This window comes from Gopherus evgoodei, chromosome 9, assembly GCF_007399415.2.
Source record: "Gopherus evgoodei ecotype Sinaloan lineage chromosome 9, rGopEvg1_v1.p, whole genome shotgun sequence".
NCBI classification, from domain to species: Eukaryota; Metazoa; Chordata; order Testudines; family Testudinidae; genus Gopherus; species Gopherus evgoodei.
The window spans coordinates 66,284,347-66,356,435 of NC_044330.1; the positions used below are offsets into that span (position 1 = coordinate 66,284,347).

At 45.3% G+C, this 72,089-nt stretch overlaps 1 protein-coding gene across 2 annotated transcripts; it reads left to right on the forward strand.

Annotated features, from left to right (window-relative positions):
* The first annotated feature begins 23,832 nt into the window (after window positions 1-23,832).
* Window positions 23,833-52,964, forward strand: LOC115657676 (cis-aconitate decarboxylase-like). Of its 2 annotated transcripts, none has more exons than XM_030575759.1 (8): window positions 23,833-23,843; window positions 24,792-24,796; window positions 45,159-45,388; window positions 46,425-46,479; window positions 49,125-49,312; window positions 49,948-50,040; window positions 50,434-50,639; window positions 51,901-52,964. In XM_030575759.1, exons 3-8 carry the CDS (start codon window positions 45,299-45,301, stop codon window positions 52,817-52,819), a joined length of 1,551 nt encoding a protein of 516 aa, XP_030431619.1. In that variant the 5' UTR covers window positions 23,833-23,843; window positions 24,792-24,796; window positions 45,159-45,298; the 3' UTR covers window positions 52,820-52,964. The 2 variants fall into 2 exon arrangements, with proteins under 2 accessions (XP_030431619.1, XP_030431620.1); XM_030575760.1 differs by having other exon boundaries at window positions 49,951-50,040.
* The last annotated feature ends 19,125 nt before the right edge of the window (window positions 52,965-72,089 follow it).

Here is a 72,089-nt window from a genome sequence, read left to right on the forward strand (position 1 = left end):
AGCGGGTCCTTCATTCCCTCTATTCCTCTTTGAGCTGCCGCCAAACTGCCGCCAAAGAGGAAGAGAGGGAGGGCCTGCCGCTGAACTGCTGCCGAAGAGAAAGAGAGGGAAGGCCTGCCGCTGAACTGCTGCCAAAAAGGAAGAGAGGGAGGGCCCGCAGCCGAACTGCTGCCGAAGAAGTAGCGCGATTGTGCTGTCGCCAAAGTGCTGCCGCTCGTCTTTTTTTTTTTCCCGCTCCGAGCGACAGAAAAGCTGGAGCCTGCCCTGTATGCTGGAAGTCAGACTAGATCAGGGGTTCTCAAACTACGGGTCGGGACCCCTCAGAAGGTCATGAGGTTATTACATGGGGGGTCATGGACTGTCAGTCTCCACCCCAAACCCCACTTTGCCTCCAGCATTTATAATGATGTTAAATATATTAAAAAGTGTTCAACTGATAATGGGAGCAAGGCGGGTGGGGGGCGTCATACTCAGAGGCTTGCTATGGGAAAGGGGTCACCAGTACAAAAGTTTGAGAACCACTGGACTAGATGTTCCCTTCTGGCCTTAAAATCTATATATCTCTGAAATGATGCCACACAGCTGCAAATGGATGCAGTGGGTCCAGTTGTCAATTTCCTTGCAACTTGTGCAGCTATTTACATGAGTGCAAAGTGCTGTCAGATTGACAACATTTTACAGACACTTTGCACTGGTGCAAGTGGCCACACAAGGTGCAAGGTAAGCATCTCGCACAGTCTAAACTGTCCGGAGACAATATTTTCTAATGGACATTTTATTCAAAGCCACATTAAATCAGGTGGCCAAAAGTGGATCATGTTGATTATTTACTTTGATAATGAAATTGTGCAATTCTATGAGCCCTACTAGTCTGTGGTCATCTGCAGGGCAGTCACAAGGACATTCCCATAATTACTCTGGGCCATTAACCACTCCTTGTCCTGATTTACTTTCAGTGATGAGCTGTATAATTATGGAAATTCAGTAGCTGTCTTTAGGAAATCTTATATAAATGATCCAAGTCACTGAGGTGTATTGTTCCTCCTCTTGCTTTAGCAGCTTGAATTGCATATGTGCTTTTCCGGGGAAAAATATCCCCTTGATAACCCTATATTTAGCAGGCAAAAGCAGAATTACAAGGGTAATGGGGTGGCTATGGCCAGTTATGGTGCGGTTCTATGGATCACACAAGTATAGAAGAGTTTAAACAGAGAAGCAGAGACTCACAGGGTGGTTTAGCAATGGCAGGAATACCAAGAAGCACTGGAGGTGGCCAAGCTGGCATCATGCACAGGGCCTGCTCCAGGGGTTTTGCCACCCCAAGCAGCCAAAAAAAAAAAGCCGCGATCGCAATCTGCGGCAATTCAGCAGGAGGTCCTTCGCTCCGAGCTGGAGCGAGGAACCCTCTGCCAAATTGCCACCGAATACTTGAATGTGCCGCCCCTCTCTGGAGTGGCCGCCCCAAGCACCTGCTTGCTAAGCTGGTGCCTGGAGCCGGCCCTGATCGTGCATGTAATCAACTGAATGATCCGTTGTTTAGAGTCCTTCAGATTTATAAGGAAATCAGAAAACATTGGTTCAGATCCTTCATTGGTGAAAATCAGCACAGCTCCATTGAAACCCACTGAGGATTTGGCCCAATTGTGTATATGTCATATAGATGATACATCAAGTAATATTAGATGATCTTTTTTTGAACTGGACAATGCTCCATGGTGTTGCAGAATTCGACAGGAAACAATCTCAGGTTCCATGCTGGCAGTTTGAAGGGCAGTAAGAGCCTTCAGACTGATTCTGGATGTTGAGAAGGAATAGAGGTCACAGTGTGGTGCGGTGATATTGCACCAGTAGGAGGTGAAGCGGAGTCAATATGTGGCATGGAGTGTTGATGCAAATGTAATGAAATTGAAATGTGGCATCTTGGTTGCTTTATTTTTGTTCCAGATGTCTCAGTGGCTACTCAAGAAACATCAACAGCTTAAGTATGCAGGATCAAGGTCCTCAAGCCTCTGATCAGACCATGCTGCTGTCTTGTTAACAAACACTCCCCATGTATGAGAAATACAGGTAAACCCCAAACCACAGCTGAGGCATCTCTGCACAGAGGTGATTTAGCACCAGTAGTAAAAAGGGAGAGGGGTCTTTTCAGTACAGAGTTAAAGTATGCCAGCCCCTCCCCAGATTAAATACTGATTCAAAGCAACATTTCTATGGGCACCATTACCAGAGCTGGAAGTTTAGATAACAAAATGAAAAGGATGGTTTCAGTTGGCACCAATGTCAGTGCAGTCATTTGCATGGAGTTACACCAGTGATGAATATAGCCTATCATATGTTTGACTGGAATTCAGGTTTTACTGGAAAAGGTAAATCATCTGATGGGATGTTGCTATGCAGCTAGTTTCACAGTAATTACAGCTTAGATCTTGAAAATGCATGGATGGCATTCTACTTTATGTTTAGTTTTGCCACGCACTTCACTCATAGTTACTGTTAAACACTTCTTTCTATAATCCTCACAGGTCCTAGCCCTCCTTTCCTCACGCCCTATTGTGCCTGGACACAATAGCTCTGCTAATTTATGGACAGGGGAAGGAAATATTGCACTATTGAAAGAACATATCCCTAGCCCAGTATGCAGCATGAGAAATGACCAAAGGATGGTAATGTAGAAGGCACGTTCCAGAGGGTCGGGGCGTGATGTGCCAGAACATCTGACTTTTCCATCATTAGCTCACCTTTATTTACCCCTTTGGCCCCAGGGAGGAAGTTTACTGTTGGTAACACCCTCAGTAAGTGGGATGTCTCCAAGAAATAGAACCCAGCTCTTTACGGGTCACTTGTAGAGATGTAAAGTAAAGAAAGGCTCGGAGATAAGAGCTAGGTGGAAAAAGGTAATCTCGTTTTGTGGAGGATTTGGCTATTTCAAAATCTGGTTTCCTTCTGATTAGGACTGAAAACCAACTTTTACAAATTCTCCACAAAAGATGAATGCATCCTGCTCTGGACAGTCTGCATGTGGGTGCCCTGGAGCTGTGGACCCTTGAAGCCTGGGGTTCCTGGCTCTGAGGCTGTCTATCTGGTAGGTTGCCCAAGACAGAGCCACAGAGCCTGGAAACCTAAGCTCCTCAGGTGAGGAGCCGGGTGGGTGAGCTGGAAGGAAATGAGCAAGTTTTGAAACCTGCCAGATAGTCAGGGGTCCATAGGTACTTTGGCCAAATTTAAGTGTCTCTGCAAAATTTATTGATATGCCCCATTGGCAACAAAACAATGTTTTGTCTGAATTTTTCTGACCAGCTCTGTCAAGGTACTCAGTGGAGACGCAGGACATCCAGGGTCTGAATTTCTGTTGCCCTACACGTTACGTGGTTATTTATATCAGTCCAAAGTGGTTGTAAAATCCTACCACATCTGAATGGTCGTGATTTGCACTACTTTGCACTGGTGTAAATCATGCCAGAGAACGGAGAAGCAGATATCTGAGTTCTATTCCTGGTCCTGCCACAGAGATCTTGTGTGACCTTGGGCAAATCACCATCTACCTCTGGGTTTCAATTCCCCTCCTATGAAGTACAGATAATAGTACTTCTGTACCACACAAGAAAGTTGTGAGGTTAAATTCATTAAGGCTTGTAAGTCCAATAGAATAGCCTATGACTAATGGGAAGAAGAAACCTGAATGCAATGCTGCTGCTTTCATAAAGGAGGTTTTGCTGTTAAAGCACAGCATTGTGAGTCAGGAGATCTTGCTTTCTTTCCATGACAGTTGCAACCTGAGCATGTCACTCCCTTTTCTGTGCCTCAGTTTCCCCCTCTTTGTAATGGGGATAATTCTTACATAGCAGGGGGGAAGGCTAGCTCAGTGGTTTGAGCATTGGCCTGCTAAACCCACTGTTGTGAGCTCAGTCCTCGAGGGTGCACATTTAGGAAGCTGGGGTAAAAATCTGTCTAGGGATTGGTCCTGCTTTGAGCAGGGGGTTGGACTAGATGACCTCCTGAGGTCCCTTCCAACCATGATATTCTATGTTAAGAGAAATAAATGAATGGTTGTAAAACTTGTTGAGATATCTGAATAAAAGGGGCTATAGAAGTGCAAAGGATTATGGTTAGAGCTGCCAACTTTCTAATCACACAAAACCCTAGCCCCTTCCCTTCAGCCATGCCCTGGCTCACTACATTCTCCCTTTCTCAGTGGCTCGCTCTCACTCACTTTCACTGGGCTGGGGCAGGGAGCTGGGGTGTGGGAGGAGTGAGGAAACTGGCTGGGGGTGCAGGCTCCAGGGTGGGGCCAGGGATGAGTGGTTTCGGTTTAGGAGGGGGCTCCAGGCTGGGGGGTGGGGTTGACAGACATGGAGTGGGAGGGGCCTGCAAGTTGAGACAGGAGGTTGGGGTGCAGGAAGGGGTGAGGGCTTCAGCTGGGGGTGCGGGTTCTTGAGTGGGGCTGGGGATGAGGGGCTTGAAGTGCAAGAGGGGGCTCAGGGCTGAGACAGGGGGTTGGGGCACAGGCTTACCTCATGTCGCTCCCAGTCAGCAGTGCAGCAGGGTAAGGCAGGCTCCCTGCCTGTCCTGGCTCCATGCTGTGCCCCTGAAGCAGCCAGCAGGTCCAGCTCCTAGATGTGGGTGGGGCAGGAGGCTCCATGCGCTGCTCTCACCCACAGGCACCGCCCCCACAGCTCCCATTGGCTGCAGTTCCCAGATTGCATCAATTAAACAAAAATGGATTTTGTAAAACAGATGAAACCTTTCTCATGTAGACAAGTCCTCAGGTTTTTCTACCTATTGATCTATACCTTGTAAATTGTTTTAATTTAGCTACTCTTTGTCTAACTGATTCCCTCCTTTATTGTTTAATTATCTGGTTAATTGCCCAATTAATTCACTGCCTAATGACTCGTTAGTTAGCTCTCCTTCCCCCACACCCCTTCCTTGGCATTGGCCCTATGGTCCTGCAAAGACCAATTCCAGTCCCTCTGCCTTTCCAGCCCATTGCTTCCCAGGGCCGCCTCCGTGGGGTGAGGGAGGAAGTGGAGCAATTTGCCCCATGCTCCAGGCCCCACAGGGACCCCCACGAGAATACAGTATTCTATAGTATTGCAACTTTTTTTTTATGGAAGGGCCCCCGAAATCGCTTTACCCCAGGACCACTGAATCCTCTGAGCGTCCCTGATGCTTCCCTCCCTGGTTGCTCTCCGGTCACTTTGGAGGGGTTCTAAACCCTCCAACTTCAGGGCACAAGCCAGTGTCTAACTAATGGAGAGTCAGGAAGAAAGCGTCACAATGGAAGGGGTTCCTGCACCCTCCGTTGAAGCAGCTGGTACTGGTCACTGTCAGAGACAGGCTAGTGGACTACATGTACTGCTGTGCAAATAACTGATTTTTCAATTCGTCAGCATGTCCAGATAATCAGGGGTGAAGGGGGAGATTGTTTGGGATCTATCCAAAACAAGATATTTTCAAAAATTTTGGCCACCTAAAAGTTGAAAAAATATTCATTTTGGATCTAACAAAAAGCTTCAATTAGTTTTTGAACTTTAAAAAATCTTTTACATTTGATATCAAAATAAAATAATTTGATTTTTTTTCAGATTCTTTTAGGGTTTTTTGGACCAAAACAATTTGGTCAAATGAACACCTGTAGTGGGGTAGTTCCCCCACTCCTGTCCTGAACAGGGTAAAACAGCCCTGGGAGAGGGCTGTGGCAGGGGAAAGGCTGGGCTGATTGGAAAGCAGCTACAGTGGTGGCTGGCTTAATGAGGGCTCAGCTGGCCCTTATAAGAAGATTGTGAGCCAGAGGCCCAGGAGGAGCCTCCCCCAGGTTGGGAGAGAGCAGGGCCTGGCTGCCTTCAGAAAGGGTACCGGGAGTGAAGCAGGGCTTGGGAGAGCCAGGGGAGCTCCAGGCTGGCAACTCCCCAGGCTGCAGGGCCTGGTCCAAGGCCCACAGAGATACTGGGAGGCAGAGGAAGGCAGCAGATCCAAACCCCCTTGCCTACGATGAGAGGCTTTTACACTGCAGTCTGCCCCAGGGAGCAGGGGCTAGATGGTGACTAGCAGTAGCCCATGACTGAGGCAAGGTGGGGATAGAGGATTGGGGGTTCCCCTGGGTGGGGAGACGAAGAGACCATGGGAGTATTGCCAGGTGGCAGCACCCCAAAGACATGGGGCACTGAGACCTGGGAGGGGCATGGGGCCAGAGGCAGCAGGACACTGGCCAGCAGAGGGCGCTCTGGAGGCTGGAAAAGAGCTAATTCCCTGAGATGACCAGCAGGAGGTGCTGCAGGGGTGAGTCCTGCACCGTCACAATTTGCTAAATGTTCCAATCTACCCGTTTCCCTTTTTTCTTTTGTGAAAAACATTTGCCCAAAAAATTTCCCTCCACTCTAACCAGACAATTGTGCAGGTCTGATCCAATCTGGCAATTCCTGTGTTTCTATGTTCTACTGTGATGGGGTGGGTGACTTTGGGCAAATCACTTCATGCCTTTGTGCATCCGTTGCTTCATTTGTAAAACAGGGTGAAGGACGCCTCCCTCACTTCAAAGCACTTTTATATCCATAGGTGAAAAAGTGCTGCAGTCTACAAGCAACATGTATCATTGTGATGGTGCTGTTGAAAAATGGCATTATTGTGACAGCCGTGGGGGTGCCAACTTAGTGATGGGCTACACTCCCCTCCCACTGGAATGCAATCACAAATAGAACTACTCTGCAGACCTATGTTGTTGTTCTGTCACTGTGCTTGCTTTTCCTTCCTGGTGCAAACTCTGATAAGAAAGGCATCCTCTGAACTACCTCCCATCATGTCCTCACGTGGGCTGTGCAACAACCCCTACTCCCATCCACACACCCTGCAGTCTACACATATGAATGTTTCAACACAACAGGAGGCAGCCTGCCCAAAATGGGTCCCATCTCTAGTTGGGATCAGCATTTTCTAAGGTTCCCCCAGAGTCGTTCTGGAGACCTGGCTGAATTGTTCCCTAATAACACCAGCCTGTAGGACTACTCTCTGGGTGCAGACCAACTGCCCTTGGGTTGTAAATATAGTTCAGCAACTCCTGAGAATATCTTCAAGTGGAGGAGTTACTATTCAGGTGCTGATGTTGACTATACAAGGTGAATTCCTGGTAACTTGTTTTGCCGTTCCCTTTAAACGCACTAAGATTTCTTTTGTATACTCACCCAGTTATATTACAGATCCATCTATAATCCACTTGTTCTATTCACAGTGGGGGAAATCGTGTCCCTACTGAAATCAGTAGGAGTTTTACCATTGACTTCAACAGAACCATCATCTCATCCAATGAGCCTCATTTGATAAAAATATTCATAGCAATCTCTTAGGGCTGGAACATTGTCCTATTGAAATCAATGAGAGTTTGGCCATTGATTTAAATGGAACTGAGATTTGTAGGTTTTGTGACACTCTACATACACTTTGGGAGCTATTATTTTTCTTGTTTTTAGGAAGAGTGTAGTGAGGTAGTCACCCTGCTCCTGCCTGGAGCAGTTAAAACAGCCCAGGGAGAGGGCTGCTCTGGGAAGAGAAAAACCTAGGTGGATTGGGGAAGCGGCCTCAGCTGGGGCCACACCCCAATCAGGTGGCCCTTATAAGAGGGCTGAGGCCAGAAGCCAGGGCAGGACTCCAGTGCTGCCCAGAGGATTCAGGGGGCCTGGGGTAAAGCAATTTCAAGGGCCCCTTCCATAAAAAAAATTGCAATACTATAAAATACTATATTCTCATGGGGGCCTCTGCGAGGCCCAGCGCAAATTGCCCCACTTTCTCCCCCACCCCCTCACAGGCGGCCCTGGGAAAAATAAACCTTCTGCATCTCAGCACAAACCCAGTTTTGAGAAAACTTCTTTACAAGGTATCACTGGTTCTCAGCATCAGCTAGTGCTAAAAGGCACTAAAGCTCATTAAAAGGGTTGGACAAATATTTTCTGTCAAAACTTTTTCTGGATCGAAAACTAGGGGTTTCTAAAAAGCAGAAAAAAATCACAGACAATGTCTGCTTTCCTTCAAAATTTGTTGTGGTTTTTTTTAATTGAAAAGCTGAAATTAGTCTGCCAAAACCTGAATATGGTTTGGGGTTTCAGAAGTGTGGCCAAATATTTGCTGCTTGCTGTGTTTGATTGTTTAAAGAAACAATAAAAAAATTCTGCTTCAAAAAAATCCAAAACTTTTGAACCACCTCAGCTTGTGACCAAATTCCTGAGCCCATCCAGTCAGAGATTTTTTCCAATCTGGCTTCCTTGACTCATATCTATCTCCATAACTTTGGGTTCATTTAGGAGAGAACATAAGAATGGCCATACTGGGTCAGACCAAAGGTCCATCCAGCCCAGCATCCTGTCTACTGACAATGGCCAATGTGCCTCAGAGGGAGTAAACCTAACAAGTAATGATCAAGTGATCTCTCTCCTGCCATCCATCTCCACCCTCTGACAAAAAGAGGCTAGGGACACCATTCCTTACCCATCCTGGGTAATAGCCATTAATGGACTTAACCTCCATGCATTTATCTGTTTCCTAGAGACTGGCTCCATAGGGTCCCTCACAAACTGGAGACGGTTACTGTGGGTTTGTCTTTAGCATAGCTCAGGGGTCCCCAATGCGATGCCTGTGGGCGCCATAGCGCCTGCAGGGGCATCTAAATGCACCCGTGTCCTGGCCGGCAGTGGAGCATCCACCGAAATGCTGCCAAATTTCGGTGGCATTTCGGCAGCAATGCCTCTTGATGACGCCTCTTGCTGCTGACAAGTGGCGTCATCAAAAGGCGTCACCACCAAAATGTTGCAGAAATTCGGTGGCATTTTGGCAGATGCTCCACCACTGCCACGGTCCTTCGCCTGGTGCCTGCCAGACAAAAAGGTTGGGGACCACTGGTATAGCTTATGTACATACTCCACGAACTGAGCATTTGAGCTTGTTCCAGAATCTGGGATGAGCCTATGTTGTGAAAACTGAAATGCTCAAAATAGCACATGCATGTGAATGGACACAGAGTGCTAAAATTAAATTAACTCAGGGGTTCTCAAACTGGGGGTTGAGACCCCTCCAGGGGTCATGAGGTTATTACTGGGGGTTGTGAGCTGTCGGCCTCTACTTCAAACCCTGCTTTGCCTCCAGCATTTATAATAGTGTTAAATATATAAAAAAGTGTTTTTAATTTATAAGGGGAGGGGGTTGCACTCAAAGGTTTGCTATGTGAAAGAGATCACCAGTACAAAAGTTTGAGAACCACTGAATTAACCCCTCTGAAGCCTCTGGGAATGCAGGGGAGGGGGGGTCTCCCTTGGTAGGGTTGGGAAGGATAGTGCTCTTCTCATGTGATCCCTACCCCAGTGGCTAATTTTAAATGAAGCTACCCTCCCCTGACATGAATCTCCCTGTGGCACTGAAATTAAATATAGATTATAATTTGGCATTTGAGAAGTGAAAGGGATGGTAGCCCTAATGGAAAAGCTAACAGCTTGGCTCTTCTGCAAGCCTCAAACTGCTGAATGAGCTGGGGAGGGAGCCTCAGGCATTCTCATGGGGGCCCCTGCGGAGCCTGGGGCCTGGGGCAAATTGCCCCACTTGCCACCCCCTCCGGGCGGCCCTGCAGGACTCTCCCTCTAGCTCTTGAGGGACAAGGGCCTGTGAGCTGAGCAGGGTACCTAGACTGGAGCAAAGCTGGGGGAAGGCCAGAGGAGCTGGGGAGCTCCAGCCTGGAAACCTCCCAGGCTGCTGGCCAAGAACAGGTACTGGGGATACAGAGGGGTAGCCTGGGGTGGGCAGAGGCAGCAGGTTCGAACCCCTCTTGCCAGTAATGAGTGGCATTTACACTGTAGTCTTGCCCAGTGAACGGGAGCTAGATTGAGACTGGCAATAGCCATAGTCTGAGGCGAGGTGGGGCTAGAGGGTGGGGGTTCCCCAGAGAGGGGAGACCCAGATCTGTGGGGATACTGCCAGGGGGCAGCACCCCAGCCTGAAAGGGGCAGCGGGGTCCAGGAGGGACTCAGGCCCAGCTGCAAGTGGGACATGGGCCTGCAGAGGGTGCTCTGGAAGCTGGAAGAGCTAAATCCCTGCACGACCAGCAGGAGGCACCGCAGGGGTGAGTCCTGCCCCATGACATTGTGGTGGAGAATGCAAGCACATGCGGTCTGCCCCCGATACAAGGGGCAGGGCAAGGACTGTGGGATTGTTGCCCAGATTCAAGCGTTAAGAAATGGAAGGTGGAGATGGAGATGGACTATTACTGGAGAGCCTGTGTAGCCTGGCTCGCTGAGCAGCAAGTGGAGCTGCTTCAGTTGCTGTGGGGGAGGGCACATGGACCTCAATGGGGGCTAGATACCACGGGCTGGAGGCCGGGGCCAGGACACAAAAGCAGTTTCACCTATGGGTGACTGGGACACTATAAAAGGGGGTGTCCCTAACAGGATGGAGCACAGAGGCTCTACCTGGAAAAAGCAGGAACTGGGAGAGTGCCACCTGTGAAGTTAACAGCAGGGCACCAAACATGTTGAGCCTGTGGGGAACCAGGGCACATTCAGAGGGATAAGCTTGGTTGGAGCAATCATGAGCTAATTCAGTTTAAACTAAATTGAAGGATAAACAAAAATAGATCTATGACTAGGGTTTTTTATTTCAAAAAGGCTAACTTTAAAGAATTAAGGAAATTAGGGAAGTGGATTGGACTAAAGAACTAGTGGATCTAAAGGAGGAGGAGGACTGGAATTACTTCAAGTCAAAGTTGCAGAAACTATCAGAAGCCTGCATCCCAAGAAAGGGGAGAAAATTCATAGGCAGGAATTGCAGACCAACCTGGATGAGCAAGCATCGCAGAGAGATGATTAAGAAAAAGTAGAAAGCCTACAAGGAGTGGAAGATGGGAGTGATCAGCAAGGAAAGCTACCTTATTGAGGTCAGAACATGTAGGGATAAAGTTAGAAAGGCCAAAAGCCATGTAGAGTTGGAGTTTGCAAAGGGAATTAAAACCAATAGTAAAAGGTTCTATAGCCATATAAATAAGAAAACAAAGAAAGAAGAAGTGGGACCGCTAAACACTGAGGAGGGAGTGGAGGTTAAGGGTAATCTAGGCATGGCCCAATATCAGAACAAATACTTTGCCTCAGTCTTTAAGGAGGCTAATGAGGAGCTTAAGGGTAAGGGTGGGATGACAAATAGGAATGAGGATATGGAGGTAGATCTTACCTTATCCGAGGTAGAAGCCAAACTGGAACAGCTTAAAGGGGCGAAATCAGGGGGCCCAGATAATCTTCATCCAAGAATATTAAAGGAACTGGCACATGAAATTGCAAGCCCATTAACAAGAATTTTTAGTGAATCTGTAAACTCAGGGGTTGTACCATACAACTGGAGAATTGCTAACATAGTTCCTATCTTTAAGAAAGGAAAAAAGGTGATCCGGGCAACTACAGGCCTGTTAGTTTGACATCTGTAGTATGCAAGGTCTTGGAAAAAAATTTTGAAGGAAAAAGTAGTCAAGGACATTGAAGTCAATGGTAACTAAGACAAAATACAACATGGTTTTACAAAAGGTAGATCGTGCCAAACCACCTAATCTCCTCCTTTGAGAAGGTAACAGATTTTTTTAGACAAAGGAAATGCAGTGGATCTAATTTACCTCGATTTCAGTAAGGCATTTGATATGGTTCCACATGGGGAATTATTAGCTACATTGGAAAAGATGGGGATCAATATGAAAATCGAAAGGTGGATAAGGAACTAGTTAAAGGGGAAACCACAACGGCTCATATTAAAAGGTGAATTGTCAGGCTGGAAGGAGGTTACTAGTGGAGTTCCTCAGGGACTGGTTTTGGGACCAGTCTTCTTGTTTAATCTTTTTATTACTGACCTTGGCACAAAAAGTAGGAATGTGCTAATAAAGTTTGCAGATGACACAAAGCTGGGAGGTATTGCGAATACAGAGAAGGACCGGGATATCATACAGGAAGATCTGGATGACCTTGTAAACTGGAGTAATAATCATAGGATGAAATTTAATAATGAAAAGTGCAAAGTCACGCATTTAGAGATTAATAACAAGAGCTATTGTTATAAGCTGGGGAGGCATCAGTTTTTGGAAGTAACAGAGGAGGAGAAGGACCTCGGAGTATTGGTTGATCACAGGATGACTATGAGCCGCCAATGTGATATGGCCATAAAAAAGCTAATGTGGTGTTGGGATGCCTCAGGCAAGGTATTTCCAGTAGAGATAAGGAGGTGTTAGTACCGTTATACAAGGCACTGGTGAGACCCCACCTGGAATACTGTGTGCAGTTCTGGTCTACCACGTTTAAGAAGGATGAATTCAAACTGGAACAGGTTCAGAGAAGGGCTGCTAGGATGATCCAAGGAACGGAAAACCTGTCTTATGAAAGGAGGCTCAAAGAGCTTCGCTTGTTTAGCCTAACAAAAAGAAGGCTGAGGGGGGATGTGATTGCTCTCTATAAATATATCAGAGGAATAAATACAAGGGAGGGAGAGGAATTATTTAAGCTCCGTATCAATGTGGACACAAGAACAAATGGATATAAACTGGCTATCAGGAAGTTTAGACTTGAAACAAGACGAAGGTTTCTAGCCATCAGAGGAGTGAAGTTCTGGAACAGCCTTCCAAGGGGAGTAGTGGGGGCAAAAGACATATCTGGCTTTAAGACAAAGCTTGATAAGTTTATGGAGGGGGGATGGTATGATGGGATAGCCTAATTTTGGCAATTAATTTGTCTTTGACTATTAGCAGTAAATATGCCCAATGGCTTGTGATGGGATGTTAGATGAGGCGGGATATGAGTTACTACAGAGACTTCTTTCCTGGGTTTCTGGCTGATAAGTCTTGCCCACATGCTCAGGGTTAACTGATTGCCATATTTGGGTTTGGGAAGGAATTTTTCTTCAGGGCAGATTGGCAGTGGCCCTGGGTTTTTCACCTTCCTCTGCAGCGTGGGGCATAGGTCACTTGCTAAAAGGTTCTCTGCACCTTGAAGTCTTTAAACCATGATTTGAGGAATTCAATGGCTCAGACACAGGTCTGATACAGGAGGGGGTGGGTGAGATTCTGTGGCCTGCATTGTGCAGGGGGTCAGACTAAATGATCATAATAGTCCCTTCGGACCTTAAAGTCTATGATTCTGTGATTTACAGGGCCCAGACTAGGCCCTACCCCAGAGAAGGGGGACCTGGGTGAGTGCCCCCTGTGGAGGCAACAGGGGGCCTCCAAACTGGTTGGGCCTTGGGGGAGCCGGAAGACAGTGGGAAGGCCATAGCAAGGGGAAAGCACAGTGGAGCAGGGAGGGGAAGTTCCCCTGAAACTGTGACAATAAGCAATTACTAACAGCTCAATAGAAACCACTTGGTGGTATCTGACATAGCCCAGTGTTTGCTTGTACATCAGAAGGAAAGAACTATAAGCCAGCTCTGATTAATCTCTTAGCAAAAGCTACTAAGTGTAGCTGTGTCTGGTCAAGCTCCCATCCAAGTATTAATCAGGCGCGGCCCTGCATAGTTCATGAACTAGCCCAGCAGAGGTGCTGTCACTGACGTCTTGGGTGAGACTGAGCATGTCTGCTACTGTTAAAAGGAAATACTTTTCTCAGAATGCACAGTTGGCCTGTGGAACTCACTGCCACAAGAGACCATTGAGGCCAAGGACTACCAGGACTTAAATAAAGATTGGTCATTTATATGGCTAACAAGAAAACCCAGAATTATTATAATAAGCATTTAAATACCTAAAGGTTTGGAAGGAATATAAGCTTTTCTCATCTAGATCCTGAAAATCTTCCTGGCTATTGAGTAAATGCTTGCTGACTTCTTGTCAGTGGAGTAGAGTTGGGTTGTGGGGAACAAGGGGTTGGAATGTCAGAATCACCAGCACCAGCTACTTCAAGAGAAGGGTCAAGAAACACCTGTGGCAGGCAGGTATGGAATAATCTGCTCATAGGAGAAACTTCTTCTTAACCCCACAATGGGGTGCCTTCTGCCCGGCCATAAGGGGGTGCCTAGCGGTGAGCAACCTCATTTATAGTCTCCCACCTCTTTCTCCTCCTCTTTGCCCCATTTGATCCCAAGATCAGTGACAGGTAAAATTGACTGAGCAGGCAGGGAGAGGCTTCCAGTGCAGGATCTGTCCTTGCCAAGGTTTTTCTGTTTCTTACTTTTTCTCTTTCTAACTAAGAGCTGCTGGTGTTGTTGCTTTGAATTCCCTGCCCTGTTCATGGGAATGGTGAGATGCAGTGATTTACCTACACCCCCCATGAGGGGGGTGTACACCCCTTTGAATTTTCTCAACATCCCCAACCCCTGTTTTTTGAACTAGTTACATGCCAAACCTGGTGGCTGAACTTTGCGACTTTGTCCTCACCCACAACTATTTCACATTCGGGAACAAAATGTACCTTCAAGTTAGTGGCGCTGCTATGGGTACCCGCATGGCCCCACAGTATGCCAACATTTTTATGGCTGACTTAGAACAAAGCTTCCTCATCCCCTAATGCACCTACTTTACTTGCGCTACATTGATGACATCTTCGTCATCTGGATTCTGGAAAAGAAGCCCCTGAGGAATTCCACCATGATTTCAACAATTTCCATCCCACCATCAACCTCAGCCTGGAACAAGCCACACAAGCGGTCCATTTCCTTGACACTACTGTGCTAATAAGCGATGGTCACATAAATACCACCCTATACCAGAAACCTATTGACTGCTATACTTACCTACATGCCTCCAGCTTCCATCCAGAACACACCACATGATCCATTGTCTACAGCCAAGCTCTAAGATACAACTGCATTTCCTCCAATCTCTCAGACAGAGACAAACACCTACCAGATCTCTATCAAGCATTCTTAAAACTACAATACCCACCTTCTGAAGTGAAAAAACAGATTGACAGAGCCAGAAGAGTACCCAGAAGTCACCTACTACAAGACAGGCCCAACATAGAAAATAACAGAACTCCACTAGCCGTTACCTTCATCACCCAACTAAAACCTCTCCAGCGCATCATCAAAGATCTACAACCTATCCTGAAAGATGATCCCTCACTCTCCCAGATCTTGGGAAACAAACCTGTCCTCGCTCACAGACAACCCCCCAACCTGAAGCACATACTCACCAGCAACCACACACTACAGAACAAAAACACTAACCCAGGAACCTATCCTTGCAACAAAGCCCGATGCCAACTCTGTCCACATATCTATTCAAGTGACACCATAATAGGACCCAATCATATTAGCCACATCATCAGGGGCTCGTTCACCTTCACATCTACCAATGTGGTATATGCCATCATGTGCCACCAATGCCTCTCTGCCATGTACATTGGCCAAACCACTCAGTCTCTATGCAAAAGAATAAATGGACACAAATCTGACATCGGGAATCATAACATTCAAAAACCAGTAGGAGAACACTTCAGCGTCTCTGGCCATTCAGTAACAGATTTAAAGGTGGCCATTTTGCAACAGAAAAGCTTCAAAAACAGACTCCAACTAGAAATTGCTGAACTTGAATTAAAATGCAGACTAGATACAATCAACTTAGGCTTAAATAGAGACTGGGAATGGCTGAACCATTACACACATTGAATCTAGGTATCCTCACACCTTCTTGTTAAACTGTCTTAAATGGGCTATCTTGATTATCACTACAAAAGTTTTTTTCTCCTGTTGACAATAGCACATCTTAATTAATTAGCCTCTTAGAGTTGGTTGGACAACTCCCATCTTTTCATGTTCTCTGTATGTATATATATCTCCTCACTATAAGTTCCATTCTATGCATCCGATGAAGTGGGCCCACGAAAGCTTATGCTCAAATACATTGGTTAGTCTCTAGGGTACCACAAGTACTCCTGTTCTTTTTGCAGAGACAGACTAACACGGCTGCTACTCTGAAACATACCAATTTTGTGACTGTTTGGAAATTTGAATTGAAATTGAAACATTAATACACACTTTAAAAGCATATACAGTGTATGATAAAATACCTGTATCTGAAAGTATAATAGATTTGAAAAGTATGAGCGTAGACTAGCTTCCTTATACAGCTGTTGTTTTTTATGAGAATGTCAGTGCAATCATTTCAAATAATGATTTGTAAGCAAAGTCTAAATGAGCTCTCCCTGACAGCTAGTAATGAGGTGGAGGGAAAGGCTTCAGGACCAGACTGTATTTACATTCACACCTAAGCTACCTAGGTATCCAGCAAACAGAACTGTGTTGCCCAAGTGATATATTTTGGCTGGGGTTAGGTTACAAATCACTTGAATGCAGAGGGTGGGGGTTGGGGAATGAAATGTTGTTGTTCCTATTGTATGAGTAAAGGGCAGTTGAACTGTACTTAGCCTGTGCTGATTGAGGGCATCAAGAGAGAGGGTGGGGACTTGTCCCACCCCACTGTTTAAAGACAGAGCTGATTAGGCTCCATAGATAGTCTTTTGTTCTGTTAAGTGACCACTGCAGCTGAAATCACTGATAATCAGGTCTAAGTGCTTAGTCCTGTTTTGGGGACAGTGTTCCTGTGGGTACAGTGTTTTTGTGTAAGAGACAGCCCAGACTGCACTAGCAGCTAGGTTCCCCCACTGAGAGCTCAGCTGAAATCACTGAGAGCTGGGTGGAACCTCAAGTCACAGTGGTAGGTGGCAGCAGAAGGTGATGGCGCAGGGCCATTGGCAACAGAGTGATGGAGTGAACAGTAGCACAATGAACAGTCGTGGCCAGAGCGAACAGTGAGCAGCTGGAGGAACAAGCAAGGTGCCTTCTTGCCCCCCACCTGGGAGATGTACTATGTGAAAGCACCTCTGAACTCTGAGTCTCCACTGACCAAGGACAACACTGGTGAGTGGGGTGCGGTGGAGGGAAAAGTAAGGGGCATGTTAAAGAAACATTTGTTTGTTGGACTATATTTTAGTGACTTTGCTCCAGAATGCTAGATTTGTGACTGGGAATGGAAATTTACATAAATATGTTTCCTAGTAGGCCAAGATTTTTAAAATGCATTATTTGCCAAGGTTATTATCTCACATTGTTGCTATCTTGAGAGGTCGTTATGTTGGGGAGTTTCTGTACTAAACATTTTTATTATTATAATTAATTTTTACATAAGAATGGTCATACTGGGTCAGACCAATGGTCCATATAGCCCAGTATCCTGTCTTCCGACAGTGGTCAAGGCCAGGTTCTTCAGAGGGAATGAACAGAACAGGGAATCATCAAGTGATCTATCCCCTGTTGCCCATTCCCAGCTTCTGGCAAACAGGCTAGGGACACTCAGAGCATGGTGTTGCATCCCTCCCCATCCTAGCTAATAGTCACTGATGGACCTAGTCTCCAGAAATTTATCTAGTTCTTTTTAAAATCCTGTTATAGTTTTGATCTTCACAGCATCCCCTGGTAAAGAGTTCCATGGGTTGACTTTATGTTGTGTGAAGAAGTATTTCCTTTTTTTTTAAAAAAAACAACCCTGCTGCCTATTAATTTCATTGGGTGACTGCTAGTTCTTGTGTTATATGAAGGATTAAATAACATTTCCTTATTCACTTTCTTCACACCAGTCAAGATTTTATAGACCTCTGTCATAACCCCCCCTTAGTAGTCTCTTTTCTAAGCTGAAAATTCCCAGTCATTTTAATTTCTCCTCCTGTTTCATACCCCTAATCATTTTAGTTGCCCATCTCTGTACCTTTTCCATTTCCAATATATATATTTTTGGGATGGGGTGGCCAGATCTGCACACAGTATTCTAGGCGTACACGTACCATGGATTTATATAGAGGCAATATGATATTTTCTGTCTTATTATCTATCCCTTTCTTTAAAAAAGCAAAGGTTTCAGAGGGTATAACCACACTACGGGATTATTCTGATTTTACATAAACTGGTTTTGTAAAACAGATTGTATAAAGTCGAGTGCATGCAGCCACACTAAGCACATTAATTCCGTGGTGTGCGTCCATGTACCGAGGCTAGCGTCGATTTCTGCAGCGTTGCACTGTGGGTAGCTATCCCTTAGCTATCCTATAGTTCCCACAGTCTCCCCCGCCCACTGGAATTCTGGGTTGAGATCCCAATGCATGATGGTGCAAAAACAGTGTCGGGGGTGATTCTGAGTAAATGTCGTCACTCATTCCTTCCTCCGTGAAAGCAACGGCAGACAATCATTTCATGTCCTTTTTCCTTGGATTGCCCTGGCAGATGCCATAGCATGGCAACCATGGAGCCCGTTTTGCCTTTTGTCACTGTCACCGTATGTGTACTGGATGCCACTGACAGAGGCGGTACTGCAGCGCTACACAGCAGCATTCATTTGCCTTTGCAAGATAGCAGAGACGGTTATCAGTCATTCTGTACCGTCTGACATGCCATTGTAAATTGGCGATGAGATGATGGTTATCAGTCATTCTGTACCGTCTGCTGCTGTCATGGGTGCTCCTGGCTGGCCTTCGCTGAGGTCAGCCGGGGGCACAAAGACAAAAATGGGAATGACTCCCCGGGTCATTCCCTCCTTTATGTTGTATCTAAAAATAGAGTCAGTCCTGCCTAGAATATGGGGCAAGTGTACTAGAGAACCAGTGTACCAGAGAGCACAGCCGCTCCATGTCAGATCCCACAGAAATGATGAGCTGCATGCCATTCTAGGGGGTGCCCCTGCAACAACCACACCCGTTGCTTCCCTCCTCTCCCAGCCCTCCTGGGCTACCGTTGCAGTGTCCCCCCATTTGTGTGATGAAGTAATAAAGAATGCAGGAATAAGAAACACTGAGTTTTTAGTGAGATAAAATGAGGGGATGGCAGCCTCCAGCTGCTATGATAGTCCAGGCAGGACATTAAACGGTGGGGGGGATAGGAGCCCAGCATCCCACTGCTATGATAGTCCAGGCAGTACAGAATCTTTTCTTTAGACATGAAGGGGGGAGGGGGGCTGATGGAGCTCAGCCTCCAGTTGCTATGATGAAGACGGTTACCAGCCGTTCTGTACCACCTGCCGGGAATGACCGGGAATCATTCCTATTTTTACTCAGGCACCCCTGGCCGACCTCACCTGAGCCCAGCCAGGAGCACTCACGGGATGATGACGAGGACGGCTACCAGTCCTTCTGCACTGTACTGTATGCCACCGGGGAAGGGAGTGGAGAGAATGCTGCTGTTCAGTGCCGCAGCACCGTGTCTATCAGCAGCATGAAGTAGACATACGGTGACATTGAAAAAAGTCAAGAAACGATTTTTTTCCCTTTTCTTTCATGGGGGAAAGGGGGGGTAAATTGACCAGATATACCCTGAATCATCCCGGACAATGTGTTTGACCCTACAGGCATTGGGAGCTCAGCCAAGAATGCAAATGCTTTTCAGAGACTGCGGGGACTGTGGGATAGCTGGAGTCCTCGGTACTCCCTCCCTTCCTCCATGAGCGTCCATTTGATTCTTTGGCTTTCCGTTATGCTTGTCACACAGTGCTGTGGACTCTGTATCATAGCCTGGAGATTTTTTTCAAATGCTTTGGCATTTCGTCTTCTGTAATGGAGCTCTGATAGAACAGATTTGTCTCACCATACAGTGATCAGATCCAGTATCTCCCGTATAGTCCATGCTGGAGCTCTTTTTGGATTTGGGACTGCATTGCCACCCGTGCTGATCAGAACTCCTCACTGGGCAAACAGGAAATGAAATTCAAAAGTTCGCGGGACTTTTCCTGTTTACCTGGCCAGTGCATCCAAGTTCAGATTGCTTTCCAGAGCGGTCACAATGGTGCACTGTGGGATACCACCCGGAGGCCAATACTGTCGATTTGCGGCCACACTAACCCTAAATCCGACATGGCAATACCGCTTTCAGCGCTACTCCTCTTGTTGACGAGGAGTACAGAAACCGGTTCAAAGAACCCTTTATATCTATATTAAGGGCATCTTTGTGTGGACGGGTGCAGGGTTAAATTGGTTTAATGCTGCTAAATTCGGTTTAAACGCGTAGTGTAGACCAGGCCAGAGTAGCAACCGTGTTAGTCTGTATCGTAAAAAGAACAGGAGTACTTGTAGCATCTTAGAGATTAACAAATTTATTTGGGCATAAGCTTTCATGGGTTACATCCAAAGAAGTGGGCTGAAGCCCACAAAAGCTTATGCTCAAATACATTTGTTAGTCTCTAAGGTGCCACAAGTACTCCTGTTCTTTTTAAAAAAGCAAACAGGATGTTGGGAATCGTTGACTGCTGCTGCACATTGAGTGTATGTTTTCAGAGAACTATCCACAATGACTCCAAGATCTCTTTCTTGAGTGGTAACAGCTAATTCAGACTCCTTCATTTTGTATGTATAGTTGAGATTGTCTTCCAATGTGCATTACTTTGCATTTATCAACACTGAATTTCATCTGCCATTTTTGTTGTCCAGTCACCCAGTTTTGTGAGATCCCTTTGTAACTCTTCACAGTCTGCTTGGGACTTAACTATCTTGAATAGTTTTGTATCATCTGCCAAATTTTGCCACCTAACTGTTTACCCATTTTTCCAGATCATTTATGAGTATGTTGAGCAGTACTGGTCCCAGTACAGACCCCTCAGGAATACCATTATTTATCTCTCTCCATTCCGACAACTGATAATTTATTCCTACCCTTTGTTTCCCATCTTTTAACCAGTTACTGATCCATGAGAGAACTTCCCTCTTATCCCATGATGGCTTACTTTTCAAAAGTCAATTTAAATTAAATACTTTTTTTTAACTTATATTTTTTGAAAAATCTAGACCTGTTATGTGTTTTGGTGTAATTTGCATTATTCTTATGTTAAATTTGCATCATCCTAACAAAACGTTTATTTTATTCATATTTCTTTCATATATCTCATTGGTCCTGACCCTCCCCTCCCTAAATTCAAACACCTCCCTAATTTCAATTCCCGGGGAAACCACTGGTGAGCTGTGCCCTAGTATCAGCTGGCACATTATTTCCCTGAGATTTTCATGTCTAATACATAGCTACTCTCAAACACATAGCCTGCAGCATTATAGGATGATGTGTCTCTTCCTGGCATACAAATCTACCTATGAAACTCTGTCTATTGCTTACCTTGCGTGACCCACTTGAACCAAGCCCTACAGGATCTGCTCAGCCCAGCTCCTGGTCACATTGGGTGTGTCAGGAAATATCGCAGTATCTATCAGGTAGTGCAGTTCTCGTAAGATTGGATGGTTTATCTTACTCCCCTAAGTTGAGTAACAGAAATAAACTTTAGACTTTTCCTGATCCTTCATTGCACAAGCAGCAGGAGTGAAGGGTCACTGGTTCCAGCTCTCAGTGACCCTAGAAGGTTTCAAAGCCTGTGATGGATTCCATTAGTGCAATGATACATTGCTCCACCACCCTTAGAGAAGCCAGATCCCACACTCACTGTAACAGAAGGACTTCTGTGCTTGGGAGGAACTTTTTCCAACATGCCTTAGAATGATGCCAGGGTGGGTAGAACTGAAGAGGTCGGGATGAAAAAGGGACTGTCCAAAATTGTGACAGTCAGTGGAACTTGTGAATGAGATGGTTAATAAAATTCAAGTTGGGAAATTTTTCAGTAAGAAAAAGGCACGGGTGTTTAATGACAATTTCACAAAAAATGGTTCCTGCATTTCCAGTAGGCTACTTCATAGTCACTTATGTATATTTGAAAACCTCACCCTAATCTTGGAACAATCAATATTTTACAAAGGCATCATTTTTGCCATTTCTTTCCCAACACCCAGATGTTATGTTGTAAATAGAATTTCCCCCCTCTCCTATCCACCTGCTTCTCTGATTTGATTCATTTGGTGGTAAAGTTCACATCTGATCTGAAGGCTTAAGTGGAGCCTTGGAGTATATCTGAACTTAGGCTGGAAGTGTGGCTCCCAGCCTGGGTTGATAGACACACACTAGTACCACTGAGCCAGTGCACTAAAATAGCCATGTGGCAGTTGCAGTATGGGAGGTGACACAGGCTAGCTGATGGAGAACCAACCAGTCTGACCTCCTGGATCCGTATATGGGTGGCAAGCCTGGACTAACACCCATTCTGCAGTGTCAACACTGCTATTTTTAGCCCTTAGCTCGAGTGGAGCTAGAACAAGTCTGTCTACCTGGGCCAGGATGCATGCTCCCAGCTGCAATATAAACATACCCTGGTGTCTTCCTGGCCTTCTGCACTGGGGCGAATTTGATTCATGGTAAGCATAGAACCATAGATTGAAGGGCCAGAAATGTTTTTATCTTGAATCATTCAGGATATTCCATAGAGTTGTATTTGCATGTGTCTATTTGATTGTGTATAGCACCCATTGCCATGACAGCGGCACACCTCACATTCAGGACTAAAATAAACCAAACACATTAGTCACCCAATGGATGAGTCAGGGAAATTAAATATAGTGCCCTTGTCTTAGTGATGGCTGGTTCATTTAATAAAATTAAATTTAATAAAAAGTTATGGCATTTAAATTTGTGACTATAGCTCAAACTGCAACTGCCTCCCAGTGTACTGCTCAAAGCACGTGTCTTATACACGCCTAGTGACAGGTAAGCTACTGCATTAGCCTCTTGCATATCTTCCCCAGTCCCAGCATTCATGAGCATACTGTGTTCTTCTCTAGTGCCTTTCATCCGATCATCTTAAAAGCACTGTATAAATACTAATTAACAAACCTTCTATGAGGCAGGTAAGTATTGCTGCCCTCATTTCATCCAGGAAGTTTTTGGAGTGTTGGGAGACAACTTCTTGATGCAAGTGCTGGAGGAACTAACTAGGGGCCATGCTCCTCTTGACCTGCTGCTCACAAACAGGAATGAATTGGTAGGGGAAGTAGAAGTGGGTGGCAATCTGGGCAGCAGTGACCATGAGATTGTTGAGTTTAGGATGCTGACAAAAGGAAGAAAGGAGAGCAGCCTGGACTTCAGAAAAGCAGACTTTGACTCCCTCAGGGAACTGATGATCAGGATCCCAAGGTGGCTAACACAAGGGGGAAAGGATTCCAGGATCTCTGGCTGTATTTTAAAGAAGCCTTATTGAAGAAGCAGGAACAAACCATCCTGATGTGCAGAAAGAATAGCAAATATGGCAGGCGACCAGCTTAGCTTCACAGAGAAATCTTCGGTGATCTTAAACACAAAAAGGAAGCTTACAAGAATTGGAAACTTGGACAGATGACTAGGGAGGAGTATAAAAATATTGCTAGAGCATGCAGAGGTGTAATCAGGAAGGCCAAAGCACAACTGGAGTTGCAACTAGCAAGGGATATGAAGGGCAACAAGAAGGATTTCTAATGGTATGTTAGTTACAAGAAAAAAGTCAGGGCAAGTGTGGGCCCCTTACTGAATGGGGGAGGCAACCTAGTGACAGAGGATGTGGAAAAAGCTGAAGTACTCAATGCTTTTTTTGCCTCGGTCTTCAAAGACAAGATCAGCTCCTAGACTGCTGCACTGGGCATCACAGTATGGGGAGGAGGTGAGCAGCCCTCAGTGGTGAAAGAACAGATTAAGGATTATTTAGAAAAGCTGGACATGTACAAGTCCATGGGGCCGGATGCAATGCATCCGAGGGTGTTGAAGGAATTGGCTGATGTGATTGTACAGCCATTGGCCATTATCTCTGAAAACCCATGGTGATTGTGGGAGGTCCTGCATGATTAAAAAAAGGCAAATGTAGTGCCCATATTTAAAAAAAGGAAGAAGGAGAACCCAGGAAACTACAGACCAGTCAGCCTCACCTCAGGCCCTGGAAAAATCATGAAGCAGGTCCTTAAGGAATCTATTTTGAAGCACTTGGAGGAGAGGAAGGTGATCAGGAACAGTCAACATGGATTCACCAAGGGCAAGTCATGCCTGACAAGCCTGATTGCCTTCTATGATGAGATATCTGGCTCTGTGGATATGGGGAAAGCGGTGCTATATCTTGACTTTTGATACGGTCCCCCACAGTATTCTTGCCAGCAAGTTAAAAAAGTATGGATTGGATGAAGGGACTATAACATGGATAGAAAGCTGGATAGCTCGTTATGCTCAACGGGTAGTGATCAATAACTCGATGTCTACTTGGCAGCCGGTATCAAGCAGCGTGCCCCAGGAGTTGCTCCTGGCGCTGGTTTTGTTCAACATCTTCATTAATGATCTGGATGATGGGATGGATTGCACCCTCAGCAAGTTCAAGGATGACACTAAGCTGGGGGGAGAGGAAGATATGTTGGAGGGTAGGGATAGGGTCCAGAGTGACCTAGACAAATTGGAGGATTGGGCCAAAAGAAATTTGATGAGGTTCAACAAGGAGAACAAGTTATCCTGCACTTAGGACAGAAGAATCCCATGCAATGTTACATGCTGGAGACTGACTGGCTATGTGGCAGTTCTGCAAAAAAGGACCTGGGGAATACAGTGGACGAGAAGCTGGATATGAGTCAATAGTGTGCCTTTGTTGCCAAGAAGGCTAATGGTATATTGGGCTGCATTAGTAGGAGCATTGCCAGCAGATCAAGGGAAGTGATTATTCCCCTCTATTTGGCACTTGTGAGGAGACATCTGGAGTACTGCATCCAGTTTTGGGCCCCCCACTACAGAAAGGATGTGGACAAATTGGAGAAAGGGCAACCTAAATGTTTAGGGGCTGGAGCACATGACTTATGAGGAGAGACTGAGGGAACTGGGGTTATTTAGTCTGCAGAAGAGAAGAGTGAGGGGTGATTTGATAGCAGCCTTCAACTACCTGAAGGGGGGCTCCAAAGTGGATGGAATAGGCTGTCCTCAGTGGTGGCAGGTGACAGAACAAGGAGCAATGGTTTCAAGTTACAGTGGGGGCAGTCTAGGTTGGATATTAGAAAAAAACTATTTCACTAGGAGGGCAGTGAAGCACTGGAATGGGTTACCTAGGGAAGTGATGAATCTCTATCCTTAGAGGTTTTTAAGGCCCAGCTTGACAAAGCCCTGGATGGGATGATTTAGTTGGGAATTGGTCCTGCTTTGAGCAGGGGGTTGGACTAGTTGACCTCCTGAGGTCTCTTCCAACCCTAATCTTCTGAGTTGATTAATAATGTTAAAAGCTTTATTAAATAAATACATTAAAAGTGTGAAACCAAAGACTGGTTGTATGTTAACTGTATCCCCTTTGAGGTCAGTGATCCCATTAGAGGCAGGGTCATGCTATATTAAGTATGGGAGAATTCCTGAGGTTCTGAAGGAAGCAAATGACTTGTATTATGTGATCACTGAATATCAGGATTGGGAGAGATCTCAGGAGGTCATCTAGTCCAATCTCCTGCTCAAAGCAGGACCAATTCCTAACTAAATCCCCCAAATGGTCCCCTCAAGGATTGAACTCACAATTCTGGGTTTAGCAGTGTAATACTCAAACCACTGAGTTATCCCTCCCCCCAATAGCACAGTGAGCATTTCAAACAGACTTTGGGAATGGATGCATAACTGATTGGCATTCCCCCAGGATAGGAACACAGCCACCAACATGATAGACAGAGAAGGGAAATGTTATCAGCTACTCCTTTTGCTCCAATAATTCATGGTAACAGTATAGAAACAGTTTAGAAAGACCCAGTTAATTTTTGAATATCTAGTAATTACGGCCCTGATTCATCAGTCTATGTATGTTCTTGAAGTTTAAGCATGTGGTACTTAACCATGTTCTTAAAGTTTAGCATGGGCTTAAGTGTTTTGCTGAACAGTAATGAATTTAAGCCTGGGATTAAATGCTTTACTAAACTGGGTCCTCTGAAAGGAACTCATTGTGCTAAAGACATACTACTCTGTTTAATTATTAGTGATCGTTAAAGCTCTTTATCTGTCTAATCTATTTATCTAATTTATTTATGCATTTTTAACCAAAAATGTTATGACTGCATCTGCTAAAGGCAAAATGCTGCAGCTTTAAATTACAGTTTTTTCATACTATAAGCGTGATAAATGATAATTCCTTTACCATTCCCTGCAAGGCAATATGATTTTTATAGTAGACATTGCATATATAACCAACTGCTAGTGAGTATATTACTTGGCCCATGCTGAGCATGAACAACTTGTGGATGTGAGTCTTTTCCACCCTTTACCTTAGAGCCTACCGCTTAAGTTGCAACATTTTGTTCTTTTAGCTCTGTAGGCCACCAGTTTAATTCCTACTATCAGCCAAGATGGTGGCCATCACAGATACATTCCATAGATGATACTACAGTGCCCTGATGCAACACAATTACAGCTGGCCAGGAAATGATCTTTTTCCTGTGAAAAAGTTTCAGCTAAATTATTTTGTCAAATAATGTTAAGTTTTCACTGAACACACAAAAATTTCCATTGAAAAAGGATTTTTTTGTGTGTGAAAAATTCTGCATTGGAAAAAGCCAGCTTCTATGTGAAAAAATGTTTTGACAGAATTTTTTCTGAGACTCTTTAAATGCAATGCAGCAGATGCTGCACGTTGACAGAGTATGTGGGAGGCAGAGGTTTTGGAGCGATCAAGCAGCAAAACTTTGACTTGTTTCTGAAATAACATAATTTCCCTTTTGGCTGCAAACAGAATTGAGAGGATTGGTGGCAGTGGTTCTGTTCAAATGAGGTTATTTCAGGCTGTGATACAGTGTACAAACCCTGCACTAAGTGGGAAGTTGCCCACTTCCCGGAACCTAATACAACTAACTGGGAAGGGGTTAATGAGAACCTGTGGGCTCAATTAACTCCCTTTTCTTCACCTGTGAGTGGCCAAGCCTGGAAGGAGGATGTTAAAAGGGGAAAAACCCAGCTAGGGGGTGGGGGGGAGAGGAAACAGAAACAGGTTTTTTTTTGTGGGTGCTCACTGAAGGAAGGTCTAGGTGAGGTTGGAAGATAACCAGACACTGGGCTTGGCATGGGATTCTTACAGGTCCTTTGTTCCCAGGACTATGGGCTTTTTCCTTTTGGGTTCTGTGGAGCAGTGAGCCTGGGAAGGGGCTGCTGGAAAGGCCTAGAGGCTGGCTGTGGTGGGAAGCAGTGTGTCTGGATAGACAGACTTTGGCTACTTCTTACAAGGTTGCTAGGCTGGAAGCCAGAGAAGATGGAGGGCCTGGGTTCCCCCTTGCATCCCCTCCTTGGCCACAGACAAAGGTGGTGGAGAAGCCCTGGAAATGATATAAGTCTGTTGCTGGGCTACAGATGTACAGGACTTGATTTATCCTGGCAGGGGTGAGACTGTAAGTGAGCAGGCTGAGTGATGAGGAGATGTGGAAGGCAGAGGACTGTGGTAACACAGATTAGAAACTGGAGAGGTGATGCTGCTGCTATTGCGCCTGATTATCCTTGCTTTCTCTCTGGTTTTATGCTGCCTAACTCCATAGAGTCTAGTTCTGCTTTCTGTCTGATTCCAGTGGGACAGATGGAGCTTGGACTAAGCACCTGATCAGGGGAGTAAGGAACCCCTTTACTGCTTTGTATGGGCTACCTGGTTGAGGTGCACAGGGCTATGGGGCAGTGCACACCTGCTTGCACCCCTCCCAGCCAAGGTGGGCAGGGAAAGAATGGCTCTTTGACTGTGTCCCACCATGCTAGCAAGCAGAGCTAAACCAGCATGGGGGAGGAGAGCTCACAACTTGCCATGTTATAAGCCTATTGCTCACAATTTCCTCAGAATCCTGGGAAAGGAGGGAAGCTGGGCCCATGTATCCCCCGGAGGTCTGTGCTCTGAGAGAAGAGTGGTCAGGAAAGCCAAAGAACAGAGGGGAAAGGGCCTTTTGGGTGTGGTTGGCTTGTCTACTCGTGGCTGGTGTGGGAAGAGGAACAGGAAATGTTAATTTTAGCCACCAGAGCTGGCTTGAACCAGCAAGCCCCAGAGTGGCTGGGAGTTCCTTGCCATGTCTGCTTTGGGTGCCAGGCAGCAGTGAACGCCCTGAATGCTGGAAAGAATGAAGCGAGCTGGAAGCTTCTGGCTGTCTGGGGGCAGACAGCAGCTCCCTGCAGACTGCGGGGAACACCAGGAGCAAACCAAAACCAAGGCCTGAATCTTAGCCAGGAGTCTTGTAGCTGCCTGAGTAAAACAAGAGCTCATCCCCTGGAGCCTGAGGGAATGTTATTGTTTATGGTGCCTTTTCAGGGCAAACAGAATTGTGGCCCAAGGGGATATTTCTATCACAGACATGAAATTCATCTGGACAACAACACTAGAGCTAAATAGAACTGGAGTAATAATTGTTTACATTTATATAGAACCTTGTATCCTAAAGCCTGGGACAAATTCTTCACTTGGAATCCACGCCACAAATCAACTCATCAATGCAGGAGCTTTTACAGTGCAGGAGCTCTACAAGGGAGATGGGGAACGGGAGAGAGCAGGGCCTGGAAGGAAGGAGCCCCTGGGGGTTTTCAAGCTAGCAGATGAGGGAGTAACTTGAGCCCCATGGAGAAGAAGTAGTGTGGCCAAGCTCTTTTCCTGATGGATAAGCCCTGCCTGGTTCAAGGGAGTGGGAATGAACAAGAGGAGGAAAACAAGTGGGGCAGAGGGGCCCAGCCCTTGGGGTAGGAGGAAGTGATTAGCCCCACCCTAGTCCTCCATGTAATAATGGGGCCATGTACTCCAACATCTCATGATATACCAGGAATTGAAAATAAGGGGTGCATATCCCTTCAGAAAAGTGTGATTCCTAACTTCTGCATGGTAGAAAGAATCCATTTCCAGCACTAGATTTATGAGCTATTGCTTTGCTCCAGGTTGGAATACTGCCCATCTGGGGCCTTATTTCAGGGGAAAGAAACTTTTTTTTTAATAGTGCTTGTTTCTGCATTCATGTCTGTTTAGACAGAGAAGTACAAGAACGGTCCTGGCCAGCAGTCCTTTACTAAAGGCTAAGGGCAGTGCGTAAGCTGCATTGTCCCAAGACCAGCCACAGGGAAGGAATAACACTATAAGATTTTGCAAATTTATTGTGAGTCTTGTGATATTTGGTGTTTTCTGAAAGCCCCAGCTCCTGGAATCATGTGATGAGATGAGAATTTCAACGTTTGTTTTTTCATAAGTACGTTTCTAGCTTTTGTGCATGCAGAGAAATGCTTGAACACAAGGCCCCCTGAAGGCTCAGAAACCAGAAGGGAAATAGAAAAATGATTTTTAAGCCAACATTTTGATTTTGGGGGGACCTGACTCATGGGGTTTTTTGTTTGTTTGTTTTGTTTTAAGCTTGGGGGTTGGCAACACTGCAGTTCTTGACTCTGAGTCCCATTCTCCTCCCTGGTTGCCATTTGCCCCAGTGGAAATTAATTGGTTGTTACCCCAAACCAGGAACAGATTACATCCTGCTCAAAGGTGTATCAGCTTTGATGGCCAGTGCTTGAGGGTGAAGTTTGTGGCTGAACCTGTCCCCTATTCCAGTCTTCCCATGTCCCATCCATCTGCACAGAGTAGGAATAGCAGCCCTGTGGAACCTGTTATCCCCATACTCTCTGCCTTATATCTTTCCATTAATTTCAGTGGGCTTTGGATCAGGGTTCTGAAGCCAAGGGCTTTGATCACTTCTGTGTATTAATTCACCTGTGTCTGGAGTCATTGTTCAATTTCCCAGGGTGCGAATACATCATCTGCTCTAAGTCCTTTTCAAGGAATGTATCTGCTTATTCATTGTCTTTGCTCCTGGTTTCAGCCATGGGAATCTTATGACTTTTAAAAGATGAAACCCCCCTATAAAGATCAATTAAACTGAAATAACATTTCCTTTAGATTTTTATTTAGATTTCCAGTAGATTTTATTGAACAGAATCTGGTTGCCTTAAATAATACAGGCTTCAAGTGCTATGGAAACAAGTACAGCAATATACATTAAATACGCAGGCCAAGGTATACACAAAATATAGGCAGTCTGGGAATGCACACAATAAAACTATAGCGCCTGATCCTGCAGGCCCACTGCGTGTGAATTCACATCAACTTCAGGTACTGAAGAGGTTAGAATAATAAATAAGAGGGGAGAGAGGCATCAAGGAACGTAGCAGACAGAGGAAAAGTGAGCTTCCAAGTGAGATTAGAATACAAGTATGCAGTGCCGAGTGGGTGGGGCTCTGATCTGTTTGACTTTAGCTGATACCCCAGTATCAATGTGAAGGGAGGTGGGAAGTTTGGATTGCCTGCTCTTTGGGCAGCTACTGTCTTTCTGTGTACAGAGGTCCTGATCCTGACTGGGGCTCTAGCTGTGAATGTCACAGCAATAATACAGGGGATGAGTCGGGAGTCAGAGAGTTAATGGGGCCTGTTTTAGATGGCAACGGTTGTAGAGAAGGCAGTGCTCTCATCCCTCCAGCAGTGAGACTGTGTGACAGAGCGGAGAGGAAGTCAGTGCTATGAAGGCGAGCTGGTGAGCAGGGAGAATCCATGGCACAGACTGCAATAAAATCATGGATGGTTTTAAAACAAGGGAGGCAAATCTGAACTAAGCACTCAAATAAACTTATGAAAGATTGGGGGGATGTGATTTAAGGACTGTACCTAGGACCTGAATCTCCGTTGCACATTTGCAATCATTTACACTAGTGAAAAGTGGGTCCAAAACACTACGTCTCTGATCTGGTAGCATTTTATATCTGCTCTGCATTGAGGTCAATGCTCACACAAGGTGCAGGGCAATGGAGAGCCAGTGAATTAAGCTCAGCTGAATTAAGGCCACTTTTATTCTAATACTGTCCACACAGGTGTTTAATGTAGTTAATTATAGATGTTAAATTCATACTTCTAGTTAATTTGGATTAACTTCCCAGAGTGTTCCTATACAACATATATAAATGAAACATATGATTCCTATTAGAAATGTCAATTTTATGTTTGCGTTTCAACAGTTCCAAACTGAATTTCTTTTTGGAATATTTCATTCTGTGGAAATTTTCAACACTTTGTCCCATTTTGGGATCAAACAAATGTTGAAATATCATAATTTCCTGTGGGATGGCAACTTTGGTTTCCAACAAGCTCTAAGGCGTGCGGTCCTCGAAAAGAATCACCTCTAAAAACAGAAATACAATGAAGGCTCCTATGTTTGTGAATTACATAGATCTCTGGTGCACCACAGTTGTGTCTGAATTCCTCAAATAAGACTATCCACTTCAATATGTTCACCTCTGCAAGTCATATTGGGCTGTTGCTTAATCACTTTTCATCCTGGCATCTCAAAGCACTTCATGAATTAGACCTCATGTAATCTGTGTGAGATGTTGAGGATGGGTTTTGTTATTTCAAAAGTAGGTAAGTGGATGATCAGAGAAGCTGTGACTTTCTCAAGGTCCCTCAGTATGGGATCTTGAAGGTAACATATAGCAATGCACTTGTACATTGTAGAAGAAACTGTAGGCTAATTGAATCAGATCTTTCAAACAAGGATTGGCCCCCTTGGTGTAAGGAGAGAGCATCTTGCTCTTTGTTCAGTGAGATTTTCTTTCAACTTCATGCAGCTCCGTTCTTCACCCTTTCAAATATCTGCTGCACCTTGGCTGCGGGCACACAGCCTTCTCTTAGGATAGTGATGCCACCTGGAGAGGAAGCACCAGAAAATTAGGTGAGTTGCTGATCCCTGAGTTACAGAAGCAGGGAAAGGAAATGGCCCATGGAGGAAAGCATGCTTGAGACAGCACCACAAGGGTTAATTAGGGCCAAGTTTTCTCAAAGACCCCCCAATAGGGCAAATAATTGAAAAGCCCATGAGGATCTGGAGCTGACCCAGGAGCAAGATGGCTCCTCTAGAAAGCCAGCAGCCCCACACACCATACAAACACATTGGGTCAACCCTTAGTTAGGGTACACTGCACCTCCCAGTGAACCAGCCCTTCCGTCTAGACTTCAGTTTTTCATTAGCAGTGACACAGCCCAGCTCTTCTAAGAGCTAGCAAAGTCCTATGTCCTTGTGTCCTCAAGCTCTTATAAGTTCTACCATTACTCCAATAGCCTGGAAAGGGATGTGTTCCTCAGGCCCCAGAAAAACTAGCTCTATACTTGAAACAATGTTCCTTTTATAAGCCTTAAGTTTCACATGGCCCATAGTTTCCATCTTCCATCTCCTGTGCTGTGATCCCAGAGGAGATTCCCTTTTTTACAGAGCTTGAGAGCCATTTCTCTCTGCACACTGTTCTGAGTGGCTGAGGCTAATGGTGGCAGCTGAAGAAAAAACAAAGTGGCTCTAAAACTCACCTTCATCGATCTTTGTGCAGTTGACCACTGTGGATGCCACCACCTCGTTGGATTCCCCATCACAGAGAACCCCCTCTAGCTTGTGGCCAAGACGCCTAGTGGAAAAAAGGAGAGAAAATACAAACCAATTCATACTGTCTTAGGGTGAGATTTACCCCTCTGCACAGGGCTAACTCAAGGCCTAGTCATCACTTAAGGCCTATGGCTATAAGCACTTCCTCTATCTTTCCCGCTGGCTATAGAAATGTCAGCTACTATTGTAGCCCTTGATTAATTGACAGGATACTCACGAGATGACCATGTCATGGTGGGTGCTGTCAGTCTCTCCACTTGGATTAGCAGAGGTGATGGCCAAGGGGCCCGTCATGTCTATGAGGTGGACGGTGATGGTTTGGTCAGGCACTCTGATCATTATGCTGTCTTTCGTCCCGACTCGGTCATAGCCTGCTCCAACCCCTTGCCAGAGAAACAGACCAAGTTTCCAAATCAGAGTTTGGGGCAGTACATTGTACATCATCATACAATGCATCCTATCTACTTCCTCAAAATTTGCAGTCCCCAATACTACAGGTATCTTTGTTCAAGTTAACAACTGTGAATTGCTGAGGATTAGTAGCAACATAGAACAGAAATGGCGGATAGTGACTTTGTAAATATGAGGAAAGAATTTGTGAAATAAAACATAAGACAAAGAGCCAGATCTTCAGCGACTGTAGGCTAGCATGGCTCAGCTGAACTGAGCACAACAGTGCTAACTTCCAGCAGCTGAGGAGCTAGCCCCAAATAGTTAATTATTCTTTATTTCAAATAATCCCCTGAAACATCTTTAAACAAGGTCAGACTGTGACTCATGCTGCTGACAGAAATGTGATTTTAAAATATCTTGGGTGTTGCATCTCGTTGGGAACTCTGAAGGAGCTGAGTTGGAAAACAGGAGTATGAAACACCCCATAAAAGAGTCCACTTGGTCCTATATTTCTGAACCACACGTTGGAGTCATTGTCTTGAGGTCAGTAGCAGTAAGCAAGAGCAGCGGGGTGAGAGCCCCAGGTACACTGAACCTTCCTATAAAGGTCAATGCTGAGGCTGATTTGGCTCCTGATGTCATGACCCTCATCAACCCACTCCACCTACACGTGGTGAAGCTCCAGCTAAACTTTTTAGGAAGAGGAATGAGAGCAGTGCTGGAGATGCCTTAACTTTGCCACGGGCTGCAATGGATGGAATACTCTCAAGTCATTGCCCAGGGGGAGATGTGAACTTTGAAGATGCAAAGTCTGAGACCTGGAAAAGGAAAGAAGCAATGAGAGAGAAGATGCCCAATTTACTCACCTAACTTCTTCAGCCATTCTCCTTTCTTGATGATGCAGCCAATGCCTCCGGGGTAAACATTCTCCATAAATTCCCAAAGCAGAGGGCTGAAGGGGGGAGCAGCAGCTCGCAGCTGGTCCAGGTTTGAAATGAAGATGCAGATGGGCTTCTCTTGAGGCCTGTCCTGTGAAAACCAAAAAGAGGAGGAGGAAGATGTTTTAAGAAAAATGTAAAGAGAGCAAAAATCTCTGCAAAGTGCACCCCTGCAGTCAAACACAACCTGCTGAGTCCTGCACTGCAACCACCACTCCCAGGGACAGTGGGTTCCAGCATGCAATGCACCATCTTGATACTCAGAGCATGAGGGACAATTGCATACTGGGACTTGTGTCATTGCTGGGTTTAATACATGGATATTAAAGAAGAGGGAGAGGTGTCACCTGCCCTATTTTGTGCATATTAGGTGCAGATTTCAGGCTCTTGATGAGTTATCTTTACGGCCCTGAGTTGGATAAAGATGGGAAATCCCCTTTTCTAGACCCAACTAGCATAGTATAAAATAACCTTCCTGTAGTCATCAAGCAAATTCTTAATAGTTTGTATCCAGGACCATTCTTTTCTTTTCTTACACTGGTGTAAATCAGCTATAATGACACTCAGTCCCACTAGTTCTCATAAACTAATCTGCACCTGGAAACCTGTTTGGTTCAATTCCATGCTGCTCTGACCTATACACATGAGAAGAGCCCTGTGGCATTAGCATGTACTAGTTATACTTCTCAGTCTTCACAACCTGCTTTGATGTATATCATAGATCAGGCTGTGGTGGAGGAGAAAAGAAAGACACTTTGGAGCGCTCAGTTCTTGAGTTACATAACTTCTGGTGAAGCCAGGTGACTAACCCAGCAGGAATGTATTTACATTCTATTTACACTACCCCATTGACTGCAAGAGCTTAGACTTGGCACTGAAAGAGGAACTATAAAGAGAGACTGTGTTATTGACACTTAGGGCTGGTCCACACTACGGGGGGAAAATCGATCTTAGATACGCAACTTCAGCTACGTGAATAACGTAGCTGAAGTCGAATATCTAAGTTCGGATTACTCACCCGTCCACACCGCGCGGGATCGATGTTCGCGGCTCTCCCTGTCGATTCCGGAACTCTGTTGGGGTTGATGGAGTTCCGGAATCGATATAAGCACGCTCGGGGATCATCGATCCCCGAGCAATCGATTTTAACCCGCCGATACAGCGGGTAGTCTGGACATGGCCTTACTCTAGATGTCTGGTCAGAGAGCCTATTACTCCTGTTTTTCTGGGCTAGCTAAGAAAGTGCCTAATGGAGAACAGACGGGGAGGCAAACACTAGTGGAGATGGGCTTAAGCTGCAAAGTTTGGATCTGAATCCAGTGTATTGAATTTTTCCAAAATGTTGGGATGTTAAGAACCAGGATTCTGGCTCAGCCCTTTATAGAGGAAGAGGATGAATTCAGATTTGGATCCAGATGTCACAAGTTTTCGGGCTATTTGGATTCAGGCATTAGCTTTGGGCCCATCTCTGTTTACCAGATAAACTAGAGTGAAGCAGCTCTTAGCTGACTAGATTCTGCTCTCAGTACACAGCTGTGTGTATAGAGTAACTCCATGGAAATCAATGAGTGAATCCTGTTTGACAATGTTGTAACTAAAAGCTGAATATGGCTCATGGATTTCTGTTATGCTTATTTACAAACTTCATAACTTCACTGTTGAGGCAGACTCCAAACTGACAGACTGAGGGGCATGCTGTTCACACATCTGTACAGGTCTGGCCAGTTTACAGATAGGTGCACAAGTTCTAGGTTGAAAGACAGCAGCCGATATTGTGTTGATACCTTGATTCTGTAGATTTTCTCAATGGCTTCTGGCTGTTTGCAGGAAGCTGCCAGAGCATACACCGTGTCTGTGGGCACTCCACACACTGCACCTTCATTCAGCAAGTTTGCAATGCTCCTCAGGCTGCTGGTTCGATGGGAGCTGGGGCAGAAACAGGGTGGAGGATCTTTAGTGTCCTCCTTAGTCATCTCAACCTGGAAGTGGTCAGAGAAACAACAAATGCATAACTCTATGAACATGCTAACACATTAAATCCAGTATCCCACACTGTGGCCAGAGGATACAACTGCTATACAAAATTGTCCTAAAGAAATGGTCAAGGAAATTCCCATATGATTCCCATAGATATTTGTTGAAGGGTTGTATTTCAAGAGCTTTCTTACTAGTCTAAACATAGAGAAACAACCAACTTGTTTAACTGAAATGCAGTTCCTCAGGAAGGAAGGATCAATCAACCCTAATTACATGGGACAGTCTTGGTCATGCCTACAATACTGTAAAGGATATTTAAAGCTAACAGAGACAATGGAACACTCTGGGAAGAGAATCAACATCCCATTTAAGATGCTTTTCATTCCCCAAAAGTTTGTGGCATCCTACATTCCTTAAGCTGTAAAACTCCTGGATTGTGGTCCACTCACTCTACTAGGTCCTGAGTCCTGGTTTTGGAGTCTGAGAAGGGTGGGAACTATATGTAAATGTGCCTCTCCTCTCTCCATGTCACCCGTCCCTTTATTTGTGAAAGAAAAAAGCTTATTTTCAGTCTATAGCCCACTACAACATGGCAATGCTACAGCTGTAGTGAGTTAGATATCCAAATCCCACTGGAGTTCATTAGGCTGTTTTGATGATCTCAGGATAACTGTTTATTTAGTATATCCATAATGGAGGGTAAGCTCATTATATCATGTAGCTGGACTCTTACCCTGAAGAGAGGGGGTCCCATCATTATGAGGTCTTTGCCAAATATGCAGTTTGCTAGTGATGACGTTGCTCCATAGATGCAGATAGCACCGAAGATAGATAGCATCACAACTAGAAAAACAGAAGACTCAAGATAGGGAGTGGGGAAGGGATCAGGTTCTGCCTTTTCCTTGGAGGAATCTTTGTTATATGTGTGGCAGCTTCATATAATTGCAAATTAATCTGTTTTTTATTCTCTCGTGCAAAATTGCATTGGCAACATGTTGGAATCAAAGCATGTCACATTCTTGCAAGCTTGAATTATTTTACAGCATTAACCATTTGTTTCCCATCGAGTATGCACAGCAGTTTCCTACTTCTTTTTCAGTCTGAACACTTTCAGAACACTTTCCCCACCTAGACACAGTGTGCTGTGTTCCTTAAGTTAGGAATGATCTGCAACTTCTCACCCAGACTTACTCTCAAGGGGCACTGGGAGATGTTCCACCGTAAACAGCAGAAAACAAATGATCAAAACCTCCATCACAAAGGTCAGGCAAAGGAGCACCAGGTTCGAATAGGAAGCTGCGAAAAGAGAGGCAGGAGAGAACATGGCCCATGTCATGGAAAGGTCTGCAAAGATATTACAGTAACACCCACAATTCTTAACTCAAAGTAATCCAATCAGAGGACAGCAAACCTAGGACTTCTGATCCATCAGTGTATTTATCAACCTTCCCTTTGGTGGGGGAAGATGAGTTCTGGCTCCAGTTTAGTTAAGCCTCAGGTTTTGAAAGCAATGCTACCAAACCCACAATTTCTCATTTCTATTGTTTTATTTATTTTATGGAAACATGTATAATGGCTATAAACTGATTTACAGCAGCTGGCCATGAAGTTGGAGTTGAGTTACACCAGAGAGAAATTTATTTCTGTCTAGCACGTCAATCTTATTTGAACCTTATCTCTTGAAATGATATTTGGTTCATGTGACCTTCCCTTCCAAACCCATCTTCAGAGAAGCTTATTCCTTTGTAACCAAGAGCTTCCACTCCAATAGCTAAAGTGTTTGCCTAGCAGTCAAGAGACCTGAGTTCTAATCCTGGCTCTGCTGCTCTGTGAACTAGGACAAGTTACTTTGCTTCTGTGTTGTCTCTTCTCTATTTAGAATGAAAGATTTTTGAGTCAGAGTCGGTATGTTTGTACAGCGCCTAGCACAATGGGGCCCCTGCTGAGGCATGTTGGTGCTAACCTAAAACAAATAAGTCCATGAGTGCAGTAAGACTTACCTATAACCATTAAAAAGACGTTGACTACCAAAAAGGCTATGGAGCCTGCTGTGAATCCTCCATCACTTGCGGCATCAATGTTCAGTAAGTGACCTGAAATAGCACCAGCAAACTTGGTTGTGAGCAAGTACAGTGCAACACCAGAACCGGGGGAAATTGTAATCTGAATTAGTGTATGGTGACCTCTTTAAAGAAACACAAAGGATGAGAATATATCTGAGGTGAAAAGCATTTGGAGTGTAATGTCTTTAACACAGAAGCAGTATCTGGTGATTCTGTGACAATGAGCCAGAAGACTAAGAAAGCCACTTCATTTTACCTGCCCTTTGTAAAAAGTGAGGCAAGGTGGGTGAGGTAATATCTTTTATTGGACCAACTTCTCTTGGTGAGACAAGCCTTAGTGAATTGCTGTTCTCAGAGGGGTTGGGAGATAGAAATACAAAGTCCATAGTTCATTCTTGGAGGAATTCAGCTTTCTCCCATACTCCCTATGGGTCTCAGCCAGCTCCAGATAAGCCATTGACTTTAATGGGAGTTGGGGTGGACATTATATGAGCATGCTGCTAACTTTCAGTTACAAAATGGAATTTTGGCTTCCAAGGTCACTCCTCATTAGAGCTGCTTTGGTGACGGTAGCTAAGTGTACTGAATATTGGAAGGCTTTTGAAGCATAAAGTTGAAGTTTTTCCTGGTGCCTGAATCAAAGTTTTATAAGGTCTTATTTTAGGAGAGTCAGATTGCTGATTCAAAAATCATTATGGGTGAGATCCTGGCTGCACTGAAGTCAAAGGCAAAATTCAGTTGAGTTCACTGGGACCAGGATTTCACCGTAGAATTCTGAAGTTGTCAGAACATGAAACAATTAGACCAACTGCTGCTGTGGTCATTTCTGTGGACACAAATCAGAACACTTCTCGTGTTATCACTTTCTTGCCTCTTTGCAATGGTTTGGGTAGGAATCTCCTGGCTGAATGGACAAGTTATAGGAATTCTTCTGGTTCAAGCAGGTTGCTAGTGTAAAGAAGACATGAAAATTACATTCCACTTGGCAAGTGGCTTCTTAAAAGCATTGGCATGGTCTGAATAAGCAAGATAGGTAAGAAATTTTGTTACCTGCAAACCGGAGCCACGTCCATGTTGCCCAGATAGCAGCATAGCAGAATGGAAGAATGGACCCAAATCTTCTTCCTCTTTGGACTTGGATCCTACACACATACAGCTGAAATATGGCTCCTGGGATTAGCACGGAGGGAATAGAGAGATGCTGTCTGATGGGGTCATTTAAAGTACCCTGGATGGCAGAGAGTGCAGCCAGGCCATTGCAGATGTAGAACAAGGCATCAGGGACCTCGCAGATGGTGGCCCCTGGGATATTCTTAGACCTCATGAGGTAGCATTTGACACTCATCAGTACACTCTGGAGCTTTGAGCTGGACATAACTTGGGCACCAACAGGGATCAGTGTCTTTTCACCTATTGAGTTAATGAGGCTTGCAAAAGTGGCATAGAGTGAGATAGCCGTGTAAAGGCTACAGGAAACCCCAAAGAACACATAAGTGCCTCTAATTGGAATCTGTCGGATGGTGGAGATAGTGAGAAGAATGAAAGCAGCATTTTGCAGCACCTCTAGAACATCCTTATTGAAGGCCATCAGGAACAGCATGCAAGCAGTGGCCAGGAAGAACCAGTCCCCAATCATTCCCATCCTGCTTTGCTGCACATTGTCTAGGCTGATGAAGACAGTCAGTGTGAACTCTTCCCAAGACATCACCAGCCAGTACAGACTGTGGACACCAAACTTGGTGGTATGATAAACATCGTCTCGCAAGTAGCTATAGAAGCTGGAGAAAAGCTGGCAGATGGAGATGATGCTAACCCATATGGCTCCTACGTAGAAGGTCTTCATGTACCCAAAAGCGTAGAAGGCAAATATGAAGGGGGAAATGGTGTCACATAAGTGGTTTAGGGCCATTGGCTCAGCATACTTTGTGTTCTTTTTCTTCTCCTCCCCAATAGTCTTGGAAGAGCCACTGTTAGTTGAGCCCAGCAACAAGACGTTGAAGAGAGGGTTCCCGAAGCCTGGCAGAACATACCTTTGGGTGATGCCTTTGAAAAGGAGAGCTACTGCTCCGTACAGCCCACAGACAACAATGACCAGCTCCAGGACCCCTGACACAACCAGCGCCCATTGGCCAAACAGCCCCACCCCTTCGAACACCAGGGTGAGGGTGATGGCTCCGAACACGAAGGGCATGATGTAGTTCACAGTGGCTGAGCAGAAGGAGAGGATAAATGAAATGAAAATATAAGCCACCAACCCAGCGACAGCACTCTCACTGGTGGAGGGCTGGGCTGCATCAGTGTGGAGGAGAAAAGTGGCATTTTCTGAGGCTAGCGTTGTGTTGTTTAAGGGGGGATATGCCCCTGAAATGACCCGGGTGGCCCCATAACTGCTCCACAGAGCTGCAAATGCCAGGAAGGCTGTGCCACCCAGGTGGTCATACTTCCGGAAGGCAAGGAACCCAGCCAAGAGTTGAGACAGGCCTCCAATCAGAATGAGGTGGACTCCTAAGAGAGGCAAACAAAATGACACAGAAGTGTCATTAGCAAATAAACAATCAATAGGCACAATGAAACACTGTTGCCAAATATACAGGAGCTACTTAGAGTTGATGCATGTATTACTACTGGTCCTGCAGTCTTTGGCAACTGGTTTTCTGAAGCCTCTCTTCCTACCTTAATGATGAGTCTCTAAATTGAGCTCTGGTGCAATGCTCCTGTCCCCCCCTCCCCGGTACAATCAGTCCAAGTTCCATTGTGGGTTAGTGCACACAGCTAAGCAGAAGATGGGAAGGCACTGGCTGGTACAGCAAGGGTTTAATTTGGAGGGCACAGCTGCCCAGGAAGATGGGGGACATTCTTCTAGAGCATGTGCATAACCTGTATACTTCAATCTACATATGTCTAGGCTCAACTCTTGTGTATCCCCCCAGCAGAAAGAATTCACCTATAGCCTTTCTTGCTAGACTAAGGCCAATTGGACTGTGATCCATTGTTCCAGAAGAGAGCCCATCTCCTACTCACCTGCCAGGATGTTTTCTACTCCCTCAGGTCTGATGTTGGTGTGAGCAAAGGAAAAGTTCTGCAGGCACACGAGGAAAGCGCTGATCACATTTGAGAGGAGCCCCAGCACCGATGGCTCACTGTAGAACACAGCCGCAAACCCCACCATGCTCGCTGTGACCTGTCTTCCTTCCAGACAAAACAATGGCTAATGTCAATGAGTCACATCACTAATCAATCTGTGTGTATATATATATAAAATGTGTTTGCCCTTTTTGCCTGCATGGTTGGCCAATATTTGGGACCTTACTGGGTTGTTTCCTGGAGGAGAAATTGATGATACAAGTCAGGTATTTCTGTGATGCAATCACAGAGAATGTATATAAAGTCTTGTTTCCCTGAACACAGTAGAAATAAACAGCTACAGCAGTTTCCTTGCTCAAGCCTGCCCAGTCTGCTGCTCCTGTGCCCCAAGAAGCTGGGTCTCTCTGCTCCCTCTCAGGGCCATGCTCACCACTGCTTCTCTCATGGTCTGCTGCCTGTCTCTTGGCTCTATCACTCTCATACACACTTTACAAATGCAAGGTCTAGGAGATTGCTTGGTATAATCAGTCTCAGGGAAACCCCTCAGAGCATATGGCTTAGTCCACCTCTGACTTTGCAATGCAACCCATTGCTTTGGGCAGTAGCTTCTATTGGCTCTAGCTATCTTATTCCATAAGTAGGCTTAATTGTTCCTTCCATTTAGCCTGAAAGAAGTGTGGTTACCACACCCATCAGATTTATCCAGGCCTGTGCTTCTGTATAGATCAAATACCCACATGAGGGCAGCCATTAACCACTTCCAGATATAATATTTGTCAAAATGAGCCACTATTTCAGCTCCAGAGAAGTTTTGAAATCAGGTCAAAGGAAAAATCCTGGTTCAGTCTTAACTGGGGAGCAAAGCACTTTGGAAAATTAGCTCATCTATTCAGGAGCTTAAATCAAGATTTAAGACCCTAAAATTACAGTTCTATTTTTGAAAATCGTGGCTTTAACCTCTCTGTATCTCAGTCCCTCACCTTTAAAATGGGGCTTTTACTCCCTTGCCTCCTGGGGCATTGAGGATAACACCATTAAAGCTTGGTAGTCGTTTAGGCCCAAATCCTCAAAGGTATTTTGGTGCCAAACTCCCATGAAGTTCACTGAGAGTTTGGTGCCTAAATACTTTTGGATCTGGGAGCCAGCTATTATAGTGATGGAGGTCACAGAAATAACTTGATCAGTAGGTGTCATCTGTCTGACACGATGTAACCCAATCCTGTTTTACAAATAACAGGAAGCTTTCCTGGAAGTGTTTTTGGGAAGCAAGATCAAAGCAATTCAGAATCCTCTTTGAGAACAGGAGTGGCTGGGTTTGGTGTTTGTACAGCACCTAGCACAATGGGGTCCTGTTGCTAGTTGCTAGCGCAATGGGGTCCTGTTGCTACTTGCTACCACAATATAAATAATTATAATCCCCATGCAGTTCAGAGCTTCTTGGTTCTAACACTGTCTCAGTCCTACAGAAAGACCCTCTTCATTCCCTTGATTATCGCTTCCTCTTGTCTTGACTGTTATAGTTATGATAAATCCATCATGGGTGAGCTGGAGCTGAGAGTTAAATTCTCATTCTGAGCTGTGAGCTTATAGTGCCTTGTACAGCGCTAGTCTCTCTGTCTTTCCCCATGCTCCCTGCCCCTTTCAGCTGGAATTTCCCAGCCCCTGATGAGTAACACTTATATTTCAAACCCAGAATTTCCATTCACCTGCACATCTCAGTCTCATGAGCAGGAGTTTGTTCTGTGGAGGTTTCCTCAGGACACAAAGCCTAAAATAAAATCCCACTTTTTAAAAATTATTATTGTTTTTAGAGCAGTAGGTGACCTTAAGGAGCTGGCAGTGGGAGAGGTGGATGGTATCCCATTCCCAACCACTTCCAAATATGCCTCTTGGAAAGAATGCAAAGAAAGCAGAGCTGCTATTGATACAAGAAGAGAAAATAGCATATGGAAGATGCTTCTCTAGGGCAAGGAACAAGCAGGGAAAATTGAATGACTTTGGCCCCAATTCAGCAAAGGTACTTCAGCATGTGCCTAACTTTAAATGTGTGAGTATTTCTGCTTCCTGAACTGACGCCTCAGTGCTATTGCAGTGACTGGAACCCTGGCTTAGTGCGCTGCACAAAAAACTCATTTTTCTTCCCTTTCACACGCATTACAAGGGCTCGTATTTTCACAAAATCAGGAAACTAAGTAGAGATGGACCAGCCTGGATGCAATAAACACTGCACAGATCTTTACCTAAAACTCTGACTCGAATCTGCGCCCAAAACTTTCATGAAGTTTGAAAAAAAACCAAACCTTTGGTTAACATTTTAAAAATAGCTCCCCCACTCCCTGCTTTTTACCCTTTTATGACCTTGTAATCATTCTGTTAATTATTTAATTATAAGAAAGATTAGACCTCTGCATGAGTGTACTCTTATAATGGAGCATTTCAAAATCCCATTTCAAGAAAGCATCTTGGTTCAGGAAGAGTGCTTACACACATGCTTAATTTTAAGCAGGTACTTAGGTGCTGTCCTGAGTTGGGATTGAATGGTACATCTACACTGCAGCTGGGAGTGTACTTCCCAGCTCAGGTAGACAGCCATGTGCTAGCTCTGCCTGACCTAGCATCCTAAAAATTACAACATAGCCCTAGGTAGCATAGGCAGTTGCTTGGACTAGCCACCTGAGTACAAATCCACCTGGAGCTGAACCACAGATTTAGGCTCCTCTAGATGTTTTGGTCTGAAATAGATCAAATCTGTGGCTTTCCAGGCGTGCTGCAAAAGGCATTTGTTTGATAGGATGTCTAGAGAAAGCTGAGGGTATGATAAAGTCTGTTAAAGGCCCACTGAGTTCTTGTAGAACTGATTTTAATGCAACTGAGAATTAATTCACTGTTACTTCAGGTCCCCGTGCAAGGGAGCGGAGATGGAAAGGGAGTGGAAGGAGGTACACAGAAATACAGGAAACGGAATCTGGCATTTATGTGTGTATAACAATCCTCTTCATCCCCTTTTCAAGTTCCTAGGACTCCCCATTTCTACATCCAACTCATGCTGAGAGACCAGCATTAGGTAATAGAGACTAGTCCTACCTCTGCATCACACACCATATGGCATGTTGATATTCACCCAAAGCACTAGACACCTTCTGTCACTTTTCATTAGATCATACTGTCCAGGATACAGCACAAAGAAAGACCTGGGCTGGTCTTAGGGGTATGTCAAACAAGTGGCTTCATGGAAACATTAGAGACACTTGCTGATTCAAAGAATGCCCAGGGTCACTAATCACTGCTACACCTTTCATTTAGGACAGCCACTGCCTCTGGCACTTCCTAAGTACCTGTTCCTCTGCCGGCACATCAGTAGTGCTGATAACATCTTTGCTTGCTTTCTTATGCACCACAGTGAGGATGGGGTTCCCAGAGCATCTCTCCTTTGAGCTAAAGTCGGAAAGTTGCATTTTGTGAGTGAAAACCTCAGCCACAAACATCAAACCTCAGCCACAAACATCCCCAGCTTTGAACCCAGATGGGGTTGATATAGTTTAGTTTTCTATGGTGAGGGTATCTCCTTTATGCAGTTCATGAGCTACGCAGATCTCCACCTCCCCAGTTTAGACAGCCCGTACTGTCCCTTAACTTGCCATCTTTATGATAAGAATCTCCTCTTCCTCCCCCCCGCCCCAACCCTCTCTATTATATCTTGGCAGCTTCATTTGGTTCAATGGCATTTCACAAGTATAACAGACCTGTTGCTTGCTGATAAGCCATTGCAAACAATATCATCCTTGGAGGAAAATGTAATGACACAGGATCTGCCACCGTTACTAGTGAGTGGCACCTTACTGGACTGCACTGAAGAAAATGGGATGCTCACACAAAATATTGTACATCTATGCAAAGATGAATAGAAGAGCATAAAATATCATAAGATACATTTTAATTCCAGTGAAATTTTGTTCCACATGTTTCACTGTGGGACACTTATCTCCAGTGACTGTTTGCTGCCATTTTATATCATAAAGATAATGACATTTTATAGAGCTATGCAAAGATGTGAAATTAAACAATTTCTGGGTAATTACATGACAGATGTTTAACGGTGCACAGCAGCACTATACAATGGTTAAAAAAAGAAGTGCGTATCATGACCCAGATCTTCAACTGATATAAATTAGCATGAAGTCAACCGAGCTACATTGATGTACACTAGCTGAGGAGCTGGCCAATGGCAGATGTTTGATAGGAAATTAAAGGTTATCTGTGTGTCATACTGTGGAGTTAATCATTGTGTTAAATTAGCACTGTATATATAATAACTTGTTTAATATGAAATTTTCCCATATTCCATTTGCCTCTGGGATCAGTGAAACAAAATGTCATTGACCTGAAGTACAGACATGACTACAATACTTGTTAAATAGGAATAAAATGTTAAACAAAATCCATAATAATGTACAACATAAAATTGATTTGACTTCTAGATGAATCTGATGATGAACCTGCAGAGCATCAAAAGCTAAAATGGAAGAGTTTATGATGAAAAGAAACAGAATTATGAGACAACGAAGGCAAATAACAAAACAAAATAATACAATAGAACCTGCAGCAAAGAATAGCTCATATGAAACCTATGTCTCTCATGCATGAGTTACCTGCAATGAAGATACTTCAGCTGAGTGGCAGCAACCTTTCTTCTCCCTATCATTTCCTGGTAAGAAACAGTTTTATAGTCCTCATCAGAGAGTAGGAGGAGTCAGGGCAGATTACTTCACACATTGACACCTTTGGTATTTTAGAAGCTGAGTTTTCCTTGAATTCGATCACTCCTTTATTGTCCTAGCTGTTTTTGTCCTTCTTAGTATTTCCTGAAAAGATAGGGGTTTTCCTTCAATCTACTGCCCCACAACTGGAAAAAACCACAATAGGTAGCCCCTACCAGCCCAGCTGCTGATGTCACCAGTGTTGAAATTCATTTGTAGACAAACACAAAGGCAAAATTCAAATGGCTTTGGAAGGGTATATAAACCCTGACACCAAACAGACACCTCTACCATTGCTTGAGGAGACCTTCCCAGTGCTCAAGAGAAATCAATAGACACATTTAGAACCATCAGAATGGTCTACTCAACTTTACAGGTAATGCTATTTCATGCTGAAAATCTATCCCTAGCTCATTCAGTTGTTTAGGTGGTTTGATTTTAATTAGGTTTTGGGGAGCTCCTCAGCTGATTTAAATTGTCATAATTCCACTAACTTGATCCACTGACTATGATCATTTAATTTTACAGTAACTGGGGAGCTGACCAATGTTTAAAAAATTAGCTGGTTTTCATTGACCTACCTTTTGACCTACTAAAATGGTCCATGTTTTATCTATTTCTTCAATGTATTCCATGTATTTCTGTATAGGGGTATGATGTTTTTATGAATGATCTGTACTTCATATTCTTAATATCTATTCAGAATTTGTCCTGTTCCCACTTGTAAGGGCTTGCCTGGCAGTTCTGAATCTTAAAAACTTGATCCTGCAAATTCTAACAGAGTGCTTTCTTTCCCTGATTGTTCTTGGCACCCTTACTGGACTGGTTTCTAGTTAGCTAACTGCTTTGGAACAGGGTTCAATTTACCTACTTCTTGTTTGAACTGTCACTTTTTTACAACTGAGGATTTACAGTGCAAGCAATGTAAGTGTTCTTAAAATGCCTGGTTGCTTTATATGACAAGCAGTATCTTTCTCTTGTCTCTAGAGATCCCAGAAGGTTTTAGCCGCTTCCCGACAGGTACACAAAATTTCTGTTCAAGGTTTGTATCTCTCAGTTAATGAAATGTTTCTCTTTCTCTCTTTTTTTAAAGTCTTCTGATATGTCAATATGTAAACACAATTCACAGGAACTGGGTTAAACTTAGAAAAGTATCTTAAATTCTTGGAAGCCAAAATGTATTAATTATGATTATTATTATTATTGTTGTTATGATTTCACTTAAAGACCAGTTTAAGTAAATTACTATTACATTTCAAGCTAAATTAACATGAACAATATAACATACAGGTAAATAAAGGTGATTATCAGCCCTGTATCAAAACACACATTTACCTATTTTAGAGCCAAATTATGCCATTTTTAATTAGGCAGAGCTCCCACTAATGTCTTAGGGAATCTTGCCTGGAAAAAGACTATGAATATTTCACTTGTACTATAACCATGTACTTCAATGTTTAAATGGTAACTATCCTATCCTATCCTATGTTCCTGCATTGTCATTTATTATATATTTGATCTAGGACTAGTTATTAAAATTGTTTAGAATAATTCACTATGTGGTCCTACTCATTGTATGATCCTGTTAGTCTATTCCCAGCTACAGTGGTATAAATCCAGAGTTCCTCCACTAACGTCAGAGAGCAGAATTTTTCTGTATAGATATTTTTTAAGTACTAGAGATTCTCAGAGTTGGTCATTTTACCTTTTTTCATGTTTACACTAGATGTAGCAAATGTTGATCAAAGAAAGTGACTAAATAAAAAAATACAGTAATTAAAAAAATCCTCAGACAACCATTGACTCTAGCCAAATACGAACTTTTTATTAACCTCTTATTTTTATAGAGCGCATATCACAGATGGGAAAAAAATGCTGCTCTCAATATTTATATACTGATGGAAGGGTGTATAGATATTACTTTACACGGAATTCCCAGAGAACATTTTCCTGTCGTGAAGGAAGCTATGAGAAATTTCTACTGAAATGCAGCTGCAGTCATGCTTTTCCTACTATATCTACAATGTTGCTTTGCATCATTGCTTCCCTGCCTTTTAGTGAACTGATGCTTTATTTGTACCATGCATGGGATGCACTCTAGATCTATGGAGGGGATACAAATGTGTAAGGCAGAAGTTTGCAAACTGCTACATGTGGTAGGTTCATAGTGCAATGTTTTATACAATCTCTATACATGTATGAATCACTGATGAGACTCACAGCTGTCTTCACAAGTGAAATATGAGCCTCTGGATTTGAGTGAGACTCATACATATTTTTAGACAAATTGTGGATCAGTTGCCATGATATTTGAAAGTGAAAGTTTCAAATGTGACTTTACTCTACATTAGAGCTGTTCAAAAACATTTTGACAGAACAGCATTCAGTCGAAAAATGCAATTTTATCAAAATCCAAATGTTTTATGGGAACATATCAATCGTGATGAAATGTTCATTTCATTTAAATAATGTTGAAATGTTTCATTCTGACTTTCTCATTTAGAACCATTTCATTTTGGTCTTATATTAAAATATTAATTTCAGTTTTTCAAAATAAAATCCCTACAATTTTAAAATAAAATGTTACTTTCAATATAACAGTATGTTTGTAAATGCAATACATGTAATATTATATATGTAATATGTTACATCATATTGTAATGTTTTGACATTATCAAAATGAAACGATTCAACATCTATTAAACCAAAACATTCTGATGGTCCCAAATTGGAAATATTTTGGCTTTTCTTTCTGGTTCGGAATGAAAACAAATTTCAAAATGTCAGTTTCCCACAGATTAGAAATTCCACTTTCCAACCTGCTATACTCTAAAATTGAAACAGAAATAGAAATAGAAATGACAGTGCATGGTGGCTGGATGCCATACCTCTTGTCTGGCCGTTAAGATGACCTCATAGACCTAGAGACTGGACTCCCCCCTCCCAAACACACACATGCATGCACGCACATGCACACACACAGATTTGGGCAATCTGAATCTATTTCTTCAGTTTCGGCTTGTTCCTGCCTGGAGATGAGAGCTCTGGTCTGAACCAGCAAAGCACTTAAGTAAGGGTTTTCTATTACACGGCGCCATTGACTTTAGTAGGGCTATCATGGGCTTCAGTGCTTTGCTGGATTGGTCCAGAGTGCTGAGCACCTTGCAGGATTAAGCCCTTTATGCTGCTCCATATTAAACCAACAGAAGATGCTGGATCTAATCCTGCTCTCCTGAAGTCAAGGTAAGTTTTGACATTAACTCAATGGGAGCAGGACTGAGCCTATATTATTGAAACATACCTAATCATTCACCAGATAAAGGAGCAGGCATCTTATTTGTCTCCTCTGCCCCACACATGGGAAACTGAGGCACAGAGCTTCTAAGTGATTTGCTGAAGGTCACACAGGGCAGGAACACAAACTAGGTCTCCTAACTCCTAGGCTTACCTCTTTACCACTAGACCATCCTTCCTCTCCAAACAAGGGCTATGGAGGTTCAGCCACATTCACTCACGTTAGGTAGTGACTCACTCCCTGAGCAGCTCCACTGAAAACAATAGGACTCTTTGACAAGCAGGGAACTAGTTCATGGGAGCAGGGGTGGCACAATGGGGCCTACATGTTAACGCTTTGGGTCCAGTCCCACAACTTGGCTGATCCTTGCCTCTTTCTCCCTATCCCCACAGTGCTGGAGAAGACTGCTGCAGAGGAGACTGTGACCAGCAGCTTTGCGTCCTTCATCCATGGAGTCCGGCCAGAGCACCTATCTGAAGTTGTTCGTCACCGGAGCAAGAGGATGATCCTTGACAGCATTGGGGTCGGCCTTGTGGGCAGCACAACTCGTGTGTTCAATATCGCCCTGCGGTATTGTCAGGTAGGAGCAATACTCAACCATGCCCTTGTTGCCATTAATATGGTACTGCTGTGCTGCATGGGCAAAGAACCAGCACAAAGTCAATGCAGTGCTTAAGCCTCTTGTTTTGTGGTGTAAGTGGGATGTAATCATGCATAGCCCTTGCAGCAGGATAAATTGCGCTTTTAATGCACAAAGTCACAATCATGGGCTCATTTCCCCTGGAAAATGTCAAGGCTGACATCAAAGCTCTGGCTGCCAGCAAATGGATCACAGCTCTTCTCTACGGAACAGCAGCAAGTAACACCGTGAGGGAGAAAACAGGACGTGCTGGCTGATATTAAATTCCTAGAGATCAATGACTGGAAAAAGTCATTGTTGTTTTTGGCTTCCCTGCATATACTGATAGCAAATTCCTTTGCTAGCCACATACTTTCAGATGTTCAGGTTAGTTTAATGGGGGAAGAAGTTAAGCCCTTTAACTGAAATTTCATTATGTTTTTATTATGATAAGACTCTGTTTACCTGAGAGGTGCCCATTGCCTGGAATCCCACGTGGTAAAAATGGCACAGAGGCAGCACAACTGCTTTAGGTTACTAATCTCAGAATGCAACAGTGCCTTGCTCTCCCTTACTGGATTCTCTCCTTTCTACAGCAGCTGTATGCTTCAAATGCCGTTAGCTCTGTCTATGGCAGGAAAGGGCTAAAGCTGTCCCCTACACTGGCTGCCTTCACTAATGGAATTGCGGTAAGGCGTTCTCTTCCAGAAGAGGCTGTTTAATGGGACAAAATGCTTTGGGATAACCACACCCCATGATGTACCCGAAACACCAAACACTGGTACTGGCCCGTCACGTGACTGAGGTATGGGCCTTTTGTGACTGGGACCAGGAGAGGTAATTGGGACCCCGAAGGGAAGTTCATGTGTCTCTGCTCTGCATTCCAGTGAGTGGCACTTTTATCAGAGTGCCAGTTAGCACCAATACCCCAATGATGTTGTTATAAAATTCATTATTAATATTAGGAGCTGCATGTGTATTGTAGTTACACCTGGGAGCCCCAATCATAGACCTGGACTCCATTGTGCTAGGTGCTGTACAAACATGATTTTCACCTGGCTGTTGCCTCTCCCCTGTGGCAGGCTCACTCTATGGACTTTGATGACACCTGGCACCCTGCCACTCACCCCTCAGGGGCTGTACTGCCCGCTCTTCTAGCAGCTTCACAGATGCTACCTCCAAGCTCCAAACCCGATGGCCTGGACTTCTTGCTAGCATTTAATGTGGGCATTGAGGTGCAAGGAAGGCTCATGCGTTTCTCCACAGAGGCTCACAATATTCCTAAGAGGTAAATCTACTGTGCTTCAGTGAACAGGGCAGTGCAGCTTAGCAAGAGTTAGCATGCGACATAGCAAATTAAATCAGAAATTCTGGAGTAGAGCCAGACCCATTCTATGTGTGATTCACTTAGCACTGCAGTCTAGAGGCCACCTTATTAAAGTCTTTGGGAATCTGCAAAGGAGAGACACTAACCCAAAACAGCCAGTCTCTCTCAGAGTAAATGATATTATAATAGTCATCTCATCTATAGGTCTGCATGAACAACAGAGATTTTGGTTAGTTGCTGATTTTGAAAAACAGGGAAAAATTGTTTTCAGGTCAGCCTGAAAATAAACATTTTTGAAATTTTCTGCTGATCAAAAAGTCATTTTTTTTTTGTTTTGGGTTGAATGAAACATTGGTGTCACTGAATATACATTTTTTTTGTGCTGAAAAGAAGTTTGGGGTGAAAATTTTCCCCCAGATCTATTTTAATCAATAGCTACAGTGTGTGCAACAAGGGCTAGCGGGCTTATAAAAGGATTCAGCGAGGAGTGTACAAATTTAGATCCAAATCCTTGATCAATAATAATTCCCAGTGAAGCCAAACTGCTGACACTAAGGAACTCATGGTTTGGCCCACAGACTTGTGGGTGGTTAGGCATCATTAATCCAGTATTGCACCTTAAGGACCTCTGATGACCTTACTATAGTCCTCTGTGATGGGGCAAGTGCCAGCTAACTAGTTCTGAGGAACAAACACGAGGTCACGGTGAAGTCACACTCCGTTCACTCTAGTTTGTCCTTTGTTCTTAATGTCCTCAGAGGTTCTGTCACAGAGTGGATCTGTACTGTCAACTCACTCACATCCACCATTAGATAGCAGGGCTTGGTCTCCTTCCATGTGTCATTGGCACCTGCCAAGCGTGGGTGTGAAACATCACCAGATCAGAACAGTAGAATTTGTCATCAATTTGTGCTAATGTGAGCGATGATACCTGGTGCCAGAGAGTGGGGAATCAGGCCCTACGTATTTAGATTCTTATGACTCAAAGCAAAAATGGGATGCCAAGGCTCACTCTGGTGTTTTCCCACTCCCATAGGAAATCAGCATCAGTGTCAGTGGAGCAACAGCTTACACTAGCGGAGGGTCTGGCCCGCTGTTTTGCAATGGTCTTGATGCCATGGGCATGCCCTTCAGTGGCACTTGAGGGCTCCCTATGCAAGAGGCAGGCAGGCCTTTCCAGCCCCCTGCTGTGGTGAGATCATTGCTGTGGTTTCCCTTTCAGGTTCCATCCTCCCTCTGTGGTGGGCACCATGGGCAGCGCAGCTGCCACAGCAAAGCTTCTTTCTCTGAATGAGACCCAATGTGCCCATGCCTTAGCAATTGCTGCCTCCCTGGCAGGGGCACCAATGGCAAATGCAGCCACTCAAGCCAAGCCCCTGCATATTGGCAATGCCACCCGCCTGGGGTTGGAAGCAGCGCTTCTGGCTGCCCGGGGGATGGAGGCCAGCCCCCTCATTCTGGATGACATCCCCGGGTGCTCTGGATTCAGTGCGTTCTATGGCGAATATCAGCCCAAACCACTGCCCCTGCCAGCAAACAGCCACGAGTTCCTCTTGGAGAAGCAAGACGTTGCTTTCAAACGTTTCCCAGCCCACTTAGGGATGCACTGGATTGTGGATGCTGCCATGTCGGCCAGGAACCTGCTCATCAACTATTCCGGCTCCTTTTCTCCCTCTCTGATCCGTGCCATTCTGCTGAGGATCCCAGTGTCCAAGTACATCAATAGGCCCTTCCCAGAGTCTGAGCACCAGGCTCGACACTCCTTCCAGTTCAATGCCTGCACTGCCTTGCTGGATGGCGAGGTGGGCCTCAACTCCTTCACTGATGGCTGCATCCATCGTCGGGAGCTGATGGAACTGCTCGCCAAGGTGCTGGTAGAGCACCCTGAAGACAACTTAGCCAATTTTGACAAGATGTATGGGGAGGTAGCACTGGTCCTGGAGAATGGAGATGTGCTGACAGGCAGATGTGACACTTTCTATGGGCACTGGAGGAAGCCCCTAAGCAGAGAATCGCTCCTGAAGAAATTCCGATCCAATGCATCTCATGTGCTCCCAGAGGACAAGGTGAACAGCATCATCATGACAGTGGAAAACCTGGAGAACCTGCCAGACAGCTCCCAGCTGGCCTCCAGCCTGTAAGAGCACGATGTTTGATGAGTGAAGCATCATCACATTGGAACACTAATTCCCTTCTTTCAAGGACAGAGTCTTTCTATCATTCAAAGTGAACTGCAGAGCAAAAATGAAGTCCAAGCACAGTTTTCAGCACCTAATGACCCCGTTAGCTAGGCTGTGAAAGTGTGTGTGTGTGTGTGTGTGTGTGTGTGTGTGTGTGTGTGTGTGTGTGTGTGTGTGTGTGAGAGAGAGAGAGAGAGAGAGAGAGAGAGAGAGAGAGAGAGAGAGAGAGAGAAAAATGTTTTAACAAATACTTGGTGCTGGTTGATTTGCTGAAGGTATCCCAAGACAATACCTAGAAGTCTTATTGAGCTCCAAGAATGATGCATTCTGGGATATCTGTGAACCAGCATCTCCAATAGGGGCAGAAGATTTTTTCCCCAAAAAGATTAATTAAAACTTATTTCTGTGCAGAAATAAGTCAGTGAGGATTCTCAACACCAAAATTTGCATTTATCTTAATGTTCACCTGCACAGTCAACCTATGGAACTCTTTGCCACAGGATGTTGTGAAGGCCAAGACTATAATAGGGTTCAAAAAATAACTAGATACGTTCATGGAGGATAGGCCCATCAATAGATATTAGCCAGGATGGGCAGGGATGGTGTCCCTAGCCTCTGTTGCCAGAAGCTGGGAATGAGGAACAGAGGGTGGATCACTTGATGATTACCTGTTCTGTTCAGTCCCTCTGGGGCACCTGGAATTGGCCCTGTCAGAAGACAGGATAATGGACTAGGCAGACCATAGGTCTGACCCACTATGGCCATTCTTATGTTCTTACACTTCTCTTAATGTTCATCTCTGCTCTTCCAGTCATCTTTTAGATCATTATTAGTTAGTTTTGCTGGTCAAAGAGAAAATATGGCAGCATTAGGGTCAACAGCTAGGTATTCTAGACCCAACAACTGATCTGTAAATCTATTGATCGATGTAATGTATGATAATTTAATCTTTGACTGAAAAATCTTGCGTTGTTTTTGGTTACTGTTATATACTGTATGGTAAGACACACATCACTCTTTATATAAGGAGATATAGGAATATACAATGTATACAACATGCTCATTGAGCAGAAATGGGATTATTGAGTAATGCTACATGTTTCCAATATGCTTTTCATGCAGGCACATTTTATATCACTTGGATGAAATTACGTGTACAGAATATTATTACTTGGTGATGATTTTGATAGAGCTAGATTCTCTGCTGTAGTTAAGGATGTGGGCTAGTTCCAAAAGTGTGCCTTTGCCAGCATGGGGGATTTCATGGAAACACAGAATTTCCTTGCCACTTATTTATTTTTTAACTGTCTACATTGCTGCTAATCCAGACTCTCATGTCATTTTATTTATACAGCTCTTTCAAAATAAAGACTTGAAGTACAAGCTTATTTGTGGAAATATTTATTGCTACAATGTATTCATCACAAGAAATCCTTGCTTTATTCCAAATACTTATAAATAATGGTCTACTTGAATTGTGGGATGATTGTCAAAAAAATTGCAGCTGAGTTGCTGACAAGCCATGGAAAATTGCAGGAAAGTAATAATAGACATTATTATTTATATTATTACTTTTCTGTGATTTTCCACTGTTGGCCACCTGGAGCTGAAAGCGGGTTCTTCTGCTGTCTAATATTGCAGAATCCACAATTTCTGCAATATCACAGGTTAAGTAGGGCCTTAGTTATACAAGTATATAATGGCTTTTACAGTAAATGGTTGGCCACACCCATGGATGGGGTAGTACAATGCACATAATTATGCAAGAAGGCTAGCTAGGAATCTGACACTGAGATCAATCATTGGTCCGTATGTTGGAATCTCATGGACCGGATCCTCTCAGCATACCTACACCAATGGTGATACTCAGTAAACGGCTGAGGATTTGGCCTATGTTTATCTGTTGAGGAATTATATATCTCTGTTGTCAAGTACAGGCTGAAGTGTCCAGGTAAGACAAGACTGACTGTTAGTCACTGAGATCTGACAGTGGCCAAATGTGATCTCCAATAAATTGCCAAGAGTTTGTCTATAAACAATTGGTTTACAATTAGTGCCCTTCTATGCCAGATGTAGGAATTTAATTGGTTAAATGCCTATCTTAGCTTACCAGAAAAGTTTCAGGTATTATAGCGCAATCACCCAGATATTCACATTGATTACATCTTCAAAGCCACTCCTGAGCAAACATTAACCCAAACAAAATAACAATCCTCACCCATGATGAAACTCAGTTAAGCTGGACATTGTATTTTGTTTTCTGCTTCGTTCTGCTGATGGGCACACAGTGGTTTAAAACCCTGAAACTGTTCTGAAGATGGCAATACACTGTCCTCATGATCACATCAGGAGGATCACAGCTGGTAACAAATTCATCTCTTGCTCAGTAGTTACCACGAAGCCAGCAAAACCTGGGGAAGGCACAGAATTGAGCTCAGGCCCGTGCAGCCCGATGTATATTGGCATATTGCCAGTGACTACAAAGGAGAGACACCGGCTCACTCCAGCTGAAGATATGGCTCTGAATTGTTAATATTTACAATTTTGGTGTCATGTAAGGGGCTGAACCTGGCAAGATCGTGAAAACCAGAAACTCCCTTCCACTTCTGCAGAGCTCTGTAGAGATTTCCTGTAAATGTTCATCTTTTGTTTAAAATGCTTCCTTTAAAAACAAACACACAATCTCTTGAGCTACTGAGTTTTTTAGCTGGAGGGGAACTGTATGCTGAGAACAATGCATTCAAGAAAATTAGCACCAGGTTCTATTTGCTAACGTTTGATTTTTTTTCATCTAAGTAGCCCATAGGCTTTGTGCTAGCCATATGCATTAGGGGTGATTTTCATCCCATGACTGTTACTTTGAGTCTTTGCTATTCATAATTTAAAAATAATTCACACTATGTGACTGGTAAACTAAGTCACATGGTCTTGTTTCTTTCTTTTGGATGGATGTCTCCTGAACCCATAAAGAACTTTACAATTCACCATGTGACCACTTCCATGAACATTCAGAACACTGAGCTCATTACCTTTTTTCATTCCTCCCTGCTCTGCTGATGCATAGCTCAGAGACAATCAGGTGGAATTTGGCAATTGGTAATGCCTGACTAATGCCACACATTAGAGTTGATGATCCCAGATGAGCATCAGCAGAGTATTAGGGAAGATTTCCACACTCTCCATTAAGAACATAAGAGTGACCATACCAGGTCAGACCAAAGGGCCATTTAGCTAAGTATCCTGCCTTCTGACAGTGGCCAATGCCAGGTACCCCAGGGGGAATGAACAGAACAGGTAATCATCAAGTGATCCATTCCCTGTCGCCCATTGGACCATTCTTGTACTGGGTTGGAGGAGCAATAGGTGGATCCACAGTTGATTGATGGGATGGCTCCTAGGCACTTCTTCCCTTCACACTGTCTCCCTCTCAGAACTCTTTGCTTCACTGAGGACCTGCAGAAGATGACATGCTTGGACATGAACGAGGAGGCTGGGCTGGACTATTGCAGGACGGTGACTCCCCTCCCCAGACTCTGATTCACTCATGCTCAGATGTGAAAACCCCAAAGGATTTGTCTGGCCTCTCAAGGACATGAAAAAGCCGAGGAGAGCTATTTCAGGCTGCAAAGTAAATCTAATCAGAAAGAGTGGCTGGATAGTCCAGCGTGGGAGCCTCCCCTGTATTTGGATTCTATCCGCTGAACCTGTGTTGGGAGTTAGTAAGACTTTCACTAACGTACATAAGGCTGAAAAGTTACATAAGTTTCCCTTTCGTTCCTGGTGTTTCCACTCAAGCTTGGGACCCTGAGATGCCGTCCAACCATTTAGCTCCACTCCAGGCTGTTATTTCCTGTTCAGAGTGTGTAAGATTTCACCATCCATAGCCACTGCCCTGTCCCCCACCGAAACCTCTTACCAAGTGAAGTGAAACTTGTGGAAGAGAAGTAATAACACCCAGAGAAAACCAGCAAGCTAGCCTGTGTGGCACTGAAAATAAAGTCATGAACACCATGCCACCAAAGTCCCCTGTTTGCCCATCACACGTGGAACAAGAACAGGGCCCCTTTTCCTCTCTCAGATGCTCTGGTCCAGGATAACTGGCACCTAATATATAAATGGAAACATCCCCAGGTATTTCCTCACAAACATGTTTACAGCACCGAGCGTGATGAATGAAAGGCTCTATGTTGGGCATGCAGCATGTTTATGCTGTGAGTAGAGGTAGAAAATACAGGCTCAGTTTGAGAGGGTTCCTGGCCAAGGATCCCAAGAAAACCCAGAGGAATAAAAGTGTCACACGTTGTTTGCTTGTTCTCTGACTTAAAAACGAACCATGAAAACTCAGCGTGCTCAAAGGCTTGAGAATCCTGGAACGGTGCAGTGAGGGTACGTTTGCCAAGGTTGAGTCCTCTACTTGACAGGAATTATGGGGAAGGCAGTTATAATCAGTGAATGAGAGATGCTAGGTAAGATGGGGATAGGCCACGAAGGGCCTTGAAGATACAGATAGGCAGCTTGTTTGATGCGATGGAGAAGTGTCTAGTTCCCTTTATTGCATGTCTGCATTTCGTTTTATAGCTACTGTAAGACTCTCCAGGTGATGTGTTCCTGGGCTGTTGTTATTACACTTGTCAAAGTTACTCAGGACTCACAGTTTGTCAGACCACTCTGTTTTATTAGCACAGCGCTCTGCCAATAACACCCAGAAAATGTGAGCACCCATGCAAGACCCAAATGGTCTTATTTATATAGATAAAAGAGCACAAACTAAACAAAGGGACAAAGAGAGCAAAATTGTAAAATTTACCTGGGGCACAGCATGCATATCCTACTTCCTTACTAACACTTATCTATCTAAGGCTAATACTTCACCAATTGCCCTTAAGTGGAGCAATTGTTCTACCTTAATGTCTGCTTTCCTGACACCTGGATCGCAGCATTCTTTTCATTTCCACTTAAAGGCACATACAGCATTTTTTAATTCATTCTATTTCTTTAATATAATTCATTTCACTTTCACAGTCCCTCCTTTTGGTCAAGCTTATGCAAAGATCAACAATTACCGGGTTCCACATATTAATTGTTCTTTATCTCTTCGTTCATCAGTGATATTTAACATCATCATATTAGCATTGTGTTTTGGGGCAGTCACTTGGGTGGCATACCTTACACAATTCTGGATACAAAAGAGATTAATTGAAAACATACAAAAATCATTAGGATTCCAAACAGTATAGTCAGGGTTCCCTGAAACAACCAGTTTCCTATGCCAGAGAAATTGAACAGGTTACTTAGCCACTTCCATAAAGAACTCGGCTCCTCATGGGGAAGATATGTGATTTGTTCTAAGTGGCTAGCACAATCTATTACTTCATTGATATTGTCAGGTATAAACACACAACATTCTTTTCCAGTGAGAGCACAGGTCCCTCCTTTGGCCGCCAGCACTATGTCCAATGCCTGACGGTTTTGGAGGGTCACCTGTCAGATCATCCTTGTTTCTTTGGCCAGGGCTCTTAAACTTTCTCCAGTTTTATTTGCCATTATTTTAACTACAGCTTGTAACCTCAGGAGTCTTTCTGCATGGTGTATTACTCCCCCAAGTGTTATTGCTGTTCCATATTGTGTTAAATGGACGAGGTTCTCCAGGGAGGTCTGGGGAATTGAGTAGGATAGCCAGGACAGGAACACCAGTTTGAGAATGGGCTGGGATGTGGCTGCAGACCCAGCATTTAGAAATATTAAGGGTCTGAGCTATCCAGAGTTGCTGCTGGATAAAATAATTGTCATTGTGGATCCCCCAGACCTTAAGACACCAGCAGCCGAGGAACAGGTGCCACCAGCGGTGCAAGTTGGAGGCACGGCCCTTCTGGTTCTGACAGCCTCAACTGAGGAAACCACAGTCACGGTTTTATGTCCACCAGGCAGCAGGTGCTAGGCTCGCTACTGCTTCTTCTTGGGCTTTGCTTTAGGTTATCATCTGCTTCTGGCAACCCTTACGAGAATACAGATTGTAAGGTATTGCAGGCTGTTCCTCTACCTCTTCTTCTGGAGTCAAAATTGACTCTTAGTGGTCCTGAGGTGATGATTGGTTTGCTGGGGATGGTGTATTCTTACACTGCGAAGCATGTATCTACTCTGCGATGCTAGACAGTTTAACAGCCATCTGGGTAGTAAGCAGTACCTGATGATTCTTTGATGTTCTTTAAGTCTCTTTACTTCTTCTTCCTTGACTCTGGCTATAACAATGGCCTTCACACCTTATCTTTTCCTGATGCATACATTCTGCATTCACACAAACAGATTGAGAATACAAACAGTAGTATTTTATATCGAGCAAAAAGGCATTGCAAATGAAAGCTTGCTAAGTTTTACAATCAATAACCAAGACAATTTACATTGAGACCCAGGCCTTCAATGTTTCTCTAATTTACTTAACATAGACACAATAGAGAATCCTGTCTCTTACTAACTAAGGCCTTGGCTACACTGGCACTTTACAGCGCTGCAACTTTCGCGCTCAGGGGTTTGAAAAAACACCCCCCCGAGCGCTGCAAGATACAGCGCTGTAAAGCGTCAGTGTAATCAGTGCTGCAGCGCTGGGAGCACGGCTCCCAGCACTGCAAGCTACACCCATAGAGGATGTGGTTTACGTGCAGCGCTGGGAGAGCTCTCTCCCAGCGCTGGTGCTCAGACCACACTCACGCGGCAGCGCTTTGAAATTTCAAGTGTAGCCATACCCTAAATCTTAAAACAAAGAGTTAGAGAGGGCCCAATTTGTAATGCATACGGGAAAACAGAATCCTACAGTCCCAGAGGTTCATTTCTTTCTGCTATTCAAAAAGGGTGGCTAGCAGGATGAAATCAAATCAGACATTAATTCTTATGGGACATTATAAAATCCTGCTCCTACATATCCCCCTTTTGGCACTAAGATTATTAATCGCCAGTGTCACTTCTTATCTAGTCTCCGTAATAGAAAATACTGGGAGGTGATTTGGGCCTGTGGCTCTAGCTTTGCATATATTTGTTTTATCCAACAGCACATTCCAAACATTTCAATTAAACACAAACAATTTAAAACCAAAAACAATTAGGGGTAGTAACATTAGTATGCCAGTAGTTGTGGGAGACCATCCAGAAAAAATGTTATACCAATGGTAAGCTGCTATGTCTTTCTGCAGTGGCAATTCTTAACATGTTCCCATTTGTGTGTATAATATGAATGGTTCGGTTTCCCACATTGTTTTTTCTAGGAACTATGTTACCTTTTTGCCTTTTAACAGATGATTGGCAACTTTTTGCCATTCAATGCCAAGATTGATAGAGAACTCAGCTAAATCAGTGCTTACAGTAAGCTGAGACTTTTTTTTTTGGTTGTGGCAAATAGTAAATATGATTATTGGTAAACACAGTACTTATATCACATTTACATTTGTCTACTGGTGGGTTGCTAACACTTTTATCCTTTTAAAACACTTTTCCCCAAGAAGTAACACAAAAACTTAGCCCATTAAACAGTACTTTGGTCTCATTATTCATTTTATCCCACATACAGGATTCTAGTGAAATGTCTTTACTACAGGGCTTTGGAGCAACAGGCATGGCTAAGCATATCCACTTTTGAGGAGTCCACTTAGTACTACTTCTGGTGCCCAATAGCTTGCCTCCCTCCCCAGCCCGCTGGCTCGTGGTCCGGGGTAGCCAGAAGGATCCCAGGTGCAATCTGGGGAGTGGGCTAACTTTCCATATCTTTGCTTCCAGAGCCTGTTGGTGTGCGATTTTACAATTTCTTCACTTAACAAATTTGGTCTCACCATACTCGAGACAGACTGCATCCATTTATATTGATAGGTATTAAACAATGATCTTTTCCTTTGCTTTAACAGATGCATCAAAACCTTAATATTTTCTGATATTACCCAAAACATCTTATGTTCTAAATATCTGCATTTCAGTACATTCCATAGCTATCACAGTATGTTTTTTTACTTTCATTTGTTTTTGTAATAGGTTGTTCTGCAGCTAGTATTAGCTTTTTCTGATTTTCTGAAAGACAAAAATAACATTTTTCTACTCCTTTCGGGATTATTGCTTAAAAGATTCCTTTCTTGCTGATTGCAGGCAAAACAGAGGAATTACCCCCATATTTTCCTGTGTTTTTGTTCTATAAGCAGGCCAGGTTTTAATGGCTTCAGCTTTTTAAGGGTTATGGGGAAATTATCCCACTGTTTAGTCATTAAATCCATGAGGTGGTGTACCTCAGTTTTTCTTATATAGCAGACCAAGTTTGTAATGTTTTCCCTGCTGTGTTAAGCTTTATGTTTATTCACAGGTAATAGTTCAGAAGCATCATTACCATATTACCTTAAAGGATTTTTCCAAAAATCATACATACTATTCATTGTTACAGGGGTGCTTATTAACATAAAATTTATTTCAATGTTTAATATTGACAATAACATTAGCATCAAATATATTAAAAGTATCTTGTTATACCATGCCTTTTATGTAGGCAATTTGTTTGCTGACCAGGTATGTCCTTTATTTGCAGCTTCTTTTGTGCTGGCAGTTCTCACCTTTCTTTATCAGTTAGGTAATTTGCATCAACCCAAGCTTGGCCTTTGGATTCAAAGCCATCAGCAGAGCTCAGAGACTCTCTTAACACAGAGAGATCTGAAAAAGAAAACACAGCCTATTGCTGCTATTTTTGGAGTCCTAATAGGATTTTAATTCAGGTCTTGGCTACACTGGTGCTTTACAGCTGCAACTTTCTCGCTCAGGGGTGCAAACACTGCCACAGCGCTGGGAGCGCGGTTCCCAGCGCTGTAAGGTAATCCTCACAGGGAGGTGGAATTCCTGCAGCGCTGGGAGAGCTCTCTGAGCACTGGCTCTGCGACCACACTTGCACTTCAAAGCGCTGCCGCGGGAGCGCTCCTATGGCAGCACTGTATGGCTGCAAGTGTAGCCATACCCTTAGTAGCATGTTTCATTTGCATTTCTTTTACCCCTTTCTACAATATATACTGCACATGTCCTAGGGAAAATGCACATTCCTTCTATACTATAACTTTTAAAACATTAGCCATATCAATTTTTACATAAGGTGTAACTGTTTCTTTTGTTCTTACAGAGTTTTCATATACCCTTATCAAAGTGACAGTCTGATTACACAGAGCCATTTTAAGGCTCAGTGTTTTTAACATCCTGTACATAGATTACATTCTCTTTATACATTTGGGTTGATTACATTCCTTTTATACATTTGAGGCAGTTAAGTTCCATGGAACCCCCTCATGTTTTTTTAGAGAATTTGACTAAATTGTCTATAGTCAAATGATTTCAATCAGATAGTCTCTTTATTTGAATCGTAGAATCGTAGAATCATAGAATATCAGGGTTGGAAGGGACCTCAGGAGGTCATCTAGTCCAACCACCTGCTCAAAGCAAGACCATTTCCCAACTAAATCATCCCAGCCAGGGCTTTGTCAAGCCTGACCTTAAAAACTTCTAAGGAAGGAGATTCCACCACCTCCCTAGGTAACCCATTCCAGTGCTTCACCACTCTCTGAGTGAAAAAGTTTTTCCTAATATCCAACCTAAACCTCCTCCACGGCAACTTGAGACCATTACTCCTTGTTCTGTCCTCAGGTACCACTGAGAACAGTCTAGATCCATCCTCTTTGGAACCCCTTTTCAGGTAGTTGAAAGCAGGTATCAAATCCCCGCTCATTCTTCTCTGCTGCAGACTAAACAATTACAGTTCCCTCAGCCTCTTCTCATAAGTCATGTGCTCCAGCCCCCTAATCATTTTTGTTGCCCTCCACTGGACTCTTTCCAATTTTTCCACATCCTTCTTGTAGTGTGGGGCCCAAAACTGGACACACTACTCCAGATGAGACCTCACCAATGTCGAATAGAGGAGAATGATCACATCCCTCAATCTGCTGGCAATGCCCCTACTTATACAGCCCAAAATGCCCTTAGCCTTCTTGGCAACAAGGGCACAAAATTGGGATTATTTACAGGCATTCTTTTGGAAAAGGGCCCATTTTCCCTTCAGAACGGCTGCAAAGAAACTAAGAATTCTCTCTTTTTAACATGGTCCATTTTAACATTTTCACAAAGTTTAACTGCTTAATTCTGTCCAGCCTCTACAGAGTTAACTTTTCACTCTCTTTCCTTAAATCATTTTTTTATCGCCCAAAATGACACCTTTATCAACTCAGATTTCACCATTTTAGGTATTGTTCCAGGGGTTCATGCCTGCACTTACTGCTTTTCTTACTCCTGACACTATGCCCTTAGGGCTTCCAACCTGTTTGTCTGGGCCCCGATCCTGCTTTTTCCAATGAACTGTTTTTGTGAATGATATTGTGCTCATTTCAGAATTTTGAAAGAAATGTTCAAGGAAAGGGACCAGGAAGGGTGAGGTCTAGTTGAGGAGCCCATCCTCCTTGATGAATTGGTAGTGGAACAAAGGGGAACAGAACAAGGGGCTTTTTGTCCTTTTTACCATGAGATGGGAGTAGGGGCGGCTCCAGGCACCAGCAAACCAAACACCTGCTTGGGCAGCCCTTTTGCAGGGGGAGCATGGGAGCTGAGAACCAACAGGGGGCTCTGGGAGCTGTAGTTCCTTGGTTAGCTCCCTGTCTATAGAGCCAGCCCTGGAGCAGGGAAAGAACTACATTTCCCAGCATTCCCTTGGCTACTACCAACTGGAAAGGAACGAGGGGGACCTCATGCGGCAGCGTGCTGTGAATGCTGTGAAGGGTAGGGAGACCATATTTTAACATTCAAAAAACAGGACGCTCCACGGGGAGAGAGGGTAGCCCCACCCTGCCACCATCCACTCCCTCCGACTGCCCCCCCCCCCCCAGAAACTCCAACCCATCCAATCCTCCCTGCTCCCTGATCACCCCCTCCCGGGACCCCTGCCCCTAACTGCCCCCCAGAACCCAACCCCCTATCTAAGTGCCACTGGTCCTTGTCCCCTGATTGTCCCCTCCCGGGACCCCTGCCCCTAACTGTCCCTTGGGACACCACCCCCTATATAAGCCTCTCTTCTCCTTGTCCCCAACTGCCCCCTCCTGAGACTCCCCCCAACTTTCCCCCTAGGACTCCACCCCCTACCTAGCCCCTTACAAACCCCTGGGACTCCCATGCCAATCCAACCACTGCCTGTCCCCTGACTGCCCCCCAAACCTCTGACCTATCTACCCCTCCCTTCTTCCTGCTCCTGACTGCCCCCCGACCCATCCAACCCCCCCTGCTCCCTGTCCCTTGACTGCCCCCCTCAGAACCCTCTACCCCTTCTCCAACCCCCCAGTCCCCTTACCGTGCCATTCAGACCAGCGTGTCTGGCTCCATGCAGCTCCAGACACGCTGCTGCATACATGCTGCTGTGCTCTCCTGCGGCGTCCACAGCCCCCCCCCCCCACACCCAGCACTTGCCTTCCAGATTTGAACACCTCAAAATTCAGGAGTGCTCAGGCTCAGTTTGGGCAGCTGTTACTTCATTTCTCCCAAATCAAATATACTGATCCACTATAACTTGCTGTAGAAAAAGTAGGATAAAACTGAGCAAGAAATGCTTCCCAGTGGTTATTAGGACTGGAATTGCTATTTTCAACAGCCATTGCCTTTTTTTTTTTTTGTTTGCTTGTTTAAAAGGAAGACAGTGATACTGCATTGGCAAATTTCCCATAGAAGGAAAGAGTGGAACAAAAGAATAATAAAGGCACCTCAACTTTTCCTCACTTCTGGAGGACAGTCTTATAATATGCATCCAGATATCCTCCAATCACACAAGCTGAAAATTGTTCCACTTTACTGCAGTTCTGTAACCATATAGGAACCAATCCTGTCTGTGTTTTGTGCACATCTAAAATTCCTGTTGAATGACCCGCCCTGGGAGCGAGTTACCAGTGACCCAGGGCTGCGGCAGAAGGAGGGTGTAGGTGGGGTGGGGGGAGAGCCCAGGGCTGGGGCGGCAGGGGGTTGGGAGGAGGGCACTGGTGGGGGGGGAATGGGGAAGCCCAGCGCTGGGGCGGCAGGGTGTGTGTGTGGGTGGGTGCGGGGAGAGCCCAGGACTGGGGCAGCAGGGGGCTGTGGGGGGGAGCCCAGGGCTGAGACGGAGGGCAGCCCAAATTTTTTTGCTTGTGGCAGCAAAAAACCTAGAGCCGGCCCTGGATGGGAGTATGAAGGGGGTTGGGATTGATCCGGGGTTTGGAGAATGGGGTAAAAGGGAGCGCTCAGTCTGATGGTGAGAAAGGAGGCTTTTAATAAAGCTTTTAGCTTATCTGAATATTTGAGAGAGGCGAGTTTTGATTTTGTCCACCTACAATTTGCCTCTTCCCACCACTGCATGAAACAATTAACCTCTCCTTTAGCCAATTTAGTTTTAGGTTAGCCGAGTTTGTCTTTTAAGACGTCCACTCGGTCTTTGTCCCAAGATCCTAACAGTGGCCACTGAGTTTTGGGATCCCCCTGAGTTAGCCTAGACCATTTTTCCAGAAATTTACAAGAGTCTGTGGACCCTTCCTAAAATACATAAAATGAGCTGGCGTTCGTTTAGGGAACTGTCCTGACTTAGAAATCTGGTTACCCATACAGGAAGACTTCACACACCAATCACACAAGAAGGAAATTTGGGTTTGTCAGAGTGATGCTGGGTGCAACACACAAAAGGAGCCCACAGGCTACTGCCTCAATTGCCCTTGCTTTCACACTAAGGGTTTTACCCAAGGTGCGGTGCGGCTGCCATTGTGCAGATTCCACTCACTCAGACTGCGGGGACAGGAACTCCTTGGTTGGCCGATCCCCGGATGAAGACGGTGCTCAGACTCAAACACTCCACAAGAGGACGGATAGACACAGACAGGACAGTCCTCAGTCCGGACAAAACACAGAAATAATTACCTGACCCGATTCCTGATGTCAGATCCCGGGATCCCTACTAGAACAGAATGGGAACCAACAGGTTTGATGGTGTAGACTTCACTGTGGTCATGTGCCTTTCCGTTCTGGTGAAGGAGCGCTCGGGCCAAATGGCCAGGTGCCGGCTGCCACAGTCGTCCCACAAAAATGGTTAGGAATCACATGGCCCCAGTGAAGAAGGTTGCCATCTCTGTGGCACCTCCAAATTGTCAAAGTTAGACTCAAGACTCACAGTTTGTCAGACCATTCTGTTTTATTAGCACAGCGCTCTGCTAATACATCCAGATAATGTGAGCACCATGCAAGACACAAACAGTCTTATTTATACAGATAAAAGGGCGGGAACTAAACAAAGGGACAAAGAGAGCAAAATTGTAAAATTACTTGAGGCACAGCATGCATATCCTACTTCCTTGCTAACTCTTATCGATCTAAGGCTAATACTTCACCAATTGCCCTTAAATGGAGCAATTGTTTTACCTTAATGTCTACTTTCCTGACACCTGCATCGCAGCATTCTTTTCATTTCCAGTTAAAGGCACATACAGCATTCTTTAATTCATTCTATTTCTTTAATATAATTCATTTCACTTTCACACACTTCTCTTGCATTAAGTGCAGCCACTCAACATATGTCCTCCTGCATTATGCTCCTGCTCCCGTTGAAGCCAATAGTAAGCTTCCATTGACCTCAGTGATGCAAGGTTCAACTCTATAAGGCTACATGGGAATTGACCTGCTGGCTCTGCTTATTCTCCCCCTCCCTCCAGTTAATTTATATGAAGATCTTGGGTCCAGCTGGATACTTACAGCCCGTGTTACTGCAGTATCTGTGTGCCATGCAATCATGAAGGGATTTTATCCTTGTAATGCTCCCGAAAGTGTAAGCTCCTGTAAAATGGGGATAAAGCACAGGTTTGATCCAGGTACTTGTCCAAGGTCACACAGAAAACCTGGGGCTGAGCTTTCAAGCCAGGGTCAGATCCCCAGTTGTGGCCCCTTCATAGCAGATAAAAGGGTTGGGATGGTGTAAAGTGGCTATAAAAGCTCCAGATCTGGCTGGGATATTCCTTCAGTGCAGAAACTGAGGAAGACACCATAAGATACGTGGTGTAGGGACCCTGTTGGGGTTAAGTGGGATGAGGCATGACAGGGGCAGGGCTGCATCATGCAGAGCAGTGGCGATTCTGGGTGCTCAGAGACAGCCTGGGCTGTCTAAATTACACTGGGGCAGCAAAGCAGCCCTGGATTGGGAGGATACAAAATTAGCATCAAGCTGTGTTAGCCTCCCCATCTGCAGGTTGTGAGTGCTGTGTCGCACCTTGTGGAGGCATTGCACAGAACTTTATCCCAGGTCATCTGAGTCTCACATCAATGCCTTATCCTCCAGGTCATTCTTCCAGCCAGAACTTGCATCCTTCAGCTGAGTAAACTGTACTCATGCGAGGAGTCACATTGAATTTAGGCTTGTGCATAGGCTGTTATAAACCAGCAAACCTTTCTAGTTGTTCCCACATTTTCCATCAATAGTATTTTCCAGACCTTTATATCTGAGGTAGAAATCTACTCATCTGACTGTCTACAAGACTGTTCGCCTTAGTAATTCAGTGTTTCCATTGTATACCTTAATGCAATTGAATTCTCTTTAGTAATTCAGTGTTTTCATGTACATGCTTCCTGCAATAGGAAATATTTTAAAAATTTAGAATTATGTCATGTTCTTAAAGAGGATTAAACAAAGATCCTGTGTCTTGAGAAGTAGTGAACAACGTTGATTTTGGGTGGTGATCCTTATCACCTAGGTGCTCAGTGGCCTGGGCCTGCACATTTGCAGCTCTCTGATGAGAACCAGGGTTGACAACTTGCCTCTTTAGGTACAATGGAGCTGTTCACCATAAGGCCAAAGCTTATGTTCTCACCTGTTCAGCAGACATAGGTTGCTCATGAGCCAGTCTGAGATTGTGGCCTGTCACGGAGACACCGGGCGATGCTCTGGAACTGCTCCCCACCAAGCCAGTCAGGACTTTGGGGAGTCTCCTCTCCCTTGGAGCAGACTTGTTCAGGGCAAGAAGCTCACACAGCTTCACCTCCTGGGTCTCTCCTTGGAGCATTCAGCATCCTCTGCCCCTCCGTGCGCTTCCCACAGCGAGTCCACCCCAGCGGGGTCCTGGGGAAGCCACCGGGTTCTGCACCCTCACTTTGCAGTCAGACGTGACTCTCAGCCAGCCAGTAAAACAGAGGTTTATTCGATGACAGGAACAGGGTCTAAACCAGAGCTTGTAGATACAGCGAACTGGACCCCTCGGCTGGGTCCATTCTGGGGGTCAGTGAGCCAGACCCCCTCGTCTGCCCTCAGCCAGCTCCAGACTAACAACCCCTCCCAGCCCCTCCTCTCTCCTCAGCCCCTTTCCCGGGCCAGGAGGTCACCTGATCCCTTTGTCTCCAACACCTTCAGCTGGCACCTTTGCAGGGGAGGGGCCCAGGCCATCAGTTGCTAGGAGACAGAGTGTCAGGCATTTAGGTGCACTGGCCCTTTGCTCTGCCAGATACTTAAGAACTGCCATGGGGACACTGAGGCACCAATACAGTATTCAGAGAAAACATTAAGAACTTTCCCAGTTCGTCACATCTCTCCCCCCTTCCAGACCGAACTGAGCGAGGTCACTTCAGCCAGTGACCTGGGGAAGTTCGAACCCACCAAGGTTCCCATGGATGCCCCAGCATCTCTCCCATCCCTTGGTGTGAGTTACACCAGGACAGTCCAGTCTTACGCCCTCCCTTAGGTCAGGTGTGCTTGATGGTACTTGCAGGCCGCATGTGGGAAGGTTTATGCAGCCCACACCCTTTGCCACCCCAGTACCCCTGGGCTTCAAGCTGGGATTGGGCTTTTCCCAGCACTCTGGTCTGTGATTCGGGCTCCCTTGGTTAAGAGCCCCCATCTTGGCCTTTGCCAGCTCTGGGCTTGGGCAGCCGCTTCCCACTTTGTGGCCCAGACACAACACCTCTGCCGTCCCCCCTTGCACTTTCCAGCTTTTACCGTCAGTCCCACCTCCTTGAGGCAGCCCAGCCCCCTCTTCACCGGGGACACCTGTTCCTCCCAGGTCTGGCTAAAGATGCACATGTTATCAGTGTCTGCCAAGGCCAAGTTCTCCATCCCTCTCAGCTTGTCTAGAATCTCCCCAGGCCTAGGCATGGGGTCGGCATCGGACACTGTGATGGCTTTAAGCTTCTGATAGCCCCCATAAAACCAGATCATCCTGTCTCGCTTGGGGATCAGCCCCACGGGTGAGGCCCATGGGCTGTAAAATGGCTGGATCCCATCTAAAGCCAGCATGTCCCTGACCTCTCTTTCCAGGTTCTGGGCTGCTTTCCCAGTGACTCTGAATGGGGAACACCTGATGGGGAGATTGGCTCCCACCTCAGGGAAGAGATCCCCCCGGGGGTCTTCCCCCTTCTTCATCCAATCCTCCCTCTTCAGGTTCAGGGGTCCCCTCACTCTCCTCCCATCCAGCAGCTCGAAAGGGAAGAACCCTGTGGATTCCTGGGGCACCACCAGCTGTCTCCCGATTGCCCCCAGTTCTACTTCCCCTTGGGGAGCCCATTTCCGGTACAGGAATCCCTTCTCCTGCAGGACTCTGTCCCCGCAGCCTTCCCCAAGGGGGTTTGCAGCGCTGTGGCCAGCAAGTTCTCTCAGCTTCTCCAAGGAGGGATCCTTCTGCAGCTCGGTCTGGGATCCAGCTGCTGGGGCAGGGAGTGGGACCTGCTCCCTCTCGCTGGCTGGACCTGGGGTCACAGCCCCCCTGAGCCCTGTCCCTGGTAGCTCCCTTCCTGCTGTGTAATCACTTCCCAGCAGCACGTCTGGACCAGGCAAACCTGTTTGGCAGCTGACCTGCCCTGCCTGGGTGTCCCCCCACTCAGCTGGGGTCTCAGCTCCCCCCGTGCTCAGCGCTGCCCTTGCTGTCCCAGTGGGGCCAGGCAGCGAGCTCTCTGCTCTGGTCCCAGCATCAGAGCCAGCGTGAGCCCCCTCTCCGGTGTGCAGGGGGGCGGGGAGCATCTCTCCCTCCCACTCAGCCCCAGGGGGCTGGTTACAGGTAGGCAAGTATCCTGAGCCCAGCAGCCCCTCCCCCCTGCCAGCCAGGTTATTTGCATTTTCACTGACCATTTCAATCCTAGCCAATTGGTTCCCTGGATTTGAATTCAAACCCTCGGCCGTTACAGGAGCGGGGCCTGGATCCTGTCCCATGGGGAGACAGTCACCCCCCAACAGGGCCTCCCAGCCGATATCCTGGAGAACCCCAACCACCAGCCAGCCTGACGCCTCCTGGGTCTGCACAGGGATCTGGGCCATAGGCAGGGCGAGGGGCCTCACCCCAGGGAACTTCACCCAGGTCCCACAGTCCCTCAGCATCTGGGGCTGCACCACCACAGTTCTCTCTGTCCCAGGGTCTCGCCCCTGCAGGCGTGTTTCCCCACTGACCCCTGGGCAGCCCCCTATGTCTCTCTGCTCCACCATCACCAGGCCACGCTGCTGCTGCTTCTCCTGCAGCTTTTCCTCGGGCTCTTGCTTTCTCTCACGGTCCTCTCGCTCTCTCGGGCTCTGCTCCCATCCCATCCGTCTCCAATCTCCTGATGGGGAACCCAATCGTGAAGACCCTCGTCTGATTGGGGACCAGACTCCCGGGGATGCCTGGCTGATGCTCCCGCTGCTCTCAGATCCTCTTGTAGCTCCATCTGGGCCAGGAATCTGCTCCTCAGAGCGGTGCTTCTCCTTCAACTGCACGATTAACTGTGCCTTGGTGAATTTCCCCATGCATAACCCTCTCTTTGTGCACAGGATCACAATGTCCTTCTCAAGGAGATGGTAATAGGCCATCACTTCACCGTTCCCAAGTGGCTCTGGACTCACAGGCCTGTGTGCTCTTGGCTCCCCCATGGTTTCCAGGAAGAACCCCTGGTGTGCCAGCCCTTCTCGTGATCACCACCTCTTTGCCAGGGTCGAGCTGCAGACTCCTCCGCCCCTGAGACTGCTCGCTGCAATCCTCAGGGGGACCCTGTTACTCCAACAGTCCTTCTCGCTGGTCACACACTCCCAGAGGTTAACTGCCCCCTGAAACCATCCCACTCTGAGCCTTCAGCACACCTGGTCCTCATTATCCCTCCTTTGTTTTACTGCTCCCCAGTCACTTACTGCAAGCAGCACCATTCACGGGGTGCAGTACGTCCCGCCGCTGCCACCAGTTGTCACGGAGACACCGGGCGATGCTCTGGAACTGCTCCCCACCAAGCCAGTCAGGACTTTGGGGAGTCTCCTCTCCCTTGGAGCAGACTTGTTCAGGGCAAGAAGCTCACACAGCTTCACCTCCTGGGTCTCTCCTTGGAGCATTCAGCATCCTCTGCCCCTCCATGCGCTTCCCACAGCGAGTCCACCCCAGCGGGGTCCTGGGGAAGCCACCGGGTTCTGCACCCCCACTTTGCAGTCAGACGTGACTCTCAGCCCGCCAGTAAAACAGAGGTTTATTCGATGACAGGAACAGGGTCTAAACCAGAGCTTGTAGATACAGCGAACTGGACCCCTCGGCTGGGTCCATTCTGGGGGTCAGTGAGCCAGACCCCCTCGTCTGCCCTCAGCCAGCTCCAGACTAACAACCCCTCCCAGCCCCTCCTCTCTCCTCAGCCCCTTTCCCGGGCCAGGAGGTCACCTGATCCCTTTGTCTCCAACACCTTCAGCTGGCACCTGAAGGGGAGGGGCCTGCAGGGGAGGGGCCCAGGCCATCAGTTGCTAGGAGACAGAGTGTCAGGCATTTAGGTGCACTGGCCCTTTGCTCTGCCAGATACTTAAGAACTGCCATGGGGACACTGAGGCACCAATACAGTATTCAGAGAAAACATTAAGAACTTTCCCAGTTCGTCACATGGCCCATACACCTGCAGGCCCTAAAAACCACCACAAAGCTCAGCAGCTTCTACTTTGAGGCTCACTTCTGAAACCTCGCCTTTGCTAAGAAAAATGCAGAGCACAGCGTGCTTGTCATAGATTTCATTTAACCCCTAGCCTGCAGCTCTCCCCTGGGGGAGAGAAAGTGAGAGCCATACAAGACAAATGCTAGTCACATTGCTTAATGCACTCAGCTTCTGTAAGTATGAGGGCTGTCTAAGGAACTGAATAGGAGAGAATTTGTAATTACTTTTGTGTAAGTATTCCTTTTCATTGTGCTAATGATCAGCTGCTATAGGGGCCTGAGATGTTGCCAGTCACTCTCTGCATCTGGAAGCTGGAGCCAGAGGGAGCTGA

What these genes read in the sequence shown, in the direction of transcription:
- LOC115657676 (XM_030575759.1), top strand. Translation starts at nt 45,299, where the DNA reads ATGAAACCTATGTCTCTCATGCATGAGTTACCTGCAATGAAGATACTT. An exon ending in ACACAAAATTTCTGTTCAAG is followed by an intron (nt 46,480 to 49,124) that starts GTTTGTATCTCT and finishes CTATCCCCACAG; the next exon opens with TGCTGGAGAAGACTGCTGCA. An exon ending in CCTTCACTAATGGAATTGCG is followed by an intron (nt 50,041 to 50,433) that starts GTAAGGCGTTCT and finishes CCCCTGTGGCAG; the next exon opens with GCTCACTCTATGGACTTTGA.